Raw genomic sequence first — 72,089 nt, 5'->3', positions numbered from 1 at the left:
GGGCTCTTTCTCTCTCTCTCTGTGGGCACATTTCCTTTTGAACCAAGGTCTAATTCCCTCTTGCTCCTCTTGTCCTCACTCCCCCTGCCCCTAGATCTCATCTATCCCTTCTTGGTCTTTTATTTACTTTTCAGTCTGCACCCTTTCCTCCTTGCCTCAAAGATAACAGCATTATTAACTGGCCTTGTTGACCTACACTCCTGATAAACTCATGCCACTGGAGATCCCTGCTCCTCTTTCCCTGCTGCTGGTGTTACTATCTTCCAGAGCAGAAGAGACCATAAACATTGCATGATTGGAATAATGTCTACCTGTATAAAAAGATGCAGACAAACACAGTTGCAGAGATAAAAAGAGAAGCTAATAACTGAAGAATGATATTAGTTGCTAATTAGCAGGTGATGTAAAATCAATTTGATTAGCGTGAGTGGAAATAGTACCGGATGCAGGCCAGAGTGTAGTCAGCTGTGCCTCAGCTGGGAGAGAGCTGACTAACCTCTTTACCACAGGTGCATGCTGGGAGACGGCTGGGGAATCTGCTTTGGAACTAAACAAGTGGCATCAGGTGAGAGTCTTATTTTAACGCTTTCCTTTTCTTGTTCCAAAAATATTATCTACTCTGAAAGAAAGAGTACAAATGAATCAAGAAGCAGCAAACAGATGAGTGAGGCAATGAGTGTGTGAGAGAGAGCGAGAGAGAGAAGAGAGAGACAGAGAGAGAGAGAGAAATGGGTAGAGGACAGTGATAAATGGACAGACAGACAGGCAGAGCATCTGCTTGAAGGCAGAAAAGAAAGAGAAAAAGGATGAGGAAGAAGGGAGAAGAGAGCAAGAGAGAGAAGGGAAGAAGTGTTGCTGCACTTGGAAAGCTGCCGCCACATCTGCTCGTCCATGATGTCTGTGCGGCAGCCGTCAGCTGTCATTTTGGACCACAGTCAAGTGGAGCAGAGGTACCGCCTGGCTCCCTGCCTCCATTTGCACTCAGAAAGCTGGTTTGAAAATATGCTCTGCTTTCACTTTCTGCTCCTGACCCTGACTTCTAAGAGTTGATGTAGAGGTACATAGGTGCTCCGAGTTCCCTCTTCCAGGATTCGGAGTGCATGTATTCAGCATGCAAAGAAAATCCTAAATGTTACTTGGACATCTGCTGGTAGATAATGGCCTTCAAACCTCTGTCCTAACAAAAAGCCGATCCATCATGGAAAAAATGCCACTAACAGCCCAACAGAATGCATTACTGTGGAGCATTTAGCCCAATTATCACCACCAAACAAAGAATTTAAGTGTCCCAATGCATTAGGCTGGGTTGTAAATAATGGCATTGTATTTAAGCACTACCATTAGGCTTCACAGACAAACATCAGTTATTCAACACTCTTCTCTCCTCTGCCTAATAAAACTGAGGGGGAGAGAGAATGCAACAGAAAAGTAACAGACAGAGAGCGACAGAGAGAGAGAGAGAGAGAAATTGAGAGTAGGATGAAAGAAAGAGCCACCAAAATACCCACAGAGAAGAAATAAAGCAGGTTTATATATCTGTGGGAACTGTGCCAGTCAAAAGAGAGGAAATGGTGAGTGTCTGGGAGAGGAACAGGAAGGTGAGAAGATGCTTTTGTATGTCGAACTGTTGTTGTGCATTAGACAGCCCGGCAGCAGGGTGATGAAATAAATAAATAAGTGGTCTCAGGTCTGTGCGGCACGCTGCTGCGCGGTGCTGCTCTGTGGTGCCTGGTTGCCCATGAATATTCCATGAGGCAGAGAGTGGGGAAGTGTGCTGCCTGGAACATCTGGTCCAGTCCACAGGGACCCTTGTGGCGAGAAAGCTGCAACTTCAGGAGGGAAGGAAGGGAAAAAATGCCAATAAAATGAAGGGGGTAAAACAGCAGCAATCAGCAAGCCTGCACATCATATGGTTGATTTGTTTTGCTAATTAGATTTTAAGACCGGCAGCTCCTGCCTGTTCAAAACAAACCAAATGAATGAATTCAGAAGGTAAAATAAACCCAGCACATCATCATCAGGGTCCTCCTTTTTTTCAGGGTCACCTTTGCCTGAACAAATATGTACTTCACACTGAATTGTATATGAGGTACTTGTTTGCATACTAATACATTAGCATTCAAATTGGCAAGGTTGACTGTAATAATGGTTCCATTGTCAAAGAGTTGTTGGGTTCTTCAGAAATCACTCTACATGATGAGTGATGATGTTGTTGCGCACCTCCAATTATATCAATGTGTACGAAAGAGCAGAGTAAGGGAGTTGAATATGCAACGATGAGATTCAATGGTGAAGAAACCTGGTAGGGTACAAATGTGGAGACTATGAAGAGCCGAGGGAGGGGAAAAAGGGGCCAGCTTGAACACAATGTCTGTGTCAAAATGCAAAGCACAGTGGCACAATGGCTGTGGCCTTGTTGTTTCAACTGTGTTGTTGGAAGCATCCTATGGCTCACAAATTATGAAGATATACAGAAGAGGTCCAACACAACTACTGTAGTTCTACTAGAAAAGTTTGTTGTTATGGCAAATATCTGGCACCATAATTTATAAAATGATCACATGCTGGGGCTACAGTTTAGCTTTGAGGCAGCTGGTTTCACAAAATCACAAGAGCAGGATATGTGCTTAAGTCCTTAACAAAAGAAGTCAGCCAATCAGTGTCCTTGGAGGAGATGAAGGCAGGGTTTAGGGGTGACAACTGTGTGACTGTTCAACTCCATAACGGCAGTTCTGTAAGAGGTTAGCATAGATGCTGCTATAGCATCAGTTCCATCTAAATATGACCTCTTTGAAAGAAGAGCAAACAGCATTAAAGACTTTTCTCCAAGGAAAAGATATTTTCACTCCTGCTTTTACATCATTTTATTGATCTGACTGAGTGAAGTTAGCACAGGACACGGTATATTTTGACCAAAAGTACCAGGAACTTCTAGTTTCTTTAGACTTCTCCATCCCTATGTTGTCTGTTGTTCCACCAAAAGATTATGCAAAGCAGACCGATGGTGTACATTTAGCTTGTTAAATGCTACAAGGCTAACTAATGCCATTCTGACACCAAAAGGTAACATTAACGAAATACAAATCCTAGCCACTAGCTATAGCTAATCTGTATCAGCTTGGACATTCCCAATATTGGGCCAGATAAATAATTCTCTGAGGGAACACTCATACTGTATATGTCTGTCACTGGAATTTCTCTATTACATTAATAGGTGGAGAAAGGGGTGGGGGTGGGGGGGCTTCTGGTGCTCAAGCCCTGAATGTTTTCTTAAAAGCAACGAATCACTGAGGTTTTTAAGAGAACCTCCATTCCCTTCATATCACCTCAGATCTGGATTTGATTGGTATTGAACACAGCGCCGTGACGGACTGCTTAATTAGTAGGCCAAAAAAACTGCTGTGTTTTACAAATCCTCCGCAACATGTAGTGTTACTCAACTCGTTGCAAATGCTGAACAAAACCTCTTTGGATTTAAGGAGCAAACGAGGGAGAGAGAAAAGTAAAAGTAAAATGTAAAGGACTGTGAAGAAAGCAGGTGAAAGGAGTGAAGAAAGGAGGCGAGAATAGGAGCGGAGCAGATGTCAGACAAGAACATTTTATCTTTGGCGCATCCTAAATTTATAAAAAGAAACTTTCATGCTTTGTGTTTTCCATACTTGTACGTACACCAGTGCCTCGTGTTAAGCGGTGAACATTATCTGTCCTCAGTATTTCCTTGAGTTATGGTTTCAGAGGCAGGGCAATAATTATGATGATCAGATACAATTGGAGTGACTTTATCATGTATTGCAAAGTGCTGCTCATACACGGAGAAAACATTCTCCTTAAAGTTAAATGAATGGGTGAATGAGGAAACTCTGTAAAGCCCTTTTAGTGCTGCAAAGGTAGAACCAAACTATTCAATGTCTGTTAAACTCAGAATAAAATGTAAGTTTGGCATCAGTCGATGTTACAGCACTGAGGGTGAAAGAGATATACTTGCTCAGAGAGTTTCTTCATGGCTAATTTAGGTGGTTCTCATTAGTGCCTAAGAGCCAATACCGTGACCTCCTGAGCTTCATTACCTTTAGTGTCTATGGGTGACGGGGCTATCACTTTTCTGTATCCTAACAGTGTAAGAACAGAGCCTCTGCTCTGTTTGCTGTTGTTAACACACTTTACTGGGTAGAGGGACCTTTTCAAAAGGGGAACCTTCTCACTTCCTAGACATACGAATGCACCATGAGCTGTAAATGGTTTCCAAGGTAATAAATCAAGTGAGAAGTGGGGTCATTTTCATACAGTTATATAACTATAACTTCTTTTTGCAGCCACCGAGGTCATCCTCTATCAGCTATGAGAAAATAAATAATGCAGAACTTCTCCAGAAACACTGGCTTCACCTTTCAGACATACAAGTTTATAAGTGGACCACTCCATCTAACTTAGCACATAAAGGCAGCAATAGTTATGCAGTGACATCAATTTCATGCAGAATGGTGCAGTGGTCTTCCAGGAGTGGCTACAGGTTCTGCTCCTCAGAGACAACTGTCCTTGTGCAAGCATCTGCAGCCCCCAACCTGATATGCTGGTACATAAATGTGCATAGGTGAATGAGGCAACATTGCATAGTGCTTTGGATAAAAGCACCTTAAAATGCTTTCAATACGTGTCAGCAACACAATGAGCTGATACCCACTGTAAAGTTCCACAAAGCCGATTAAGGTGGTTATTCTAACGTGACACACTACAAAATATATTAATTCTAAAATATATTAATATATTATAAAATATATTCATCATAGCCGCTTCACCGAGACTCAACTCAAATGCACCAGTTTTAGTGAAGTTCATGTTTAGTGCACTTTTTATGTTCTCACTTTTGTTGTTTGATTAGAAAAAGATAACTGAAATGGTAAATAAACACCAACTTTCCATGTGGTAGAGAATAGATTTGACTGAAACACCTCAAGGTTGCATCAGAAAGTCTGACATTCTCATTCATGAACAACAGAGACAGTACATTCAGTGCAAGGTTAGTTATAAAACCTTGTACAGCGTTGAAAGCAACAATCAAAGAAGCAAAAGACGCCACGCTGAAATTAATTAATTTGTCTTACTCATTGTGATTCCTGTGGCGACTTTAAATAGAAGTTTTTTTTTTTTTTCAAAAAAACACGTTATTTTTTTCAGGGCTTGTAAATGTGTTTATGTATGAGAATGTTTTTTTGTTGTACTTTTTTAATCACTCTTTTGTCACTGTAGTTTACCTTTATGAGAAAGAAAGCTTCATAATCACAATGTCTTGGACATTTAACTTGTTTTTCACGTTAAGAACAACTGCATATTTGTTGTCAACACCTGTGTCACTGTTTACTTATGTTTATTAAATTTCTCTTTTGCATGTTTTATCATTTCTAAAAAAAAAAAAGTGAGACAGTGAGCACATAGCATTGTAATTTTTACATTTTTTTTCAAATCCAGCAAATTCAGCCTCCCGCTCCTGTCTAGAAAAGAATAGAAACAACATAGAATAATAATTATAGAGGAGAATTTCTGCAATTTTTATGTACTGTATGTGAAGAAATATTAAATATTAAAAATTATGGTCTAGTAACCTCAACAAAATGTAAGTCCTGTCACCAACAGGCAGTTGGGACATAATACTGTACTGCAATAAAGATAAGCTGAATTTTTTTCTTAGATCACCTGACCAGCTACTTTAAATTTTAAAAATTAGAATTAGAAAATATTTCCTTAATTTCAATTTATAAGGATTTTGATGGTCAAAATGATACATGACTGCCTGTTTGGCACAAGATAAACAGACTATGTGTCCTCTTTGATGTTCATCTTATACTTGCAGAGCGCAGTAGCAGCTGGAGAGTTGGGAGCACCGGTGGATGAGGGTCAGGGTACCCTGTCCTGGTTACAGGATCATGAAGATCCCTTCATTAGGCAGAGGCAACGCTAAGGTGATTGGTCTTTACCATCGAGCACCTGAGCACATCAGCCAGACTTGCTCCTAATGACTGCTCTCGCTTGGATCTCAATATTGTGGCAGTTTGACTTGCATGTTTCCCTGTAGTAGGAAAGACACAAAGTGAGTATGACACCAAAATGTACATCCAAGATAATCCTGCCTCTTCACTTCCACTACTTAAAAAACATTCTACTCTGTAAACTGTCAAGTTTGCTTGTATAACTGTTACAAAGTCATTTTCAAGACTACATCTCATTTAGTATTCTGGATTCCAAAATTAGGAAGAATTTGCCTCTTTGCATTAATTTACTCATCTTTCAAAAGGTCACACAAGATTCAGTAAATATTTCATTTTCAAGTTATAATTTCCTTATGAATGCTGCTTGCAATTTGAAAATCATTCAAAATGAATGATACATGAAAAGTTTCACATCTCCGACAATGGTAACACAGACTTATGATGGTTTTATGGAGAAAGTGATCAGATGACAGCATAAATAAGGTCACCCGTGGGGACAGGGGCTAACAAACCAATCAGGTCCCAAAATAAACCCTCAGCAACCCCGCTATCCCTGGAGGAGGCTGAAAAACACTGCACACACTCGTAGGTTCAAACACATCAAAATATACTTTTGTTTATCCTTTTTAAAATCAGTGATTGCTAAAATAAGCTGTTATTTATTTCTAAAATTGTATATGATTCTTGGTAATCATCTTGCAACCTCCACATCTGTGTCTCACAACCCCCCAGGGGCCCTGATATTCATGAGTTACCAGAAAAGTGTCAGACGATGAGATAATGATAATTATCAGTTAATGATTAGTTTGTATCAGTGAATCGATCATCACCCGCCGAAAGACGTGGCAGCTACTTTACCATGACTTACCCATTACTTTTGTGATCCCACCATCAATTCATTTCTTCAGGATTTTATTCACTTGATATTTTAACAATCTTATTTACACCACATTTATATTATTATTCACATTTCATAGTGATGGTTTTACCTAGAAATAAATGTAACAAGAGTTTGTACCTTTAGATTAAATGCCATGAGTATGATGTATCACTTCACTTGGGGGGGTTCTCACAAAAAGGGTAAGTAACGGTGAGATAAGCATAATCCATCAATTTATAGATTTCACCTTGAACCAAGTCTTAAGTTTTAACAATTTAAGTTATATAGACTTTTTGCACAAAGGGAGGCAATTTATGCGAATGTAACTTGGTGTGTGTTCCCGCAACATGAATAATACTAATAATACACAGACATGGTTATTCAAATCACCTTTGTTTTATTTACTTGGAGTATCAGTTGAGCATACGAAACGCTGTTGTACATTTTGCTTCCTAAACTAAGAAATCAAAATGATTTATTGAGATTTCTTGTGCTTATGTGGATCTAACCTGACAACATTAAAAATGTGTTTTACAAGCCCTTAATCTTACTCTCAAAACTCAAAAGAGCAGCAGATTACTGCTGCAATTTCATCATTTTATAAATCTAAGATTCTAGAAACACAGTTAAACTTCTAAAGGTACAGGGTGATGACAGGTGTGTGGACTCTCTTATATAAGCTTGGCCATGATGAGGTCTCCTGGACTGTGCTGTGAAAGACGGTCTCACTGTCCTTCAGGGTTCTTTTCTCATCCTCCGTCATCACGCTATTATCTGCTCCCTTTTGGCCATAAAGACCACTCTGACCCATCCTGTGGATGTAGCTGTCTCTGCTGGTGGGCAGGTCGTAATTGATGACCAGGGACACCGGCTGAACATCAATCCCTCGGGCCAGGATACCCGTGGTGATGAGCACTGTACTGGAACCTGTGTGGAACTCAATCATGATCGAGTCTTTCTGCTCTTGATCCATGTTAGCAAGAAACGCAGAGTGTGAATTGTCTCTCTCGCGAATCTTCTGGGTGATGGAAAAAAAGATTGCATGATAGTGAGCGTTTCACATAAATTTAGCATGTCCAGTTTCCACTCCTGTCTGTCTACATGAATGTAGAGCTGCTGGATCCCCTCACACGTCAGCTCCTCCTTGTTGACCAAGATTCTAACAGGCTCACACGTGAACCGCGTTATGACCTTGAGCACTTCAATTGTCATTGTTGCAGACAGGAGGACCACCTAAGTCCTGGCTGGCAGGATCTGAGAGATGTATATCTGATCCTAGAACCCTCTGTTGAGCATCTCATCAGCTGTATACATGACAAACATGTTGATGTTAATTGCTTGACATGAGTCTGCGATTCTGGTGGCACGGTGGTGCAGTGGTCAGCACTGTCGCCTCACAGCAAGAAGGTTCCAGGATCGAGTCCCAGCTCAGGCACGGGATCTTTCTGTGTGGAGTCTGCATGTTCTCCCTGTTCCTGTGTGGGTTCTCTCTGGTACTCCAGCTTCCTCCCACAGTCCAAAGACATCAAGAGAGGACGAGGCTGATTGATACTCTAAATTGACCGTAGGTGTGACTGTGAGTGTGAATGGTTGTCTGTCTATGAATGTGATGGACTGGTGACCTGTCCAGGGTGAACCCCACCTCTCGCCCGAAAGCCGCTGGGATAGGCTCCAGCCCCCCACGACCCATAATCAGGATAAGCGGAAGAAAATGAATGGATGGATGGATGGAGTCTGCGATTCAACATGACCACAACTCAGCTGGGTTTCCACCACAAATTTAGGGTTTCCGCACGGAGCCTCTGGACTTCACCCCGGATGTTTGTCCCCCCAATACAGACTTCGCACCTTATTTTTATGTGGTCTCCTAGAGGCAGCACCACCTTCTGGATCTGCTTAGCCAGCACCCTGGTGGGCGGCAGAACCAGAGCCTGAGTGGTGCTGAACTTGATATTAATATTCTTCAGTATGGAAATAGCAAAGGTGGCGGTCTCTCCAGTGCCAGACTGGGCCTGAATGATGACATCATAACCTTTGATACAAGGGATGATTGCCCTACGCTGCATAGCATAAGGCTTCTCTAAACCAAAGGCATAAATGTCCTGGAGTAGATCCTGGCCTAGTTCCATTCAGTCAAAACTGTCCATGGCCTCGTCCCAATTACTCTCAGAGAGGGTCTCTGGAACGTTGTGTCTCTCATCATGTTTAGTTGTTATTATTATTGCCAAGTATGATGATGATTTGTTTAAGTGGAGGTTCGATGTGTAGTTATTGGTTAAATGTATGATAACCATGCTGAGTGTACACATATGAACTATATGATAATTATGTTCCTGTCATGTGACATTTTGAGACCACAGTCTGAGCAGATGATTAACAACGAATCAACACATGATCCTGTCTATTGTCTCACTCCTGAGAGACATCATCTCATCACTGACCACCAATTGAAGAAATCTGTCTGTCCCCAAACAGATGGCTTTTACTCTCCTGAACAAAGCACTACAATGATAACGTTCACTCAGGAACAGTGATGGGAATAATGGCGTTAAAATAAACGCCGTTACTAACGGCTTTACTTTTGTCAGTAACGGGTACTCTAACTAATTACTTTGTCTATCGTTACAGCACTGTTACCATTACCAACACGTCGTTGCTCCAAGTTACTGAAGCGACTCATTGAAGCTGCCATCCGGCTCGGCTCACACAAACACAGGAGCCGCAAATGCGTGTGTTTTTTTCTCCTTTGGGGAGGGGAGGGGCGAGATAAGCGCCTAATGATGATTGGCTAAGATAGAGTAAAGATTTCACGTTGAGCCAACCAGAGACATCAGGTGGGCGGGTGTTTACTCACGAACCCAGCACGTAGCAGCACACACACAAACTATCAGAGACGGCGAGTCGCGGGGAAAGACAGCGTCTTCAAGATGGAACTCTAGGCACTACTTTAACTTCATGGAGGTCAAAGGTCAAAATGTACATGTTGAGTGGTCGTTATGTCGTCCCAGAGCGAGAGTGAAGAGGCTGTCAACGTCCAATGTCAGCAACTCCAATTTAATGAAGCGCTTCTCGACGGCCCGACTCTTCTTCTACTAAGCGAGTGGCCAGAAACTCCGTTGACACCGCTGATGGTGGTAGCAAGCAGGTGCTGATAACGTGAGCTCCGCTAACAGAGAAGGACACGGAGCCACGCCGTCCAAGCAGCCACAGCAGGAGTTTTCTGCCCCGCTCCACTAAAACTTGTGACACAGACAGAACTTAAAGAACTGATAGGCCTCTATGTTGTTGAGAACAGGCTGCCCTTGTCAGCAGTTGATTCAGACTCCTTCATTGGCAAAATTTTTTTTTTTAAAATCCAAATTCTTTGGCATTTTTAAACTTAAAAGAAAAAAAGAGTAATGCGATAGTTACTTTCCCTGGAAACTAGTTACTTTCATAATGGAGTAACTCAGTTACTAACTCAGTTACTTTTTGGGAGAAGTAACTTGTAACTATAACTAATTACTTTTTCTAAGTAATGTGCCCAACACCGCTCAAGAAGTACATGTTCTGGTTCTTGACCTCATTCCTGACTAAAGGACACACCTTTTTTTGTCTTCAGCCTGTAAATAGGTGACTTCCCTTCAAGCTATCATTCCTACCCAGAGGCATTTAAAACACATTACACTATCATTCACAGATGCTGTGCTGTGCACTGGACTGATTGGAGTGCTGGAATCGTCTGGTCTAATATACGCTGATGGATTGTCTGTTTGACCATAATATCTGTGGTGAGAGACCACATGAGTACACCTCATCCATCACTGACGCACTGTGCCTCACACATGCACACACACTCAATTCACCTCACCGTCACTCCAACACACATATTTCCTCCTCCATCTGAGACCTTCACAAAGAAAACACACACATGCATCTGCCCTTAAACCCTCTTCCACCACAATGACCTCCACATCCTCACCTTTACTTCCCTTACTCCCACACACAGCAGGGCGGAGAGAATAGCTATGCCCTCTCCCCCAAGTTTTATAAGAAATCAAAGCAGTGTATTGGTTTAGTTGAAACTCCGTAACCTTGAGCTATTTGCATCTAGCTGCACTAATTATTACACGTCGTTACAGCAAGGAAGACTAGTAATTCCAACATTTCAAAGCCACAGAACATCATTAAGTTTAGCAGGAAGGAAAACATTGTAAGAAATGCTTTCTTCATATGTGACAATCTTTTACTTAAAAAAATAGTAATAATTCTAAAAAAGCTGCATATATGTTTAATATTTATGTAGCCTCAATGTGAATATATATTTATTCAGGGATGTATTTGGATGACACATTTAGCTACCATAAGTTTATGCATCCCCACACAATGGGTCTCAAAGGGGGATAATTCACTTTCTTCATTTATTCACAATACATTATGAATTTTTCTTTTCCAAGTTATACTATGCAGCTGAACTGTACTATGCTACAGTTTTATATAATATGTATCAGCAGTTGTAGTTGTGACCAAGGTGGTGAGAATGATGACAGTAACTGAAAAAAAGTGCCATTCAAACACAGAAAACCATTAAGGCGTAAATCACCACTTACACCATGATGCACTAAGTTGTGTTTTGGATGATTTGAATCAAAGACACACTGAGGACGGATCAAGATCGGATGATTAAATCTCCTCCAGAAATGGTCAATGACACATTGTAGCGACGTTGAATTCAAGTGTAAATGTGTTTTACTCTATGAGATCTGGAAGATTCATCATGGCTGCCACAGCAACAGCAACCCCACTACCGAGCTTTCGAAGTGGCTTTGAGCGGGTTTGATTTGTTATGTTGTTTCAGCTACCTGCTGGGTTGTGTTGCCTGTTATAATAACAGGATGAAAGCAATTTACTCAGCCTATTGCTAGTTACATGGCTGCTGTAACACACAGCTACAGTACCTTGTTAGCCTGGTCTAGTTCAAAATGTGTCTTCTTTTATTCATAGTGGATAGGTCAGAAGAGCTTTTTCACAATTTGAATTTGCTTTATTTTTAGGTAAAGGCAATGAATTTTCGAATTTCTTCCCTCTTGTGTGTTGTACTGTATGAGCGTGTTCAAATCGGTCTGCAGCGCAGTGTAGCACATCCTACTACAAGATTTAATCGCTTTTCTCTTTACATGACATTGTGCTTGCATAAGATGTAGTCTATATAGTACAGTGTAGCTCCCTCCTTCCTGTCTCACTACACTCCCTCTATCAAATCAGCAATTTAGATAGGATGTTGGTCTGTTTTCACAGCAGACGCAAGGAGTAAATTAAAAGCAGTGGCTGACAGAGAACCATATGGTAGCATTCTCCGCAAGAGAAAAAACACAGCAAAGATTAACTGATAATAGCTGGCACTTCCACCACCTCCAACAGGGATATTAGTGAGGGTATGCATGTGTGTGGTTGCGCTTGCGTTTATGCATGCAATACATGTGTGTATGCAGGGAGATTACAAACAGCATGCCTATATTGAAAGGCCCAGGAGGGGGACCTGTCAAACAAGATGGTTTGCATTGTCGCTAACATCAACATGCTTGCATTTTTAAACTTGCCACCTCAAAAGAGACACTGAAGTCTTAAACAAGCAACACATTACTCACACACGAGAGCGTTCATGGCACTGTTGGATTCTGTTGTTAAATGTGGGTTTTCTTTGACTGTGGCTGTTTTTCCATGTCCTGTCTGCGTGTTGCCTACAATCCATTCACTGCACAACCCAGTGGTTTCTCTCCCAGTTGGTGCTGCAGGAGGGTAAAAATGACATTAACATGACTTGCAAGCTTGATTAAAAGGATTCCGCTGATGGGTTTGTGCAAACAATTCCTCACACTCCAAACATTATTAGAAAGAAAATCATGATCTGTCATTCGTCTATGTGCTTCGGTCTGCTGTCTAGTGGTCAGTGACCTCCTGGATTTGAATCCCGATGGGAAGGATGAAGCACCTCGCAGGGGTGGAAAGGCCTTGAGGGGGAAATGAGGGCAGAGTTTGATTGGATGATTGAATGCAGAGGAAAAGAGAGCAGAGAAAGCAGAAGAGAGAGAGAGAGAGAGAGAGAGACCACTCAGGGGAAATCAGCTCTCTCTACTCATAAACAAATTCATCATCAACTTGACAAACCACATGCCGCATAACGATGAGCTTAAGTGCACAGAGGAAGAGAGGGCCGAAGAAAGGAAGGGAAAAAGAAGAACATCGAGGAGGACACTTTTTTCTTTATATTATGATTTTTAGATGAATGTTGGTTGCTGCACAAAGTTGCACTGGCTGTAGAATAATGACACCATCTGCTTTTATATTGCATACTCATTAGCTTTGCCTTCCCTCAAGCACTTCTGTCTCTGAAGGCTGCTTAATTTGGAATTCAGTTCTTGACAAAAATGAACCACTAGCTAACAACTAGTTAGCCTGCTACAGTGAATGCTAGCAGGGAGCTATGGGCCTGAGTTCCGTATTACATGCAGAGGGTATTTATAGGCTTGTGTGACACTAAAAATGGTGGACAAGACAAATATTTCTCATAAAGTTGTAATGTTCCTTTAAAATTTTATCTATATGCCTCTATTATTCTGAAGGGTTGGACTCACACATGTTAATATTTTACTCAGCTCCCCCTCCACCAGCCCCTGCTGTAGTCGTTTGTACAGTAAAATAATCAAACTATTCAATATCAAATTATTATGACATGTTATGCTTTCAGGGTTTCTTTCTTTCAAAATGGCATTTGTTCATTCATTCTTTGTTTTCTGAAGACTAGCATTAGCTATTGGTAGCATTAGCATGGCGTTTAGAAACTTATCGTAAGGCGGTGGCAGACAGCAATGAAAGCCAGATGGTGTCATTATTCCATAGCTATTACAATGTTGTGCAATCAACATTTACTTCAGAATGATAAGTTAAGGGACAAGAATGTGACTATCCAGCGCCTTCAGTTTTATTTCTATTTCCATCAAATGCCACACTGAGGAAGAGCTGTCGTAACTGAACATAAACTAGTTTATATATATTATCTATTTTGTATCTTTGCTGTTCCAACTAAGTAGGTGTGTGTGTGTGTGTGTGTGTGTGTGTGTGTGTGTGTGTGTGTGTGTGTGTGTGTGTGTGACCTGCTGTAAATACAATTCCAGCCACAAGGATTTTAGTGGAATAGGGGTGTTGTGGGGTTAAATTTGGTTAGTTAGTTAGTTAGTTAGTTAGTTAGTTAGTTATGTGTGATAAGCAATGATACAAAGTGATGGCAGCCTGAGTGTGGAGCAGCAGAGGGGAGGACATGGACCCTTGAGATGGAGGAGCAGAGGGGGAGCCAGGGGCTGGACTGACAGCCCGTAATTACCACTCATTTTCAGTCATTAAGCCATGGAGTGTGTGCAGCTCTCACACTAAGGGAAGGGCCCTGATTAATAATGAAGCCGCCCCCCCCCCCCCAATACACACACACGCTCACACAGACACACGCTCACACAGACACACGCACACACAGACACACATATGCAAATACAGCACTTGCATGCATAAACACACATTAAAAGATGAGCATGCAGGCACACTTACAACACACAGACACACACACACACACAAACACAAACACACACAAACGCACGTACAAGTACACATATGCTCATCTAATCTAATGACTGGCAGGAAGAATCTTGGTCCCCACATTGTAGCTGCCTAAATTAGGTAGTTTATCATGTATATGCATATTAATGAATGTAGTCTCACTTTGGAAGATGGTTTTGACAATAAGTCAACAAAAACTACACAGCTTCTTGTTTTCCACTGTGCTGAAATCCAAAAGAGCTGTCCAGGAAACTGGTGGTGCTGAATTTAAACTGAACACACAGCACTCCTCTGTTCGTGTCCCTTCTGTTCTCAGCCCCCACCTCCTGTCTTACCCTGGTATCTCCTCCTCCACTCTGTTGTGGCTGGCTGTCAGAAGACCCACCATCTCCTTTGAACTCCAACACAGGCGCCCTGCAAAGATCAAACTTCTAGCTGCTCCCCGCCATGAAATATTTACCATACAGAAGGGACATATTCAGGCAGTGTCAGTCGAGAGCCGAATACAAAGCTACAACATGAAAGATAGAGGGAATATGAAACGAAGAGAGGAGCATTTGAAGCCAGTGCTCAGTTCCTTCTACCTCGAAAGGAAACATGACTACTCAGTTACCATTTTATTGAATGATGTAATATTTTTGCAGGGGATGAATAATGCATCTTATTCAGGGAGGAAGAGAAAGAAGAGATGAAATACAAAAACATTTTTACTGTCATCAAAACAACAGTCATTCAGTGTTCCATTGCATGCTTCTAAGTAAATGGGACATGCAAAGTTATCATATCTAATTAATCTGTGGTGATGTGAGTTTCTGCAATTTAAAATACGAATGATTATCTAAGATCTAAGCCTTAATTTGGAGGAAACCTTTCAAATTTTTGAACACGAATCCCGATCTGTCCAAATAATGACTCAGAGGATTGAAGAAAGTAACATACACTGTGCTATCAGTTTTGAACAAAAACTGAGGACCAGCTCTCCAGTGCTGCCAACATCACCACACACACACACACACACACACACACACACACACACACACACACACCAGCAGCAGCACCAGCACCAGCACAGAGAGGGCCGAGACAGAGCTTGCTGGTCCCAGCTGGTCCTTGCTAACACATTCCACTGCACCCTAATGACAGCGGGGCCCCCAGCCTGTGTGACCCTGGCCCTAACACCCTTTCATGGGCCCCAAGGGATCCTGCAGGGCCAGGAGGGGTGAGGAGGAGGAAGGATCAGAAAGAGGAGGGGGAGGAGTGACACAGATGAGGGAGGACACTCCAGGTGGTGGGACAGCTCTGAGGGAATTGGAAGTCATGAATATATTAACTGACAGGAGGGGGAGTAATGAATTCAAATTAAATTATATGTGCTGAGCGCCACACGAACACGAGCAAACACGCCAGGGATATTTCAAGGGGGCCAACATAATTACACCTTTCATGAAATTTGATAAAAAGGAAATATGTGTAAGACAATCAGAGATGCAAAACAGAGCTGTCAGACTGGCACAGCACTCTTGGAAAGTTAGATACTATCTGAGAGATAAGTTGCATTTTGGGTGTGTGGTTTGTTTTTTCTCTTTGCTTCAATCCTTTTTTTCTATTATCTCTCTGGACATTTAACTCTTTATCTAGATAATGACATGAAATAAAAATGTTGTTTCATTAATTTCATGATAATGTCTGGCTTTTCCACCTGTACCCCAAAGGCTTTTAGTCCCAGGATGTCCTCTGAACCGTATATATTGGGTTGTTGGTATCATACTGTAGCTCTGTCCAGCCTGTGGTAACAGGACTGACCCCCACAAACCAGGAGGTGAGAGGGAGTCCAGCTGTCTCCCTTTGCTGGAACTGACCAAGGCACCCATGGAACTATCAACCCCCCCCCCCCCCAACTCCCATCCCATCACCCACTTTGTCCCACAGTCTGTCTTTGTGTCGCCAGGGGCAACTGTCAGCCACAAATCCTCTCTATATGGTGTGAGTCCAGGTGACCAGAGGGCAAACAGCACTGGAGATGGATGATTGGTCTCCAGCGAGACTCAGGACAGCAGCCACCGGATGGAGAGAAGAGAGGGGAAAGGTTGAATGAGGACAGGAAAAGAGGAGCGAAGGAGGAGGTCAAGATTGTGTTTGTTTGTGGGTGGAGAGGGAGAGATCAGGGTAGGGCTGTCTTCTGCATCGCCTGAGGCAAAACAGAGGCTGAGAGAGGAGGGCTCCCCTGCCTATTGTTGAGCTGATCCCATAAACAATATCCCAATCCCTGTGATCTGCTGAGTATTAGTCTGTCCGTACGGGCTTTCCTGCTCATAAAGACCCAGCCAGAATAAACAGGCCCCATTCATAAAGCCCTCTTCATTTCCTCATATTTGGTCATCTTTGTACTAAAAAAAAAAAATTATTTATTCATTTTTTTGGAGTTACATTCTTAGCTGACAAAACCAACAGAGTGAATCATTCTTAACCTCGTGTGGAGTGGAATAAATTCAAGGTTTACAATTTCCTTCAGTGTGAAGCGCTATATGCGAAATGACAGAACAACTAATGGCAGGAAATGTGCTGTCTGCACGTTAAAGCTCTGTTAATTATAGATTCTGAAGACCAATTAAAACCCACAGTCACTGGGCTTTGTTTCAAGGTTTCTATTATTTGGTGAGACTGAGAGATGGGGAGAGATACGACATGAAGCCGACTCAGATAAACACTGACTGAGATGACGCAGGGATAACCGGTTATCTCAGCTTTCACATGCCTTCAGCTTTGTCCTTCTCTTACCCTCGTTCCGCTACCTCTATCTCTGCCTTTCTATCACGTCAGATCTCTCACAAGTAATCTGTTTTCTCCTGAAGCCCATGTCCCCTTGTCCTCTTTCAATATAACATGCTTATTGTGGTATCTTAATACCCATATCACACCATCTTCTCACACCTCCTTTCTATGCACTTCTATGCATGTATTTTGCAGCTTTCTTTTCTTTCTTATGTCTTCATGCCGTCTGCATCCTCTTGTTATCTTGCTCAGCACATATCACCCTTCATCTCTCCTGGTACAATGAGAATTTGGGCCATTAAGATAAAATACATTTTATAAAATTATTCTTATTCATCCTTATAGTTCTTGACAAAAATGTGAAGTTAAGAGTGTAAAAAGGATGTCGCTTAAATAAAAATACGTAGACAGAATAGTGGCAGCAGTATAATTGTGTGTGCGTGTGCGAGTGTGTGTGTGTGTGTGTACATGCACACTATGTAGCAGATTAGGAGGTGCGAGACAGCAGATGGGTATGTCTAAAAAAGCCCCAAGCTCCCAACACCAATCAACGATTGCGAGTTGAGGATGGATCTTGAGGAGGCAAATTATACCGTTCATGCAGATGAAAAGTGATTACAAGATATCAAAAAGGAGAGCCCAATTCAGACTAGAAAAGGGTTTTATCTGAAAACTGATGACTGATTTCACCACTCCTTAAATTTTTTGAGGGATTACAGTGTCCCTCCTAAAGCAAAATAACTGTTAAATGAGCAAAGTATTTGAATCGACCGTTATTTACTTACAATATCGTGTGTACGTATAGATTTATATTCACTGCAGCACGAAAGCTGCTCATCCAACCTCATCTTACTCATAGATAACTACAACTATTTGTTGTTGTGTCAGTCCAGTGCGTGCGTGTGTGTGTGTGTGTGTGTGTGTGAGGGAGAGAGAGAGAGAGACAGAGAGAGACAGAGACAGAGACAGAGACAGATGAACATGGACAAGTGTATGAGCAGAGCGGCTGATGACAATGACAGGACTTGATGAGCAGATATAGCCCGCTGCTGATGCCCTGACCATATGGACGGGTATTGTTGTACCTCCCCCTCACAACTACAGATGGTGCCCGCAGCAGCAAAACACAACAAAACCTAAGCCATTGTTTTACCAGTAGCAATCATCATAAGGCTGAAGGAGGGAGAAAGACGGGGGAAAATAATTACTTCTGCAGTCAGGAAAATCTGCTCATCTTCGGAGCTGGTGTCCAGAAGGGCAGATTCCTGAGAGAAAGCAGCCAGAATGGTTGTTGGTAATTGACTGATATGGTAATGACAGCCTAATTATACCCAGTACACGAGTGTAGAGGGCCGCCTACACAGTGACTGCCCCATGACCCGCTTCCTGACAAACTGTCACTTCATCTTGCCACATCACTCAAGGGCTTATCAAATGTGACCCCAAAATAGACAAGCAATAATGTACACACACAGGCAGAGTCAGACCTATGCACACACACACACACACACACACACACACACACACACACACACACACACACACACACACACACACACACACACACACACACACGTGCGCGCGCACACACACACACACACACGCACACACGCACAGGATTTCTCTGGTTCTGCCTGACAAACATGATAGTACTGAGCACTGAATATATTCCAGGTAATTCTCAACAATATTTTGTTCGTTTTCATGTGGTTGATGCATTTTCTCAAATTTTCCTAGAAATTCAAAGACAGTCCTAGTGGAAATCAAGGGATTTGCATGCATTTTTTCATCGCTGAATTCAGCAGGCCACTGAAGAAAAAGTAAAAGTTTCAGGTTTGTAATGATATGAATGCCCCGGGGTGCTGAGTGTGTGTGCATGATAGAATGAGTCTGCTGAGTCTGCTCGCGCGGCACGGTGGTGCAGTGGTTAGCACTGTCACCTCACAGCAAGAAGGTTTGGGGTTTGAGTCCCCTTTTGGCCCTGCGACGGACTGGTGACCCATCCAGGGTGAACCCCGCCTCACCCCCGAATGCTGCTGGGATAGAGTCTGACCCCCATAAACAGTAATACCAGTAATGTCAGACACTACCAGTAACACCTAAATGGAACATCCGGCACAATGTGACCTTCACGCAGTCTGAACACAGATATGCATCAGGATAATGCTGGTCTCGTAAGCGCTGGCTTTACCATGAGTAAGTATTCTAACAACAAATTTAATATTATAAAAGAACTTATGAAAGATGCCCCGAGGTCAAGGCCCAGGGTCAGATCAGCTCTTGTCACTGCAGATGAATAATGAGGATAAGACCAAGAAAGTTAAAACAGAGGATACCAGATGAAATTCCTCATCACTTTGATATTAACTGACTTGAAAAGTTCTTGTTTTAAAAAATGTTCCCCCTCCAGTGAATTGAAAAAAACAGGCAAAATAAAGAACATAATAACAAAATGTGTTCATGAAGATGTACAACAAAAAAGATTGAAGAAAATATGAGAATATGTTAAAGTATTGATCTGGTATTCATGGTTCAGAAATATGTGGAGAAATATTCTACATTTTGTCTGCATTGTTAGGGTGAGAAAAGTCTAATACAAAATAAATTACACATCAGTATATATTTAAATATACTGTATATCTGATACAAAATGCTGAAAGTAAAAAGAATATGAAATAACATTACTAAATGACATATGAGAAGAAGATGTATGGGTTTCTGCTGAAAAGTGCATTCATGCATGTCTTCTGGACAACATGAGAATAAGGTGCTAAGTCTGTATTGGGGAGACCAACATCCGGGTAAGTATCAATCAGCCTCGTCCCCTCTTGATGTCTTTGGACTGTGGGAGGAAGCTGGAGTACCAGAGAGAACCCACACAGGGAGAACATGCAGACTCACACAGAAAGATCCTGTGCTGGAGCCGGGACTCGCACCCGAAAACTTCTTGCTGTGAGGCGACAGCGCTGACCACTGCACCACTTCTCCCCCTCGCAACCCTTAACAGAATAATCGGTAAAAAATGGATGGATGGATCATTTTGAGTTGTTGTTCTTGGAGAATGAGGACATTTTGGCTGAGCTTCACTTTCTGACATTCTTTCCAAGGACAGTGGAAGGACAGTCACCTATTTTGTCTCAGCTGAGTCGCTGCATAACATCAATATTTCATTCAATGATTCCACAGTAGTTTGACGTTAACAGATTGAGTTCTCAAAGTTGTTTTTATCATTTATTTCTACCTGCGCACCAACATACTGCTGGTACAGCTTTCTGGAATATTCACAAACCTCCTGTTTCATCACATCTCTTTAAGGCTGGCTGTCGCATCGAAGATATAACGTCTCGATAATCTCAACAGCCTGTCAATATTCCTGCTCTTCAACAACAAAATGTCCACAAAAGCAGAATAAAACCCAACAAATGAAAATACTCTCTATTGATTCGCTATCCTCTATTCCATAACCTGATATTATTGTCTCTAAAATACATATAATATTAGCAAAACATCTGCGTATACTGGACAATTTAATTGCAACATCCATAGTCAGAAAAGCACAGGTGTTACTAATTAACAGTGGCTAATTAACAATGGCCCCGTTAGACTCAAGTGTCCCAGTAAAGCACAGAAGTGTGACAGTCAGCCTGATATGCACCATACCAGGACCCCAAAACAGAAATGGTATCGCCCCTTCCTTAAACTCCACCCCCTCAATGGTTACAGCTGCTGTGCTTGTCAAACACAACAGCACAAATGCAGATTACAGCATAAAAGTGATTTATAAAATAAGAATACAATTTTTAATCATTATTATTTGGTTCAATATGTAGACAGCTGATCATTTTAGTATCTTCAAGGCAAAAAGGGAAAGCTCCCTTTTGGAAAGATCTCTGCCAATAGAGAGAGGCAACAACAACAAAGAGGCAACATGGTCACCCCCAGATATTGCTGTTCAGTGTTGCGTAAACATAATTCACATCAATATGTGTAAAGGAAATAGGTTTAATGTTGTGATATTAGACAATGCAGAGCTCTGAAATGATTTCATTTTAACATCGTTTACTTAATTTTTCTCAACTCAAGCTCCTTTTTCATGATTTCCAAGTTGTCTTGAATGTGGCATAAGATCACTAAAAAAGGGTTGATAAATTCACCATTTAGTTGTAAATACGTTCCGAAATTTTTGCCTGCAAATGCTGCCATGCTGAGTGACATCAACGCTTCTTCCCAGCGCGTGTAAAGATAACTCTCTGCCTTGATGGTGATCTTTTGTCACACACTGATGCACCACTTTAACTGCGATGCAGACATAATGTTGCTTCTACACAATAATTTTTACAGTTTACATAAGACGGAACTAAAAAAAGATGTAAAAAAAAAAGCTCTAGACATCAAAGACGTTTCCCCTTATGTGGCGCGATCATGTATCGTTGGTCAGCAATGCTGGGTCAGACCCAGGGAGCAAAGGCCCACCCACCAGATGGCCTTGGTCCAACAGGTGGCCCCTATTGTCGGGGGTGGGGCTGAGAGTTCTGACATCTGCCATCCACTGCTCAGCCCTTGCAAAGAATAGTTTGCTGCCACCTTTCCTCAATATCTGATGCAGTGAGATCTCCAGGCCCTGAGGTTCAGTGTCCGCATGTTTCTTGATCAGATTTCACACACAACTAACCCTCCACAGATCAGTCTGTACTCGTTTCCATGGCTTTACACCTTGCACCTCATTAGCATGTTTTTTTGTTTTGGGTGTAATTCTTTTTTCCTTTCTTTTTCTTCTTCAGTTTCCAATCCTGGTTTGTTTTATCTGTTTCCATCCATTTTCTATACCACTTATCCATTACGGGTTGCCCCGGGGGAGGGGGGGGGGGGGGTTGCTGGAGCCTATCCCAGCTGACACTGGGCGGCGAGAGGTGGGGTTCACCCTGGATGGGTCACCAGTCCATCACAGGGCCATCAGGAGCAATTGGGGGCTCAGTATCTTGCTCAAGGACACTTGGGTGTTATTGTAGTCAGGCAGGATTACAGTACAGTGAATTATGTGTCATCAGAGGAGCTCGGGGAGGGGGGGGGGCTCTGAGGCACAACGATTATGCTGTAAAATGTGTTAGATTGTGAAGGTGAGGCTTTCCTGTATTTCTGCTCTGGACGAGTGTTTTATTCTTATATTTTAAGAGGAGCTGGAGCTGAGTGTCCCCACCTTTATGTATTCAATTAATTTAGGTATTTTAAAACTCTTTGTATATCTGTAGGAGATACTGTTGACGACTGTGATAATGTGTGTTCTCTTTTAATGTGAAAATCTCACAATGAAAACCTTGCTGTCTAAAAGATTTCAAAAATTTAGATTTAGTTGTATCCTAACAAAGATACATGTTTCTATCATTCAGGAGCATGAACTGCTGTTTTGAATCATAACATGTTGATTATGTTTATTTAATTATGTACTATTCATTAATATTCATTCACAATAAGCTGTTTTTATTATTTTTGAGTGGCACATCGCGCCACTCATTTAAACGCCTTATACTTTGGTTTAAGATCAGATCGCTTCAAAATAGAAAAAAGAAAACATCTGTATGTATGAAAGGCAGCAGCCACTGTTAATGACAGCAGGTGTGCAGACAGATGATTGCCTATCATCAAATATAGACACTCTGTGCTAGAAGTGGTGTAAGATGCAGTGATCTCATTGTGAAAGTTCAGGAGAACTTGGTGCTAAAGTTGAATTATTCATGGGATGTCATTGCCATTCTTGTCTACTTTTAATTGACAGGTGTCATGAAGGTGAGTCCATATGGCATATGTGCCTAGATACACACATACAGAGATACACATGGGTGCACACAGGGAATTGTGTGTGTGTGTTTGTGTGTGTGTGTGTGTGTGTGTGTGTGTGTCATTAGCACTACATGCATACGGATAAATTAGTCTTCTATCCCTCCATCACCTGCTCTCAGACCAGTCACAGCTCGTATCTGTCTTTCGATTTATTTTGAAGGGTGTACAAAAATTCATTCCATATATCGATGCATACACTGAAAATTCAGTGCAGTTATCTGCTGAAGTAAAAATGTGAAAGCATTTATTGTTAAAGTTTTTACAGAATCAAAATTCATCTGCCAAACTTGAAAAGGAAAGAAAGGATTATTCATGCTACTACCGTAATGGCTACTGTACTCTACATAGATTTGATATATACTCATATTATGGAAATAACCTTTTTGATAGTGTTTATAATGTACCTCATATCATAAATCTGGCACACGATTAAGCTCCCCATGCATTGTATACGGTGTACTTGTGCACCTCACTGCTTCTTTGTACTCTTGTCAGTTGTTAAGCTGCTTTTGATTGTATTGTAATGACAATAAAGTTTGTTCTTGAACTAAATCAATCTGATATAGTTTATATAAAATGTCCATTGTCTTCCGTTTATTCCTGTTAAGGGTCGTGGGGGGGCTGGAGCCTATCCCAGCGTCAACGGGCGAAAGGCGAAGTTCACCCTGGACAGGTCACCAGTCCATCACAGGACCAACACATAGAGACAGACAACCATTCACACTCACAGTCACACCTACAGTCAATTTAGAGTATCAATCAGCCTCGTCCCCTCTTGATGTCTTTGGACTGTGGGAGGAAGCTGGAGTACCAGAGAGAACCCACACAGGAACAGGGAGAACATGCAGACTCGCACAGAAAGATCCCGTGCTGGAGCCGGGACTCGAACCTGGAACCTTCTTGCTGAGGCGACAGTGCTGACCACTGCACCACCGTGCAGCCCCTATATAAATGTAAAAGATTGTTTTGATGAGTTCATTTTAATGCAGCCTCCAATTCATTATCTGTTGTTGTTCTCTGTCTTCAAGAATTTTTGTTGAGTAGGGTAAATAAAAATTCTAGGCTAAAAGGTCATGTTGTAATCAAACCCACAACCATTATCAATTTTTTTTTAATCAAAATTAACAGCAAAATCAATGCCTGGCTGCATCTGCCCTCGACTGCTCTCTCTCATCCGTTTGCCTTCATCATTAAATCTCTCTACTTCTTTGCTCAGGTTGTTTTAAGTCCTCTGTCTGTCAACTCATTAACTAAAATGTTATGCTGTGCCATGTTTCCCTCCTCTCCCCGTATTGTGCAAAACACATAACAAAAGAAGAGAGAAAAGGGACAAATGGGTCCAGATAAAAGTGGACAAAGGGCCAAAGAAGTGGGAGGTCAACAGGTCATTACGGTTGTGACCTCTGTGGTCAGTTTGTAACAATGTGGTCTGTGCTGCCACCAGCTCAGCAGCTTGTCATTGCTGGTCAAGTCATCTCTATCTGCCACCTAATATGGCCATAGTAATGAAGAGAGAGCGAGAGAGCGAGAGAGAGAGAGAGAGAGAGAGAGAGAGAGAGAGAGTGTGTGTGTGTGTGTGTGTGTGTGTGTGTGTGTGTGTGTTTTTGTGTGTGTGTGTTGGGGGGGATATACAATATAATCTGTAAATTGAAATGTGTATATCTTTCAGTGTGTGTGCTGTCAGTTCTACATTAATCTCTGTCTTTATGCTTTCTTTTCTCTTATGCTAACTGACATGCTGTGACCTTCATCCTGTATACAAGCTGGCTCCCAGAGCCCACTGAGACCCAGACAATATTGCTTTTGAACAGGGTCCAATAAACAAACAATTACAAGTGGAGGAAGACATATCTGGCTGAATTGCTTCACGATGGTGAAGCGTTTAATTTCTGATTTCACAGTCCTTTGGAAGAGGGGACAGGAGGCCAAGCCACAGCAGTCACTTTCCCAGGGACACACATCCCCTCTCTGCCTCTGTCACACACACACACACACACACACACACACACACACACACACACACACACACACACACACACACACACTGTTATTTTCATGCCCAACTGTTTTTGAACAGCATGTAATTACGTCTCATAGCCTCATGTCATGGCTCCCATTTTCAATTAATGTATAGATGTAATGTGTTGTGGCCCAAAGAAACATCCATCTCTATCTGGGTTTTTACATGCTGCTCATAACTGAATTGCATATTGAATAAATCAATTTGCAGCCATATACAATCACTATGTTGTGGGGAGTGACCACATTTTCAATATTCAGCTAATGGATTGATTCAGTGATAACGGTGGACTGGAGTAAGTAGTTTTCCTACTTGCCTGTCTAACCGCAGCGTAGCCGTAAAGACCATCATTACGCTGCACACAGATCAATTTTGTGTAAGACCATGATGAAGCCGGTCTTAATTGAGAGCGGAATGTTCTTGCCACATAAAAAAGTCCTTTAACCCTTTTAAACCTCCTCCTTGGGTTGCATTCATGTTCTTTTACAGTCTTGAGATGGTTTCCAATCAGAGGGAGACAACAAAAAAAAAACCCTATTGCAGCCGAATATTTACTTTCTCCGTCATCCTCCAATTTTTGGCAGAATCTTTGTTTCTCTCTCTCATTTCTTCTTTTCTATTTTTTATAAAGCAAATAATCCATAAGATAAAACTAGAGTGAGAGAAATTTTCCCACCACATTGTAATTGTATGTTTTTCCATTTTCTGTGTCCCTATAGCTGTACAGCTCATTTTTACAACCAGTAAAACTGACTCGATCAATTCTGTGCAATCACAGTCATTTTTATTGAAAGAGTATTAGTTGTTCCTCGTTTTTTTCATCATTCTAAACCCACACACCCACACGTGCCTAGTGTCATTGCTGCTATGGTATTGTTCTCTTTGTATGTGTGTCGCTCACCCCCCCTCACCCCCCTCCGATACATCTGCCAGTCCTGATCTATTGTCCAGCAGCGTGCCACACAAACAGGCATCAATTAGGCAGCCTGTCGCTTTCTGTAGCAACGTGGTTGTTTTGGCCTGGTCTCTGTTGCAGCACCTGTCTCAAACATGCTGGAACCCTTTGATGGGCTGTAACTTAACCCCTGTCCAAATTACCCAGGTGGTAAAAATAGCATGTGGCACACAGGTCATGTTCAGCTAATGATACGTTCAGTTAAGATCTCTCGCACTGTACAATTTATTTCAACTAAGGAAGGATCCACGCATATGACACAACAGGTGTAGTCAAAGGGCATCATTTCACCATTAAGTGCTTACATTTCTTGATATTAAATTTATAATAAAATATCCTTGTTGCTGGCCACAGGTTGTCACCCCTATCAGCCAGTTTTTCTCATTGAGGAGAATATGCCGTTCTACAGAAGACTTTATTGTGAAGGCTACAGATGTAAAGGACACATTTGTGCAGCGGGGTGACCCATTACTGTGGATTGATCAAGTATATGAGCTGGCTATAAAAAAAAGCGCTGATTTTTTTTTTCCAAAAAGAGCGAAAAAGTAATATTAATGATTTTTCGATCAAATGCACTCTATTATTCAGTATTTGGCCTTCTCCACTGCCGTCTGTCTTTTGAAAACAGTAGCATATCTTAAGGTCTGACCCTGCATTTTTGAAAGACAAACCTCTTTCTCTATTATTTTCAAAAAGAGGTTTGTCTTTCAAAAATGCAGGGTCAGACCTTAAGATACCACTTGGTCCGAGCCAACTTTAATAATAAAATTCACTCCAGTCAAGTAACTTGTGCAGTGCCACAACACTTCAAAACTGACGATTTTTCCTATCCTCACACAGGTAAAACCTGTCTCATTAACATCATTACAACATGTGCATCTGCACGTGATTTATATCATTCGCTGTCCATGTGGTGACTTATCACCGCTCTATCCATGCAGCAAAACCACTGGCAAACTCAAACAGAGGATCAATGAGTTTAAAAGTTCAACACACAGAAACAACTGTGATTATCCCGTTGCAGGGCATCTTAATGATGTTCACCATTACATCTCTTTACCGCGCTTCTGTGGTACTGAACAGGTGAGCCTGCCACCAAGGGGCAGTGACCATGACAAACTAATAAAACAGTGTGAGGCTTATTAGTTCTATACCCTTCAAGCATTAGCTCCAAAGGGACTCAGTGATGAATCACTCTTGAATAGCTTTCTTTCACCTAAATATCCTTTTTTTCTGTATGTAAGTATTCTTCCTGTTATATAAATGAAGCTTGTTTTCATATATCTATATCTATATCTCTCTATCTCTCTATCTCTCTATCTCTCTATCTATCTATCTATCTATCTATCTATCTATCTATCTATCTATCTATCTATCTATCGATATATACACTATATTGCCAAAAGTATTTGCCCACCCATCCAAATGATCAGAATCAGGTGTTCCAATCACTTCCATGGCCACAGGTGTATAAAATTAAGCACCAAGGCCTGCAGACCGTCTTTACAAACGTTTGTGAAAGGATGGGTTGCTCTCAGGAGCTCAGTGAATTCCAGCGTGGAACTCTGATAGGATGCCACCTGTGCAACAAATCCAGTTGTGACATTTCCTCGCTCCTAAATATTCCACAGTCAACTGTCAGCTGTATTATGAGGAAATGGAAGTGTTTGGGAACGACAGCAACTCAGCCACGAAGTGGTAGGCCACCTAAACTGACGGAGCGGAGTCAGCGGATGCTGAAACGCATAATGCGAAGAGGTCGCCAACTTTCTGCAGAGTCAATCACTGCAGACCTCCAAACTTCATGTGGCCTTCAGATTAGTTCAACAACAGTGCTCAGAGAGCTTCATGGAATGGGTTTCCATGGTCGAGCAGCTGCATCCAAGCCATACATCACCAGGTGCAATGCAAAGCGTTGGATGCAGTGGTGTAAAGCACGCCGTCACTGGACTCTAGAGCAGTGGAGGCGCATTCTCTGGAGTGGCGAATCACGCCTCTCCATCTGGCAATCTGATGGAAGAGTCTGGATTTGACGGTTGCCAGGAGAACGGTACTTGTCTGACTGCATTGTTCCAAGCGTAAAGTTTGGTGGAGGGGGGGATTATGGTGTGGGGTTGTTTTTAGGAGCTGGGCTTGGCCCCTTAGTTCCAGTGAAAGGAACTCTGAATGCTTCAGCATACCACGACATTTTGGACAATTCCATGCTCCCAACTTTGTAGGAACAGTTTGGAGCCGGCCCCTTCCTCTTCCAACATGACTGTGCACCAGTGCACAAAGCAAGGTCCATAAAGACATGGATGGCAGAGTCTGGTGTGGATGAACTTGACTGGCCTGCACAGAGTCCTGACCTCAACCCGATAGAACACCTTTGGGATGAATTAGAGCGGAGACTGAGGGCCAAGGCCTTGTCGGCCAACATCAGTGTGTGACCTCACAAATGCGCTTCTGGAAGAATGGTCAAAAATCCCCACAAACACACTCCTAAACCTTGTGGACAGCCTTCCCAGAAGAGTTGAAGCTGTTCGAACTGCAAAGGGTGGACCCACGTCATATTGATTAGGAATGGGATGTCACTAAAGCTCATATGTGAGTCAAGGCAGGTGAGCGAATACTTTCGGCAATATGGTGTATATCTATATATCTATCTATATCTATATATCCATATATCTATCTATCTATATCTATATATCTATCTATATCTATATATATAAATAAGGCAGCACGGTGGTGCAGTGGTTAGCGCTGTCGCCTCACAGCTAGAAGACTCTAAATTGACTGTAGGTGTGACTGAGTGTGAATGGTTGTCTGTCTCTATGTGTTGGCCCTGTGATGGACTGGTGACCTGTCCAGGGTGAACAGGGTGAACCCTGCCTCTCGCCCGTAGCCGCTGGGATAGGCTCCCCCCCCCCCCCATGGATGACCAGAATACTCTGAGGCCTTCCATATCCAGCTCCAGTCAGTCCTGGATACACAAGCACGTGCACGTGCACATACATATTCAGATTAATTTAGTAATGTGATCTGCTGATTTATGTACATTAATATATTTGTGCGCCTGTGCATGAATTTTTTTCAGGCCTGTTTTGATATGGCAGATGGTTCAAGATTTAAAATGTATTGACTTTCTCCTCTGTTTAACTTCTATATAGAAAGTTATATCTAAATTAACATGTATATATTGGCTTGTTTTGACTTAAACGTCAAGTTTAAGTCTGCTGTCTGTTGTGTCTGTATATCCCCACTGCAACAGTAACCACCATCCGTCACGTAATGTTGTTGCTGAGGGTTTTTTTGTGTCCAATACGATAAATGATAATAATTTATTTTCTATTGGCAATGCATCAGTGGTGTTTGCACCATCACACAATGTGTTGTGGGGAGGTCATGGTTATGTCATGTATTTTCTGTAGGATCTGAGTTTGAGTGCTGTCTTAACAACTGCTGAAGAAGACATACAGAACATGGCCATTATGTAGAGTTATAATGTGCTGAATGCTGTGTCAGAGAATTTTCTACCTGCCACAGCAGATATTGCTGACTGATGTTTTGTTTTTGTTGACAAGGCAAAAGATCAAATGGAAAGAAATTGAATATTGGCACAAATGTCAGCCTCAACATTATTTATTGCATTCTGGATAAAACCTCAGCTCCTTGAGACTGCTTATGGATTGATGTGTGTCATAATCATGTTATCTTTAACAATTGTAACATATATTTGTATATCATTGTCTCCAGCAATGATCTTATTAATTGGAAAAGCTCTATGATATAACTAAGTTTGTCTCTTCTGTTGTCCATTTAGCCAGGAACTAAGTTATGAGAGGTGAGTAACCAATGGCCCCAACAAGGAACTGGCCAACGCACACACAAAACAACTAGAAATACACAACAGCTGACAAATACATCGTAAACTGTGTTGATATTGATCCTCAGCTGTAATAAAGGGTCATGGTGGTCAACAAAGCCTCAGAAAGGACCCCTACCCACAGTTGGCTGAAATCACACCAGCTAACCTATAAACCCCCATCAATCAAAGGTCAGTGCTTCAAAGATCAATATGGCCTGTCAGCAAGATACAGTGTCTAGCTGTGCCACTGTAATCACTTGGTTTATATACATAAATATATTGATATTGGTGACTGAAATCATTAGAAAATGTATGACTCTGTTCAATTCATCTAAAACCTTTCATTCAAAATCATAGCAGAGGCACTCACACAGCAGCACATCACTCCACCAAGGTAAGCAATACCTGAAACCTGATTATATTTGGATGTTGCATGAAGTAGCAGACGAATGCTGCTCTCTGGTGCAAATATCATATCATGCGTCAACTCGCTGGTCTGGAGTGCGCAGTTATTATACTGCAAGGGTCACCAACCTCTGTGAAGCAGAGAGCTGCTCCTTGGTTACCAATTAATGCGAAGGGCTACCATTTTGACACACATATAGAGATTGTATACATACAAAATTTGTTTTTTTACCTCTTTATATAAAAACCCGTTTATACATAGATAAATCTGGGACAGGCCTGTTGTCATTTTCAAATTCACACCAATGCAAGTGTGATTAAAAAATAGAAACAAAAAAATTAGATGCAGCTCACTGGTGAGTGGCGCTGTGGTGAGCTATTTTTAGAACAGGCCCGCGGGCGACTCATGTGGTCCTTGCGGGCGACCCGGTGCCCGTGGGCACCATGGTGGTGACCCCGTTATACTGTATATGATGTTGATGTTCATGGGAAGAGTGTGTATTGATCCAAATCAACAGGGTAACAGGGTTACTTTCTGTAACTAGGTGGCGCCATAACTATGACTTTCACTTTAGAAATAGATATAGTGGCACAATTTAATTACAGAGAATCAGCCACGCCATCAAGACTTCATGAAAGAAAATACCCACTCTATGTAAAACTTATTGTGCTATTGACTCAGGAGTTCCTATTACACTTCAAATATTTTTGTTAAATATATAGGAAGCAACATATGCAAAATCAGTGTGTCCTTCTGTGTCTGTATGTTAACATGTGTTTGATCTATGTTTGCACAGATGAAGCAGAATTAAATATCACCTTGTTGAACAAAAAGATAATGCTAATCTGTTCTTCATGGTTTAAAAGAACCGCAGCTAATTAACAGCACACCAATACAAGAATATATTTTAATATTGATCCCCTTATGTCCCTGGCGCATTGTCTGTGTGCCTGTGTGTGTGTGTGTGTGTGTGTGTGTGTGTGTGTGTGTGTGTGTGTGTGTGTGTGTGTGTGTGTGCAGGCGGAGTATGATTATGAATATTTTAAGAGCACATTTAACATGGCGAAGCCGGAGCAGGCTCGGTGAAGGATTTGTGCCTACTCTTCAGCTAATGACCTCAGGCGCTTCCAGCAAAGCTTCTTCATATTTTAAAGAAAGTCGATAAAGCTGCAGCCCAGTCAGCAGCATTAAGATTCATACAGACGCCACAGGGACCCAGAAAAAATTAATAACACGCGTGTCTAACAATCCTTCCTGCGATTTAGTGGAGCACCCAAGCTCTCTGCCTCAAATGCAAAGTAGTAATGAACACACAGATAAGATAAATTCTGAACACGCATCCTCAACCCCTCAAGTCAATGCACAAACACACTTTAACACCCACTCCTTCCTCCATCCCCTTCTCTACAAACATACCCATCACCCGCCCCAAACTCCTGACCAAAGGTATCCAAACTCCTTCCTTAATCACTCTGCACAAGATTTCACTGTGTATCTTGATCTCTAAGGGAGAAACAAAAAACAGATCGAAAGGCTCTATAAAAAGCAAAACAACAACTTGGCACAACAGATCAGATTTTTTTATTCGGCCTCATTATTTGAATTTCTCAAGACTTCCCGTCTGCAGCAGTGAGGCATTAACAGGTCTTCTCAGTGCAAGGTCAGCCATTGTCTGGGTTCCATCTCAACAGCTCTTTATTTGTTTACAACCTGTCACATTTCCAGTGGCACTTTCTGACTGCCTTTATGGACACAAATATAGAGCAAGGCGCATAAATTCATGCAGGTGTGTATTCTGCTGTTGCAAAAAGGAAAGAAGGACGGGGCAGCATGAAAGATATCAATCTACAGTATGTTAAGATTTCCATCCATCCATCTTCTGCTTATTCCTGTTAAGGGTCACGGGGGGGCTGGAGCCTATCCCAGCAGCCTTCAGGTGAGAGGCGGGGTTCACCCTGGACAGGTCATCAGTCCATCACAGGGCCAACACATAGAGACAGACAACCATTCACACTCACAGTCACACCTACAGTCAATTTAGAGTATCAATCAGCCTCGTCCCCTCTTGATGTCTTTGGACTGTGGGAGGAAGCTGGAGTACCAGAGAGAACCCACACAGGAACAGGGAGAACATGCAGACTCACACAGAAAGATCCTGTGCTGGAACTTGGGCTCAAACCTGGAACCTTCTTGTTGTGAGGTGACAGTGCTGACCACTGCTCCACCGTGCCGCTGTGTTAAGATTTGATTAGTTTAAGCATGGGTGTGATAGTGGGGTGGGGGGGTGGACCTGACTAGCCAGGGCCCGAGTAGGGAGAGGGGCCCATGGAAATCCAGATTTTTTTTTGTGATGTTTTCATTTTGAATTATTTAGGTGGTGAATGAAAGAACCACTCATCAATATAACTGATCTGACTGTAGCTTAAAACCCTATTTATGCTTTTTTATTTTAAATAAATACCCCCTTTCTTTTCTTTTTTTTGTTTACTCATGTGCCTCGTGCACTGGCATGGATAGGGGCCCACTGACATTGAGAGTGTCCAGGGCCCAGAATTTGATGCTATGCCCCTGAGTTCAAGCACTTGTGAATATTTTTAAGAGAGATTTTTTTTTCTTTAGTGTTCCATAAACATAATGTCAGAAAAATCCCCTCATACCATGTCTTTTCCCAAAAATAGGTCTCTCAGATCACTGGTTCAGAACATGATCCATATCTTTACTGGAAGCTAATCTGTCTCATTAAAATACATCACTTCAAAGAATCCTGTCAAAATAAGTTCAGATTTTTTCTGAAATATTGACCATTATATCAAAACAGGTGTTTATATCAAAGATATATCACAGAATACATTCAAGATGATGTTTTTCTTTTAACCATTTCACATGGACTCAAGATATTTTATCAAAATTGTTCAAAGATGTCCAGAAATGTACTACAAATATAACTATATGGCCTACAATAGTCCCTACGATGTTGGATCTTCAAGTTTATCCAGATCAAACCCAAAAGTTAAACACAGTCTTTATAATATTATTATATTCCCCCAAAGACTTTATGAAAATCTATCAAGTAGTTTTTGAGAGAAATGCTAACAAACAGAAACACACTGGTCATCCCTGGCAGAGGTGATGATAATCCACATCCATTGTAATACAAGACAAAAACAACAAAAAAGTGTTGACATCAAGAACAGGACACATTGAATAAATGTGCCATCTTTAACACCTGGATATTGGAAAGAAAAAGAAATGCATAATGTTTCCTGCAGCTAGCAAGCCAGTGCTCCAGGACAACAGTAGAGTGCTAGGCTCTGCCCTCCCTAGGAGGCTAGACAACATATGGCACTGTCTCCCAGAGAGCATCATACCACCCAAGCAGCCTGGCAGCCCCAGAGTAGGAGTGTGTATGTGTGTGTGTGTGTGTGTGTGTATGTGTGTGTATGTGTGTGTGTGTGTAAGTGTGTGTAAGTGTGTGTGTGTGTGTGTGTGTAAGTGTGTGTGTGTGTGTGTGTGTGTGTGTGTGTGTGTGTGTGTGTGCAGGAGATGTGAGAAAGATATTTGCTAAGTTTCTTTCCATGGCAGAAGAAATAAATCAAAGTAAATTGTGCAGAGAGGATGCATGAGAATTGTACCTTTTTCCGGCACGACAACGTACGAAGCTAAACATGCTGCAAACATGGCTAAAAGAGGCAAGGGTTTCAGTGACACTATAATCAACCTTATGTGAACTTTGAGCTCATGAAACTAATCTTATCCTGACTGTATCATGGGCACAGTTAAAGAAGTGCTGGGGGATGGAAGAACTAAAGATTGATTATATCTGGATTGAATCTGGTACAATCTAATTCAACTTTAGTGTTCTTTTATGAAAGAGACAATAGAACCAGTACTTGAAGTAAGGGAAGAAAGTGCTAGTACTTCTTTTCATTCATATATTGATCAACATATCCGCCAGTGTCAGCAAGTATTACTCTGAATTTCTACAGCAAATGAAATATACTAGGAGATGGCACTGGTGCACAACATGTATTTATTTACTCATTTATATTAGATTTTGTAACAGTTTATATTAGATTATTAGATATCTCATAATATGTTATGTATGATACTACTGAACTGTGATACTATTTAGGCCTAGGTGTGCCTTCTCTTGTGTGTTTAATCCATTTTGATACTTCTAGCTATGTCAGCAGTTTCGTAAGAAAATTAAGATTAATGCTCAATAACACTGGTACCAAAAATGTTGTCCTGGCTTTAAGTCTAAAAGGAGGCAGACAATGACATAACCAGAACCTACCCTGCAATAAATGCAAACCAGCAGCAAGCTAAAGGTAGCATGACTGCTAGTAGTAAGGTGCTTTGGATGATGCATTAGCTAAAGCAGGTACCACGGACAACTACCACATTAACGGGAATGCCAGTAAAGGTAAACGGCCCAGTTTAATTATTGTACTTAAATTTGTTCAGTGGCCTGAATTTCCACAACAACCTTGTGTTGCACCTCTCATTTCCTTCTTCTGGGTAATGCAGTTAGCTGGCAGCTTGTGAGAAGCACCAGTAAATGTTGCAGTTGGCCAAAGAGTAAAATGAAGAAGTTGCGGCCCACTTTGAGTTTTGAACCCTTTCAGTGTTCAGAGGCTGCAAAGGATGTAAGACAATGTAAGTCTCATTGAACGGATGTCTTGATCATCTGCCAAGCAGAAGAGTTTCCATCTCCATGCGGGGGAGTTAAAAGGGAAAGGAAGAATCAATAAAGCATTAATGGAAACCCATTAAAAAAGTCTAAAGCTTATTAAAGCCAGAAGGTCAGGAAGTTGGATATCATTTATTCAGGGTGAGTTACACAGTTGAATCAACTTTATTCCATCCATTTGACCATCCTGTCTGCCTCAGTTATTGAGAGAACATGTAAATTACAATAACACATTGCAGGTGCACTGTATTGAAACAGTCTGAACGTGTACATTTTGTATAAAAAAATTAAGAGGAACTATAAACAAACATAACTACTTAATAAGCAGCTTGAGTCCAACATCCTGTGCCAACTCAAACAATACAGACCCACCGCATATAGCAAGCCACTTCAAATCCTCTGGCAGAGACATCTCTCTCTGAGGCCACAATGAGAGGCTTGTTTAAGCAGCTCATCAGCAGCCTGGTTCCCCATATGTGCTTCACACCCCACTGTCCCCAGTGGGTTTCAGCTCTGTGCAGTGATACCACCTCATCTGCCAACATGGACAACTTGGAAAACACCCCAATCCCTCTTCTGGTTGGCCTATTCTGCCCTCACTGGCTGATGTTATGATCTGCATGGTGAGTGTAGCCAGTCTGTCCCAAAATCAAGTGCTCAATCAAGGCTAGCCACTAGGATTACAGTTGATTAGAGAGAGGTGATTAACATGCAGACTAAAGATGGCGAATGAAAATCAAGAGGGGTCAACTGAGGGCAAGCGCATATTGTTTAACACTGAACCAGGAATTAATGCCCCCAAAAAAACATACGTGTACACAGATAATCCCCTTATCAGATATTTGTAAGAATATATGACACGCATAGACTCCTCATTTCTAACAGAGTGTAAGAAGCAATAGAAGAAGTGTTGTGTCAAATCACAGAGGTGTGAATCCTCGGGGCCAGTATTGATGATGACATATGTTGTGGGAAGCAGACAGACAGGAGAGAAGGGTCCAGTGTCATATCTGCCGTGTGTGTCTGCAGGTCCCGCGCGGCGACGGTTCGCTTATCCCCCTGCCACTGCACATATGTTAGGGATATGGAACAGTTGGACATGGCCGAGGGCTAAAATGGGTCAGACCGACACAGATGGAGTAAAAACTCCCACTGGGTCACTGTCAGATGACTTACACCCACTGAAAAAAGAGGCGAATATGTGCATGTGTGTCTGTCTGCATAAAGGAGCGAACAACTTAATTTTATTAGCTTTGAAACTCTTGTGTTGAAACAAACCAAGAGAAAACTCACATGTCATATTACTCAAAAAAACAAAATGTCCATTTGTAAACCGCCAGCAATTATTCATTGAGTGTTTTTACAGGATTTTTTGATAAAAGCTAAATTTAGTCTACCAACAGGAAGCTAATCCTGATGGTTATTTGTAACTCTCTACTCCTGACATCTGCTGTGTGCGTCTTATAACATTAAAGTCTTTGCAAGCCTGGGTGATTGACAAGAACAGAGGCACACAATAGATGTCAGGAGTCAGTGGTATAATTCATGATGAGGCCTATTTATCTTTCCCATAAACAGAGGCCAAAAGATTACAGATACATTGTACTCAGGATATTTACTGTTCTCATTTGAACAAATATCAGTCCTGGTAGCCAGTGATACTCTGGTTCTTTTTTAGCCATCATAAAAAACAATAATAATTGGTGAAAAGTCCAAACTTCTCAATTTCCAGGCTTACAGCCTCAAATAGGTTTTACGATCTATTTGATTAGGTGTTTGCCTCAGTTTGATGTGTTACAATGGCCAACTTGACAGTTTGCTTTTCACATGTTGCAGACCGTCAGGTGTGCAAATTGTTTTTTTAACCACACTCAAAGCCACTTGCATCTCTCCATTGCCCTGACTATGTGCTGGCCTTGAACATGTTGCCAGTTGACGCCTCATGTTCTCTTTCTGTGCTTTAATCTCTCACTTAAATGTGCTCTGAGGTATTGAAAATTGGTACTGATTGATTAGAGTGAATTTGTACTCAGTAAGAACAGCGTAATTTGGTCGCTACCCTAAAAAGGACAGGGTTTGGTACCCAACCGTGACTTGTCTTTACCATTCTGGACTCTAAATGAGGTGATATTGGGGATAACGTGAGAATTATCACTCTTTGCTCTGGGAAAGCTACAAAAAATGATAGAACAGGAAATACCATGGGGATTTTGAGGATAAATGTAGTTGAGATTATTTTCAGTTCACTGATGAATTAGCTTGTCCAGTAGATATGTTCCATTACAATGAGCCAAAAAAGGTAACTGGGAAGATCCAGCATACAACAGAGCCATGTTACTTCATGCACCAGGCATCTCCTACATTCAGTTCTCTCAACTCAAGACCAAGATGCTGTTGGAAATTCACCATCAAATGTGGAGGTCATCTTCAGACAAAGCTGTCCTACTCTTTTGTAGCAAGCCATGGTGTCACAGCTAAAATGTATTCACTGCGCTTCAGGCAAATGTCCTTGGCTGTCAAAACCTCCATTAGAAATGGAATGTGAGGCAATAATTGTGGAGTTGAAAGGACATCCATCCATTTATTCATTATAAAAATAGAAAATTCTTCAGTATAATCCTCAGCTTCCTTTTGATTCGATATTTCAGCACCATTTCCCAATGCGAAGAAACAGGCTGAAGTTAATGAGGAGCACAAAATATGTCATTGATCTGAATATTGTGTTATGTTTTTGCCCCCTTTGTGCTTTTTTGAATTCATGCACATTAGGGGATATTAATCAATACTTTTTCTTGCTTTGAAGCAAAGAGATTCTACTTGTCCATGTGATGTTCCTCCTGGTCCTCATATCTTTGAAGTGGGAAAAACAAGTGGTAGTGTATCCTTCATCTCTCACCTCAAATGAACCACACCATCAGGTGACACACCATGTTGTCACCCATGCATTAGTATGTGGATGGCATGTGCTCTGTGAGGCAGTCATATGTTAACAGTGAATCTCTTGGATGAAAGTCAAGTTTGCAGCTGCAGCCTTGGAATAATTCATCGCTCGCCTTCTTACCCAGGAGGAGCCACAGGTAGTTGATGAAGTGGCGGTGCCAAGACTCCCAACTGGCGAAGACGAAGCGCAGCTGCCAGGAGTCAACGTGGCCAGATGCCGCTGCTGATGTACCATGTGTTCCAAGCAGGGCAACAGTGTGTTTGTGTGTGAGCCGAGGTGGGAGGGGAGAGAACAGAGAGCTTGCCAAGACATTCTCACACTGATGCCAACCTGACACATGCTCGGGTACTCCCCATGGTTTGTGGTAGCATCTCAGCCTCTCACACAGATCTGTGGGGGGTCCGCTCTTTCGCTTTTCCTCCGATGCAGTCCTTTGCCAAGATGGAAGTTGGCACCTGCTGCGGCCGTCCTGCCCATCAGTAGCAAGATTGTTTCAGATGGTCTTTGCTGAATGATGTGCTGGCAGCAGGCCATTGCAGCAGACTGCGATCTTTTGCGGACTGGTTCTCAGTATAATGATGTTTTAGCCATGTCCTTTACCATAACACCTCCCTATAGCCAAGTCTCCTCGCACTTGTGACAAATACATATACATGATGCCCTTCATTATCCTTCATTCTTCATCCTTCCCTGCATTCCTCCCGTAGCAGTAAATAAGCCTCTGAATAGCTACGATTCCAGTTCCACATCGAAAACATGGCCAACTTCCAGGAAATAAATCCAAAAACGTGAGTCGTCTCCGTCTGATTTCATTTCATCAGAGACAACATTCGATCATATAAGGTTGTATCCTGAGAAAATGTGGTACGTCCATCAAAAGGCTACACATAAATGCCTCTGGAAATGACATTGCTGCTGGGGTAACATAGCATCCCCTTCAATATTGTTTTCCCCACTAATGGGAACGAGTGCTCTTTGACGATACTATTCCTGAGAGTGGAGGGGAGTTCTCTAAAACAAAGGCTCCAGTTTCATTAGGAACATGCCATCCTCGTTTGCAGAATAGGGGGTTTGGGGAGGGAAGTGAAAACTTTTTGAACGTGTGCCATATCTGTACCATTCTCTTATCTGAGGCCCACGACTGCCAGCTGGCGGCTGAATGTGCTATGATGCTAAAGCCAGCCAAGCTAGTTGGCACACTGAGTGGTGGGACTGGCATGTGATCTGAAGCCAGCCACAGCTCTGTGTATGGCTGCATATATGCTGCACTCACACTTCCTGTATCCCTTTTCTGATGAACTGATTTTGCTTTGGATTTGCAGGTCCTCAATAATGAGAATGAAACCTGCTGACAACCACCAATAAATATCATATCAGTGTACCTCATGTGAAAAAATACATGTTGAAATCTGCATTTGCTTATGTATTTGCAAGGAATTATAACCAATTATTTCTTATGATAGCATAATCTTTATTAGTCCCACGGAAGGCAAATTTCTTTTTTTTTTTACAGTAGAAAGGGGATATTAAAAAATAGAGCATTTTTAAAGCAAATAAATCATGTATGAGTTACAAAGAAATGTAAGGAAATGTCAAAATAGGAACAAAATATTACATTTTAACATGCAAAAGATACAGAGACTAATCATTCTAATATCAGTGTGGAATTCAGTAGTTGTATATATAATAGAAAGATTTGGTGACAGCAATGCATATAGAATAACAAAACAGGATGCTATTGGACCAAAAACAATGTTTCTCATTTCAGCGCATCAATAATGTCGCCACACTGTTGATGTCGGAATGCTTTTGTGTACCGACACGGCAGGAACCACTTATTGATGTTTGCTTCAGTCCGGACGAATAAGGCGTTGCACCGTCCTTCACTGGAAGTGGTGCCGGCTTCTCATTTAGGTAAGACAAAAAAGAATACAGGATGACGTGACCAGACAACGTCAATTTTTCGATAGGAGAATAACTCTGTTAGTGGAAAGGTGATTAAGTGTCTCTTAAATGTGTCTAATGTTGACTTCGGTGTGTGACCACGAGTAACCGAAATATTGTCAAATGTCATAACAGTTCTCTGCCGTCAGTCCCTCTCGTAATGTAAATGTGACGTTATGTGGACCAAATTCGTCAAGGTCACCAAGCGTATATAAAAGCGTTACTCCGTTACCACCGTCATGTTCAAAAATGCCTATTTTACTCGACTCTACACGTCGTTATGTAATTACTGATAAGTGCAGCCTTTCTCTCTGCGAGCAATCCCTGCTTTTGCCTTAACTCAGGGGTTAAACTTTTAATTTATTGAACATTCAGAATCAATAGAACTCAACATGACAAAAATGAATATAAAGGAAAGTAGTAAAATAATAGATATTAAAATAAATATGCTGGTAATATCATACAATAAGTTATTCCCAAGCAAACTACACAAATAGTTAATAGTGCCATTCATCTGTTTTTGGTAGCACTTTTCAATACTACTCCCAAGAAATCCTGAGGGCAATACTAAAATAATACTGTAGCAATTGCTTGTGCACTAGGTAGCGCAAAGACTCATGGGAGTGTTCATGTTCAGAGTTCATGAGAGTGACATTGTTAAACATTAATGTGTTGTAAATGTTTGCATTTTCTGATTTTTGTTGTCATGTATTAGAAAACACTGTGGTAGTTATTTTACACTGCCATTGTACCATGGCTGTAACTGGCAGAGAGAGTAATGGGGTCAGTGAGTGTTTGTGGCTAAGGTGAAATATTAGTAAATGGTTTATTCTGAGGATTGTTGGAGGAAAGTGGAACAGTGTTTGCCTTATAATTCAGGTCTCTGTCTCATGAGGTTCCATCCTCACAGCTCATTACAGTACCTAATTTATTTAGTATAGATGAGTTTAAGCAAAATTAAACCATTGTTAATCCTTTAAAAAATTGTTAATGACTGCATGTGGAAAGATAAGCCCAACTCAGATTGTGTTTCCTGGTCAAATAATAGATGGCCTTATGATCTGAGGGAACGTGACAGACTGACGATGGAACCGCCATGATGTTCTGGACAGGTTGAACAGCTGTATCCCAACCATGGTCCCAGGACTTGCTGCTGCTGCTCGCCTCTCTCTGAAGTGCACCACCCCAAGACTTCTGGGAAGTGTAGTTGGGAGTAAAGTTCACATATGGACTACAGACCCATTGTCAAGGATAAACAAGAAGCCGGTGTTTGTGCGAGCTCCAGAGTTTGGAAATAAGGTCGCTATAATAGACACTAGTGGCCACCACAGCTATGAGCAGCTGTACAACAGCAGCGTGGGCCTCGCTGTTGAAATCAGCACGGCACTCAACTGTGACTTTGGGGGTCTGGAAGGAAAACGAATCTCCTTCCTGTGTGCTAATGATGCGTCCTACACAGTGGCACAGTGGGCAGCATGGATGAGTGGAGGGACGGCGGTGCCACTTTACAGAAAACACCCACTGTCTGAACTGGAGTACATTATCTCTGATTCCCAGAGTGCACTGCTGGTGGCAGGACACCCCTTTTCTACAACCCTGGAGCCTCTAGCACAGAGGCTTGGTCTGCCGTGCTTGACACTCCCCCCAACAACCAACCTTGGCGCTTTAACCAGAGAAACGACCCAGAAAGCAGAGGAACCCGTCACTGACTGGGCTGAGCAACCAGCTATGATCATCTACACCAGCGGCACCACAGGGAAACCCAAGGGAGTCCTGCATACGCACAGTAGCATCCAAGCCATGGTAAATATGTTTTAAAATATAGTTACAGTGACACAAGCTGAAGCTAATGGTATTTAGCAAAGGACGTGTCACCTTTGGTTTATATTTGTGACTCTGTGACAGATAGGAGATCTCTGACAACACACAGGTTCATTGGGGATTAAAAGGTCTATACAGTCTGGAGCCGGGTCCTGAAGAGCCTTCAAAGTTATTATTAAGATCTTAAAATCAATCCTAAAACAAACAGGCAGTCACTGCAGTGAGGCTGGGTGCAATGTGAGCACACCTGCTTATCCTAGTTAAAGTCCTGGCTGACGAGGTCTTCTCAGTGTCTGTGCAAAAGCTGTACAAATATTCAAGGTGCAAGGTATAAATGCATGAACTATAGTTTCTGCATCTCTAAGACTCAAAATCTGTCTTTTTTCAAATGTTTCTGAGATGATCAAATCTACATCTGAGATAATCTCAGTTGAGGGAATTGTGGCAAACTTGTTTACGTACATATTTGCTTTGTGATGGCTGGTCAGAATTACCAACGAACTTCCCTCCCTCATCTATTTATAATGGGAAAAAAAGACAACCATGGAAGTAGTAGTAGTATGTTGAGTAGAAATAAATACCAACACTTTCGTTCTGGTTAATGGCTTTTGTTGTTTGAAAAAGTACAGAATTTAGAAACAGTCAACATTTTCTTGGATAAATGGCAGTAAATGATAGCAAGGTTATATCCATCCATCCATTTTATACTGCTTGTCCTGTTAAGTGTCGCGAGGGGCTGGAGCCTATCCCAGAAGCCTTCAGGTGAGAGGCGGGGTTCACCCTGGACAGGTCACCAGTCCATCACAGGACCAACACATAGAGACAGACAACCATTCACACTCACACTCACACCTACGGTCAATTTAGAGTATCAATCAGCCTCGTCCCCTCTTGATGTCTTTGGACTGTGGGAGGAAGCTGGAGTACCAGAGAGAACCCATACAGGAACAGGGAGAACATGCAGACTCGCGCAGAAAGATCCCGTGCCTGAGCTGGGCGACAGACCCAGAATCTTCTTGCTCTGAGGCGACAGTGCTGACCACTGCACCACCTTGCTACCCAGGTTTTATCCAAAGAATGTTTTTGAACATTCCACCAAATCTCAAGTCCCTCAAACCCAATTCTGCTCCTTGCTCACTTGAGTTTAACCCCAAAAACTCAGTAGAGGCAGGAGATTTAAAGGAATGAGGCAGATTTTCACAAACTTCTCAAATATTAGCACATTAAATTGTAGGAATATTTGTGAGAAGGAGTGTGTATCATCTGTGGTACCCACACACACACACACACACACACACACACACACACACACACACACACACACAGACATCAATATCTGACACTCTCATTAGCATAATTCCTCTTTTGTTCCTGTCTATCTCTCTAAATTATCATTAATTTATGCCATTAAAGATCTCCCTGAGATTCTGAAGTATATTTTCAATCCAAATTGACCTACATGTCCATTAGTGTGGAAAATTAAATCACTCTGAATGAAGGCACAGCTTCATTTGTTTGACTGAAGGTAGTGAGTGAGTGAGTGAGTGAGTGAGTGATGAAATGAGTCTGTCTGTTTTCCTGGAAGGCAACAACTTCAGGTTGTCGGAAAGCTCCACTGTCACTTCAATGTGAGTGATGGCGGTAGAGAAGAAAATAAATAAAATGTATTGCTCCCAAATATACATTACACTTGGATTTAAGATGAGACCACACTATCATTTTTAACAGAATGTTTCTTGGATTATTTAGATCCTGAAATGCCTGACAGCGCCTATACATACAGACGCACTCAAATACACACACACACACACACACACACACACACACACACACACACACAACATCGATGCCGTACTTTCTCCTTCAGGACTGGAAAAAAATCAACCTTTCATACTAATTCCCTCACCTAATGATCAAGGTGTGCTTTTCTCAGTGTTTTTGCGCGACGTTTAAACATGCCAGCAGCATGAACAGTGCCAGATGAGGGCTGAATGGATTCAGATTCTGCTGTGACATCTGTAACAAAAGGCCCACGCTGACCTACATGGCCTCGTGGGTTGGTGGTGGGATTTCAAAGACAGACTCTTGGAGCAGACATGATCACTGCATGCGTGTTCCGGCAAGTGTGTCAGCAATTACCAACTGTCTGTTCAATGATTTTAGGATTTACATTCAGAGGCACACAGTGGAAATTTCAGTGTTCATTAATAAGAAAGCATCAATCATCATTGCAGGTTTGCACAAACATGGACAATATGAAACAAACTCTCCTCTGAGATACACGTCATCTTTTAATTAAGTTGTATTTACTTGTTTTACTCACTAAGATTTAAATGGGCATCCCAAAGGTGGTATTTGGCTGTGGAAGGTGAATGCTAGTGTTGATATCGGCTGCTGACTGACAGATGGACTGATTCGCCATTGCTGAAATATTCATGAGCACAAAAGTTACCACCTGGCTGAAGGTTCGCCTTGGTAGAACTATGTGCTCTGGCAGCGCTCTCTAGTTCTCAAGTGTCTGTAGTTCATTGTCAAAAGTTGCTCTTGCAAAAGCAAGAAACAAAACCAAATTCAGTGGGTTAGGAAGCAAACTACATTCTTTGCAAAAAGGCAGTGTATGTCACATGTGTGCCCAGGAGAAATTTCACTGGTATTCATCTCTGTTCCAAGATTCATGGTTAATGTTTTTGTTGTTGGTGTTGGAATTTTTTTTTTCAACTGGGGAGCCTAGAGTAGATAGAGAGGACAAGACAAAAACGATAGTGCTTTCAGCCATTTTGAGGCAAAAAGACATGGCCTCAAATCAGCTTAATTGAGAGAACAAATCATATCTTGCGACCTCAAAATAGATAAACTGGGAACAGGGTATATCTTATGGCCGTAATTTCAATGAATTATGGGATCAAGTTATATTTTGAGATCTCAAAATAATTAAATGGAGAGAATGAGTTATTTCTTGTGGCCTCAAAATAACTAAATTGAGCTGCTATTAATTTGTCTTCCTCAGTGTAAATGTCTGCAACATGGGAAGCTGATTTAAGGTGACTTGTATGACATGCTGACTCTTTCCCCTCCTCCCCTCCTCTCCCCTCCCCCTCAGGTGCAATGTCTTGTTTTGGAGTGGGCGTGGTCCAAAGATGACATCATCCTCCACACGCTGCCTCTTCACCATGTTCATGGCATCGTAAACAAGCTTCTGTGTCCTCTCTGGGTGGGCGCCACCTGCATTATGCTGCCTGAATTTGAGCCTAATAAGGTGAAGACGCCACTTTTCTTCTGTCTCTTGCTACATGTTTCATTGTGTTCATTACCTTCTCAAACTAAAGCAGCAGTTTCACAGCCGTCAGCCTTGACAGGCATTGACAGTGAGATAAAGAAGGATCTGACATGTAGAAGCACTGATGGAGCAGCAGGGTTAGAAAAGATCTTCAGTTCCTTCCACATCACTTCTTCTGTCTGTAAGCCCACACCTTTATCTCCCCCTTCTACTTTTATTCTCCCTCCTCTCTCTCCTTGCCTCATCTCCTCTCCCCTTTCTACTTCTCTCAGTACCTGCCCCCCCCATCCCCGACTGTCAAACTAAGTGTTTGGGGCTCAGTGATGAATTGCCCTGTGTGGCTTTGTATCTGACCAATGCCGACTCACGGTAGGAGCTTAAGCAGCGGATCAATCGATGAGCTGACATTGAAGAATGATCGTGCTTGTTTGGCCCTGGGAAGGGAGGGGAAGAAGACGTTTGCGTGTGTGCGGGGGGCTTGGGAACATGGGAGTGAAGATGTAACTGTTCTCCAATGTTTGTGTTTTTTTGTCTGTCAGGACCTGGCGAGCTTAATGGCAGTGAACACAGAGGGAAAGACCTCTGAAGGACATTTGTATCTGTCAGTGGGGGCATTGCTACACACTCATAACTATCAGTATTCAACTGTTATCCCTGACCTTGTGTACCAAACCCATTCTCTCAGCCTCAGAAAAAAAGCCTTTATTCTCTTTCTCCTGAAGTTACAGTACATTGATGAAATGATCGATAGTCCGTCTCTTCTATCCCCTGAGATTTCTGAAGGGTAACCTAGGCAGCAGAGACAGCCATTGATTTTTTGAGTGTGTGTGCGTGTGTGTGTGTGTGTGTGTGTGTGTGTGTGTGTGTGTGTGTGTGTGTGTGTTTGATTTTGCTTGGAGATATTGGAAAAAAAATGGAAGCGCAGGAATTGTGATCCAGTATATCACAACTGTCTGTTTTCAGCAGGCTGTTGGGTATAGACTGATAGAGGCAGCTAACACTGGGTCTTGTTTTGAATCTCAGTTAGCCTGTGTCATCACAGCAGCTGTTCCAGTGACGACACAGGAACATAATTTATTAACACATTGACATATTGAACATACATCCCAGGCATCAGTATTGAGAGAATAACCGAGAGGGAGGGATAACACGTCAAAGGCTGCAGCCAGTGATTTATTTCATGATCAGTTAATCCGCCAACTGTTTGGTTAATAAAACGTCCATCATGATATTCTACACAGTTTCAGTCAACTGTAATTTAATACCAAACAAAGCAACAAATGCTCACATCGAGAATTTGGGGGGGGGGGGGGGGGGGGGTACAGTCTGGTACAGATAATCAAACATTTAGTGAATGTGGTGGTTCTGTGGTTATCGCCGTCACTTCACTTCTGAAGGTTCTGTCCTTTGGCTGATTTGCATGTTGTTGTCACTTCTCCCTGCCACCCTGTACAGCATTAATGTAAGGACATTTAATTAATACATTAATATTCCAGCAGTTCTTATTTGATTCCTTACTATTAGGAATATGGACAGGTTTCCTTCTTTAAAACCTGTTTGTATTTCCAAACAATGAGTTAAATCAGGAAATATCAGTTCAATTCTCTTTAGGTGATGTTTGTTTGGGCAGGTGTGAAAAGCAGCAATCCCACTCCATTGTGCACCCAAACAACCGGACCGAGACAACTTCCTGAGGGCTCCTGGTCTGGTTCCAGAATTTCTCTGGAACCTTTTGTTTGTGTGGTGTGACTTGACCTGACTATCAGTGTGGTCTTTAGGTCTGAGCCTAAACGACTCCTTTAACCATGTGTATTTTGCATTTTTGGAGTATCAGAGCATCTTAACTTCAGGAGTTTGCATAGAAGAAAAATAAAGTAGAGGATATAAAAAAGTAGTACAAAAATGGTCTGAACACTTGACTTTCTTCCTGGATTCACTCCCTTGCCTCTGACACATCACATCAGTCAACAAAGTAAATGTTTCCACATGTTTTGTAGTGATGCTTTTGGTTTTGCTTGGATTTTTCTATGTGGAACAATAACCTGTATCAAACAGAGAACACCCTCAATTTACAAACTCATGAAGTGATTCAGATCAGAGACAACAAACTGAAGGTGTGAAAACACCCTTGGCATAAACTATGTTCCATAAAATGTTGAAGTTCATTGTCCAGACCAGCAGTTGTACCATAGTCCCACCTTGAGTGCTTGACTCCCCAAGTTGTTTAGGATGCCGGCCGTGGCTCTGGGTTCTCACCACATCCTGTCCCTTAGGTGGAGGCCAGCTCTTTGATGGACATAAATTGCCTTCCTCTCCCTTCCATAGTGAACTGGATGGAAGCGCTCCACTGCACTTGATAGACACCACCCTGAATGGTCACAGCTCAGTCAGTTAATAATCCTCCCTCTGCACCCTGTTCTGTTTTGTGTGTGTGTGTGTGTGTGTGTGTGCGTGCGTGCGTGCGTGCGTGCGTGCGTGTGTGCGTGCACATGCATGCATGGGCAGGTAGCAGGCACACCCATCTGTTTAGATAGACTGTAGCATTAACGCAAAAGAATAATAAGAAACAGTGGAAGAGGGACCTGATTAGAGAGGTGAATAATCTCAAGAGCATCAGCTGTATTTGTCGGTATATTTAAATATGTTTGTAAGATGCATTGGGATGTTGGTAGATAAAGAAGTCGACGATGGGGTGAAAGGAGAAGTGGAGGGAAGTTGAGAAATTGCTGCCACATTACCAAGGATGTTTTTTAAGTGAGAAGAATGAGGGTAAAGACTGCATTTTTCTGTGTGTGTCTGTCTAGATGTGTGTGTGTGTGTGCGCACACGTGTGTGTGTGTTCAGCAGAGCAAGAAATTGCAAAACGGAGAAGGAAGGTAAGTGAATATGAGATAGGGAGAGAAGAGGACAGCGTAAGAAGAAAGATGAAGGGAAGATGTGGGGTCAGAGAAGAAAGTAGAGTATGAAAAAGAAGCACTTGGTAAATCGAGGTAGAACGAACATGGAAGAACTGAGGATAAGTAGACTGAGAGGGGAGGAGCATTTGTGTCCCAGGGGGGTGAGAAGAGAGTTAGAGGAGCTGTCGTTCACCTTCACTTAATTCATGCTCTTGTCCCATCTCCTCCTAATACCGTGTGTGTGTGTGTGTGTGTGTGTGTGTGTGTGTGTGTGTGTGTGTGTGTGTGTGTGTGTGTGTGTTTAGAGGGATGAGATGGGGCGGAGTGTGTAAAATGACTTTGTCCTTGAACAAGAGTTTGTGTTATTTGAGCAGTATTTTTATATGTGCATGTAGTTCAGGATTCATGTTTATGTCCATTAGCGCCTGTGTCTTCATGCAGGAGAGGACACCATTTTTCTCGCTGAAACAGTCAGGAAGCACATTTGTCAGCTGCGGCCGTGTAGAAGCCCCTTTAACTAGCCAGTGTTTCAGTTGTGCCCTTCAGCAGTCAACTGTTTTCCTCCCCTGACCTTTTCAAATCTCCCCCCTTTTTTTTCTTCCTTTTCTTGTTTTGCTGTTGTGTTGACAGGTTTAATATGAGGCTGCTTCCTGGAAATTCCTCTGCCATTTACATCAAATAAAAGAAACTAAATGGCACTTTTTCATACCACACACCCTAATAGATTGAATGTGGATGTAATCGTTTCTATTTCTATTGGTACTGTCCATCAACCTTCCCTTATCTCTGTCTTCCTCCTGCCCTCCTCACTCATCTCCCTCTTTGTCTCCCTCGCTGTCCCAGGTGTGGGAGATGTTGAGCTCCATTTCTCTGATGGTGAATGTGTTCATGGCCGTGCCGACCATCTACTCCAAACTGATCCAGCACTATGATCAGCACCTCACACAGCCTCGTGTCAAGAACTTCATCAGAGCAGTTTGCAAAGAGCGGATCAGGTATGGGCTTTCGGACCAACGGAGGACGGCTTCCTCCGTGTGTGTAGATGCAAGTTGTGCACATGGGGACTGGTGACATATTAACCTCTTCCACTCACAGCATATTTTCAGGAAAAAAACGCCTAAAAAGACATACCCATAGTAAATGTGTAATTACTACACTTTACTAAAGGTTATATGCATGTTCTTGGACATCTAGGGACTTCAGAGAATGTGTTCCAAGTGTCAGAAGTCTTGTATCTGTCATTAAGCCTGAGTACATTGGAATAAACCAGAGGAAAAATTACGTTTTTTTACTCTCGCCAAAATATTTTTTTTTCGACAGAGGAAAACACTATGCCAGCAATGATTTCATGCACCCAGACACCACTGATTAGCTTCATCCACTCCTTGACCACAAATTTACCAAAGTTGATAGAATTTGGGCGAACGGTGAAGCCTACATCAAGGATTTTGTAAGGATACACCCTGGCGAGAACTCAGTTTTCAAATTGTGCCAAAGGGATTATTTTCTACCTCTGATGAAAACGGGCTCCAAATTACAATAAATTATAATTTTAGTTGTCTACTAATAACTATTGGAGCTTTCGGCTTTTGTTCAGCGGTCTGCCTTCGTCTGTGGGGCGCTGTGTGTAAAAGACGGCGAGAGCGCATAGTTTGCGCAGGTTTTACGCTCGAAGTTTTACGTAGCTGGGATTTGTAGTTCTTGGAATGGTAGGTGTCGATCGATTCAGTAGCTTCTCCCCTTTCCAAAGACTACAAACAATGCCGTATAGAAGAAGTCTACGCGACACTATTCAACTTTGATTCCGCTGTGGTCGCAAAATTTAAATGTCCCGATTTCGTACCAAAACATATTAAAATCACCATAAAAAGGTAACGTTTGCACTAATACAGACACCCGACCCTGTTTTGTGAGCATTGGAGTCCAAACTTTGATCGAGAATTGAAAGTAAACATTGCCGTCAAATTTCAGTACATTTTTACAGCGCCCAATTACGTCCAGCGAAAACACCCACGTAAATATTTGAGTGGAAACATACAATTCTGATCTATTGTGCTTGCTCCATTTTGCCAACATTTTCTACTACTTCATTCTGCAAAAAGTATTTGTTGATTGTTCTTTAAATAATAAAGAAGTTTATTCACCTGTAGCACTACATATCATGCTAATTGCTTCCATTATGAATAAATATCTGACAATGCAGCAGATAATGTGCCCTCAGTTCTAGCTGAGACACTGAGCCCCTGAGTAGTTCTCTCACCACCAGCCTCTCTACAGGCTCATGGTTTCGGGCTCATCTGCTCTCCCCCTGCCCACTCTGCAACAGTGGAAGGAGATTACAGGACACACGCTGCTGGAACGCTATGGCATGACTGAGATCGGCATGGCCTTGTCCAACCCTCTTAGGGGCCGGCGTATCCCAGGTACATCTGATTGACTGACTGGAACACACACACACACACACTCACACACACACACACACACACACACACACACACACACACACACACACACACACACACTCACTCCTTTTATGTCGGAAAGATCGCATGAAACTTAATACAAAAGTGAGTTGTGTTTTGGAGGTCTTTCTTTTAATGTGTTCAGTCCCAGTAGAAGTAATTTCCCTTCTTTTCAACTTGACTTCTTCCTCATAGTTGTACTACTATTCATGCTACCAAGCTGTCATCTGCGGTTTGAGGGACTTGTTCTTCAACGTTGTAGCACGACATTGCCAGGTAACAATATAACAGTAATGATATAAGACCTCAGGTGGCAAAACAAGAACAAAAGACAAAGACGAAAGATCACCAGAAATAAATGAAGCCAACATTTTTGGACGACATATTCAACATCTTCCACTCATCAGTTACCAAAGCTGAGGTTAAATGGCGCCAAAGCTTTTGTTTCAAGGATGTTGTTTGATTATTGTATTTCACTTTGTTGCAGATATACTGTATATGCTGCATGCTACATCATATTTTAACATTGGTATGGCTAAAAGTGTACCAAAGAGGTGAAAAGGCAAATGCTGTCATATACGCTATGATTATTGCTCATGTTTACAGAAGAGATGCTGCCACATTTCTATTTCTCAAATGTTTTTCAATGTGTTTAATTTAGCACTTCATCTTCATATGTTTTGATCAGCCGTTGTCTCTGGTGCGATGTCAATTAAATCCCAACAACATCTCCCTCATACATGCAGAAACAAAAACAAGGTTTGTAAATGAGGTCAGACCGCTAGTGGATGTTTCTTCTCATTTTCTCTGAGCTCTGTTCATGTGTCTTCCTCTTTCCTCCCCCTGCTCCTTTCTTTTTCCCTTCCTGTACCCCATCTAAGTCTCCCTCACACAAGAAGCGCTAATTAGCTTATTCTGTCTGCTGTTTTGTTTAAGTATTGTTTTGTGTTTGTCAGGTAATGTCTGGCGTAAAGTGAACAGACTGTTTGATTTCTCTCAGGTGATTATTAGGAACGGCTTCAAGAGGTCTGTGGTTCTATTGATGTTTCCATCGCAGCACAAAGACGTTTGTGGTAGAAGTGGGAGTGTATGCAGGCATGAATTTGTGCCTGTTTGAGTCGGGGTGTTCCTGTCTTGTCTTTAAGTAGGTTAAAATGGATCAATAGCAACCACAGGAAACACACTCAGAAGAGTAGCGGAGGGAAGTCACGCTCTCCTTCTCTCACACTGACCATCGTTTCTCTCTGTCCTCTGGCAGCTAAGCAGCAGACAACTCAGCTCTTAATTCACATTATTGACAGCAATTTGATTTATCATTTTCTACTGTAAGTAGGGCATCTAGCTGGCCTAATTTTGTTGTGTAGTTTACAGTTTTGGAACACTCCAGATTAACAGCAGTCTGGCTTTCTAGGTCATACTGTCCTTGTTGAGATGTAAATATGTGAGATGAGTTCATCCTCATTCTTTCCATCTTAGTATCATGTCCCCCTGCTGCTGCTTTTTATTTAGTTTCTTTCTAAATTACTACACAGTTAAAATAGAATAGTTTATAAAAGCTTGAAGGTTCATATACCAGGAATAATTCTTCCAAAGGTGTTCTCATGGTATAATGGAGAATGTCACTCACTGAGATTCAACTGTTTTCTTTTATGCTTTTCCTTTTTAGCTGAACATATGCTTAAATGAGCGCCGTGTCTTTCGTTTTTCTTTCTTGAATTGAAAAGCAATTGCAAAACAAACATTCAGTTATTGAACTTTTACAATGAAAATTGAAAAAACTTTCACTTTGTAGACCAGCTGCCTTTGTTTCCTGTTCTCAGCTCTCAGCTTTTTACATTTAACGTTACATAATGTTGCATTGATGTAGATTTTACATTTAACCTTTTTTTAAATTACTTTAAGATACCAGTTTCTACTGCTGGCTGACAGTCTTCATATTATCAACCAAACTGCTGAACTATCCTTGAGCAAGACATGGGATGTAGGGCTGGGTGATTTCAAAAAACAAAAAAGAAGAAGAAGAATATTATGGGTTGAATTGTAACTATTGGTAATTCCAAACTCCATCCATCCATTTTCTTCCTCTCATCCTGATTATGGGTTGCGGGGGGGCTGGAGCCTATCCCAGCAGCCTTCAGGGGAGAGGCAGGGTTCACCCTGGACGGGTCACCAGTCCATCACAGGGCCAACACATAGAGACAGACAACCATTCACACTCACAGTCACACTGTGTCCCACAGCTGGGACTCAAACCCAGAACCTTCTTGCTGTGAGGTGACAGTGCTAACCACTGCACCACCGTGCCACCTCTCAAAACCACTCTTTATAAATCAAAGGTGAGTTGATAATTAGTTGTCACATTTTGGTGATTTTCTCCCAATGTGATGAAGTTGGAGTTTAAAAAAAACTAACACAATAAGTCGCCCTGAAATTTTAGGTTTTCTCAGCTGTTTATGTTTTAAGTGTTGGGGATGGAAAAAGATATCACCAAAAAAATGATGAATGTTAATGTTCATGAAATGGAACCTGCGTGGTAACTTGACTTTACACATTTCTTTTTTAGAAATATCGGACTTACTATTTGCTTTATAGAACTTGGTTTTGACGATTAATTTGTGTATCTGTATTAATTGATAAGTTGCTCAGCTCTTATTGGACATACCAGCATTTCCTGCATTTTTATCCACACTGTGCTTTAGGTCTCTAACCAGTCGATTTTCTATAACAACTGAAGGAGACAAGTCCGTTTAAACTGCTGCCAAATGAGGTAAAATACCAAATGGTTCAGAAGACATACCCCATTTCAGTTACAAAAGAGGATGGGATGTCGAGGCAACACCGTAAACCCCTAATTATAAATGTGAATCCCAGGCGTGTGAAAGACAATGACATCAAGGGAATATTGATATTGTTGGTGTTGGGCTGGACGGGTGCTGCCACATTACCTTAACATAATCCTGTTTACACTGTCAGATCAGGGTGCAGGGATCATTATAAGATGGCCAGATTCAGCTTTTCAAAGCCTTTGGTTGTTATCCAGCTTTTGGACTGAAAAGCAATCTAATTTGTGCTCAGTTGGTTTTCCCTGCTGAACAAGTGAAGGGGGATGTGTGACAGACATTGCCAATCAGAACCAGAGTGGGTCAGATCAATACTGAGTTAGGGAATCACTCTTTAATCGGGACCTGCTCTGCATTGGGATATCGGTGGTCTGTGAAATGGCATAATAGCCTGAAGCCAAACAAGCACACAGAAACAAAAGACCTATTTCTCTAAACAGCCCACGTAGATGTGTGAATGGGCGTCATTTTATATCGCACCTTCTCTACCTTAGTGGTAGCAAGGGACAACAAGCTCATCAGGAGCAATTAGAGGTTTATTGCTCAAAGACACTTCAACACAGTCTCTCAGGAGCTGGGGGATTGAACCAGTAACCTCTGTGTGGACTCTGATATAATTACAGAAGGTCATAAACACACAGATGGAGATTGTTGGTTAATGTCAGTAAATGTTAGGATTTAACACATTTCTTATAAGTTGTTGCAGTTAAATATTACTGCAGTTTTTGACACCTACATTGAAATTGCGCAGTCTTACCATTTTCTTGTAATAAAAAGCCTTTGTCAAGCACCCAGCAGTAGCAAAAGCTGAAAGACTGAACACCAGGGTTCCTTCTTGGCTTTTTCTTTTTTCTTTTTTTTTCCCTGAAAGAGCAAAGTAGAGGTTGTTTTTAAGTGACTAGTTATGTAGGAGTGTTTCTGAGGACTAGGGATGTCATAGATCCCTTGCGTGAATGTTTTACTCATTAAAAAAAATAAGCCTGTTTTCCAGGGTGATGCCATCAACTCAAACTGCCGCGTCGGACAAAGCTTCTGAAATCCCCACAATTGTCCGGTGTTGTTGACTTGCGCTGACGGAGACAAATGACATTCGGTTTGCAGTGTTTTACGGGCTCAGCAAACCATTTAGTGACCGCTTGCACCGTATATATGGAGGTTAATACCATCCTGGAAGAGAGCGCTCCCACTGTGGGAGAAACCTTTCACAAAAGCTTGATGAGGATGATCACTCCATCACTTCACTTCACTTTATTGCCATTGTAAGTGGTAAACATCTGAAAAAGGGTGTGTGTGTGTGTGCGTGCGTGTGTGTGTTGATGCTTTAACAGGGGCTGTCGGGAGGCCACTCCCTGGTGTGGAAGTTCGGATCGTCATGAATAACGCAAGCTATACCACAATTGTAGAGGGAAGCCACAGAGAGACTCGGGTAAAAATTGCGTCAATAAATACATCAATTAATTGATTAATTAATGCATGAAACAGCTTTTCTCATATTTACGTCCGAATATGAAAGGAAACACATTAATACTTTCTGTATTTAGCTATGGACAACAGAATTGTACCTCAGGTTTTGATTCAGTTTGACGTGTTTAATCTTAATGTAATTTATTCAGACCTTGTGTTTAATTTTATCAACCTTTTTCACAGGAACATCCAGGTCTGACAGGGAAGGAAGGGGAGCTCTTGGTTCGAGGTCCATCTGTTTTTAAGGAGTACTGGAACAGACCTGAAGAGACCAGAAATTCTTTTACAGATGACGGCTGGTTCAAAACAGGTACCAAACACTCCAAGCCTCCCATCCTCTCTCGCCCTTCCTCTGTTTTTCACTTGACACACACACACACACACACACACACACACACACACACACACACGCTCCCTTGGAGAGAGGGAATTCTGACACTAATTGCATCTACATGAGTCGTAATGTCAGAGGGATTCACAAGAGGAGGAAAGATGTCAAGTGATTTTTCATCTCTGGAGCCAACTGCACTTTCAGGGCTTGAATTTAAACACTTAAAAACCAGGAGTCCGGTCCACGAAACACACACTGACAGACTGCAAATGTGTGTTCTCAACTTTGTGTGTATGTGGGCACATTTTGGGGGACTATGAGCGAGTGATAAATGGACTGTGTGTTTTCAGTGCTGCAGGGCATTTTTCCTCCTAAGTGGTTGTGACTGCTCTGGGTCTTCAGGAACCAAGTATTGCTCTTTCGCTCTCCCTCTCTCTTGTGTAAGTGTGTATGGGGTAACACAGAGGGAAGCTGTCATCGGAGACTCTCTATCCCTGCAGCCCCCTCCACCCCATCTACCCACCCCCTCCCAAAACGAGCCCCGCTTTACTGCAAAGCCACCAGGAGACAGGCGCTGGTTTTGACATGGGGTGGCTGGAGGGAGGGAGGGAGGGCAGAAGCAATTGTAACTTTGAATTGTCATGTAGATGACAGGAAATTAGAGCCAGAAGCAAAGAGCTTGAAGTTGAGCTTGGAGATGTGGTGATGGAGGGGTTAGAGGAGAGAGTCAGCACCAAATAGTAGCTTGCAATGCCCTAGAGAGACTGGAGATGGACAAAGGTAAAAGGGGGTGAGGGGTGAGAAGCAGCAATGAAGGAGCAAGTGATGGAGAGCGAAGCAGTGAGAGGCAGTGGGAGAGCAGGGCAGAGTGTGTTTAATTGGCTTTGCAGGCTGGAAGGACAGAGATCCAGAGCCCAGCACGCTGCTGTCACACTCCATTACAGCCACTGGCCACATAATGAGAGCCCGCGCAATCAGCTCCCCACAGACCAGTCCCTCAAGCCACACACACACACACACACACACACACACACACACACACACACACACACACATATCTATCGAAGACTATAGGAAACCAACAAGCATGTTCCTCACACACACACTCCTGCCTATGATTGCTGACTCCCACTTTAACACACACAAAGACATATGTGGTGGAGTTATTTTGGGCATCCCGGATTCTGAAAGTAAAGTCCTCTTTGCTCCCTTCTGCAATCATGCCAGCTGACTGGCAGCTGAAGCATTCCCAAGACACCAGTGAATCTGAAACACACTCAGTTGCATCACTGATACAAATGATGGCCAAATATAAGGACCGTCAGTCGAACAGTCAAACTCACACGGGTGATCACATTACGTCTTCGGCAGCGTGGAATACATGCATAAGTGACAAATGTACAGGACCATACAGGACCATTCCCTTTCAGAGATAGATTGGTGAGTCCAGGGACTGTCATCGTCCACTGGCTGTGTATTTTACTCCTTAAAAGAAACAAAAAAACACATGTTTTAGGTATTACACAAAAACGTTGGGGTGGCACAGTGGTGCAGTGGTCAGCACTGTCGCCTCACAGCTAGAAGGTTCTGGGGTCGAGTCCCGGCTCCATCACAGGATCTTTCTGTGTGAGTCTCCATGTTCTCCCTGTGTGGGTTCTCTCTGGTACTCCAGCTTCCTCCCACAGTCCAAAGACATCAAGAGGGGACGAGGCTGATTGATACTCTAAATTGACCGTAGGTGTGACTGTGAGTGTGAATGGTTGTCTGTCTGTGAATGCGATGGACTGGTGACCTATCCAGGGTGAACCCTGCCTTTTGCCTGAAGGATGGATGGATGGATTGAACAGCCCTGATTAGACTGTTGAATTTTACTTTTGGACTTTTAGACTGCTTTCAGTTTTTAACTTCGATCGATATCCATCCTGCTACCTCCTCCAAAAAAAATCCAATTGCAAATGCGTTCATGAATTACTCTGGAAGTGACCACAGTGAGTCTCTCTGCTGCTTACATATTCCTCCATTACGCTGGATGCACTAATATCAAATACAGCTACTTATTTTCATACATTTAGAACATAATTCAGTTTGTTTCATTAGTGATCAACCAATCAGCCTCTCTCTCTCTCTCTCTCTCTCTCTCTCTCTCTCTCTCTCTCTCTCTCTCTCTCTCTATCTATCTATCTATCTATCTATCTATCTATCTATCTATCTATCTATCTATCTATCTATCTATCTATCTATCTATCTATCTATCTATCTATCTATCTATCTATCTATCTATCTATATATATATATATCAGCATGTGGCAGGAAATTGATCCTATCATTGTAACCTCAGAGGTCACCAGATAGACGCATACATTTGAAAAAAGTTCAAATTCATGAAAATATTCCAGCACTTTATCTAAGTCAGTGTAACCCTCTGGAAAGAAATGTGGTTTGATTTATTTATCAATGAAATCATCTAAAATCCTTCCTGGCAGCCTGCTGATTCCTACTCACTTCCATTCAGTGTGACGTGAATTAAAGGTGTTTTGAAAACCTCCCCACAAACACAAACCACGTCCACACCAGCTCTCTCAAGACAATGTAGAAAATGGAGTCGTCATGTGGTCGTCTCATTCACACCTTTTCCGGTTGCTTTAGTTGGAAAGCAGAGTGAAGAGCCAGCGATCTCTCCAGAGCTGCTGCACTGAGGTGATAGGATCATTATTTTATTTTAGGTTAATGACAGCAGCTCTGCTCTCTAATTGGATGTATTGATATTTTAAATGAGCAATCACAGAGAAAGTTAGAGGCGACTCAGAGTTACCATTCCACCCTCGGTGGGCAGCTTCCATCCCCATTTAGAAAAAGCTTAGTTCGTCTAACCTGTTTGTTTTTTTTTGTTGTTTTTTAGATTTACATAAAGGAAAGGTTGATTCAGGGAGATGTGTTTTTAAAGTAACCAGCTGAAGTGTGGACACAGGAGGAGGAGAAGATAGAGACTGACTTCTTGCACTTAACCCTCCCCTTCACTTACCACCTCCCACTCATATCCTTTTACTCTCACACCTGCTCCTTATTTCACACTCTATCTTTTTTTTCTTCAAAACTGTTTGATCCTTGCACTTCCATCTCTGAATCAAAACTCTTGGCTGATCTCTAGTCACCTTCCTATTGAGCCTGTTTTTTCCTTCCTCGCCTTTTCTACATCCTCTAGAATTTCATCTTGAAGTCAGGAAGTGAAATTGAGTGGTGCTGTGCACTGCACTGCTTTTAAGAGCTCTGAAGATGTATTTTCTGTCAAAATGTCAACTTTTAATCAAAGCTTAATAGAGAAAGGCAAGTAAAACCTCTCAAACACCCACTACCTGAAGTGCTTAACAGCTCAGTGCCACGGTGTATGTTCAGGCTGCGACCCTTCCATCAGTCAGGCAATTGTTGCATCGGAGCTAGAACGCGTTGGCTGCCTGAGAGACTCTACTAAGGGCAAGAAAGTCTATGTGCAATGTATCAAATTAGCAACATGACAGTACCAACATTTTAGTGGAAAAATAAAATCAAAGAAAAACGACAATTGACTCAAAGTCAAAGAGATTTGAAAATACAATTCCAGACAAGTAAAGTTCCCATCAAGCACAACAAATGTAACATATAGTATTAACAGTATTAATAGGTTTACATTTTTCATTTAATTTGTTTGATTTATCTTAATTTATGTGTTTAATTTGTATTCATATTGCTTAATAAAAGTAACTTACTGAAGTATCCAGGCTCTGATGAATTAGCGGTACCAAAAAAGAAAACATTCATTTCTTCACATTAATATGTACTTTTCTGTCCACACACCAAATCCATCCATCCATCCATCCATCCAACCATCCATCCATCCATTTTCTTGATGGAAGATAGAAATCGCATTAAGTTGAGCATTTAACTCACATAATGAAATTAAAGGGACATGAGGGTTTTTTTCCGAGCTGGGGGTGATTAATTTGAATGTGAGGCTTGAAACCTCTGTTCATAGGTGATTGGTGTGCAACAGTCAAAATCCTCAGTCACAACACAACAGCAGCAGAAACACGCATACATTTACATTTTCTTTTGCTAACTTTCTAAAAATTCAGTTGACATTTCAGATTCGTTTGCACAGAAACCCAAAAGTTAGATTTTTACAAACGCTCTTCTTTACTGAACTTTAACATAGTTGCAACCTTAAATTGATCCACATTACAATACAGTTGTTTATTGCCCAAAATAAGATTTTTCTAGCAGCTTTTCTGAGCCAAAGGAACCGTTGTATTTTATTGAATAAAGCAGCCGAAATGCTTGGAGTTGAAAGGATGAACTCAAAGCAATTACAGTCGTGTTTGTACTGTGAGGCAGTGCAAGATGAAGTCTCAGAAGACACCGACAGGCAAACAAAGGAAGGGAGTCAAATGAGAAATGGCCAAAGAAAAGTGGAATATAAGAAGAAAAGGAGTGTCAGACTTCAGATCAATAACTTCTGAGATGGCCGGAGGTGTGTTCTCGAGTGCGAGTGGATCTGTGCTCGTTGAGTGGCAGCTCTATAGGAACGCTGTCACCTTCTTCCCCTGAGTGCTCTTTCATTCCACTCATCTTCACAAACATCTCTGAGCACATTGATTCTTTATTGCTCTTTACCCCTGTCAAGGAGGTTCTGTTTTCATTGCTCTTTGGTTTGTCTGTCAGCAGGGTTACACAAAAACTACTAGGCTGATTTTCATTGAACTCATTGGAGGGGTGAAACATGAGCCAACGTAGAAGCCATTACAATTTGTGGCAGTTCTGGAATTACTTTTCTTTCTTTTTTTTTAACTTTTTGTGTCATTGTGAGCTGAGGCATTGTTTTACATTTACATTCATTTTTCAGGAAATGATCCTCAGACCTCAGTTGTAATGTTTCTTCATGTGCATGATTTTGGGATGCAGAACCAATCTGTGAAAAACTGAACCATTCAATACACAACCAAGGCTCAACTTGCACAGAAACTGCAAGTTTTGTATCCCAATGAAACAGAAGTTTCATTAGGTGTGTGTGTCAGCACACACACGCACACACACACACACACACCCATGGACGGTTCGTTCGCTCCACCCTCGCGTAGTAGGTGCAGAGTACCGGCAAAGGCAACCATAAATGACAGTAAAACACTGTAGCAACTGTTTATTTTTGTTATTTACTCGTGTCAGTGTAGGAGTGTTTTTGCTCTTGATATTTTCCTGAGAGGGCGGCACGGTGGTGCAGTGGTCAGCACTGTGGCCTCACAGCAAGAAGGTTCCAGGTTTGAGTCCCGGCTCCATCACAGGATCTTTCTGTGTCTGCATGTTCTCCCTGTTCCTGTGTGGGTTCTCTCTGGTACTCCAGCTTCCTCCCACAGTCCAAAGACATCAAGAGGGGACGAGGCTGATTGATACTCTAAATTGACTGTAGGTGTGACTGTGAGTGTGAATGGTTGTCTGTCTCTATGTGTTGGTCCTGTGATGGACTGGTGACCTGTCCAGGGTGAACCCTTCCTCTCGCCCGTAGCTGCTGGGATAGGCTCCAGCCCCCCCCCCCCCCCCCCCGCGACCCTTAACAGGAACAAGCGGAAGAAAATGGATGGATGAATATTTTCCTGAGACCCAAAAACGGGTCAAAATGCCAACCGAGCTGTTGTTGCACCACTAGCATGACTTGGTGTTTGCTTGCCAGGAAGCAGCAGAATCAGGTGATCAAGTGAGAATACATCTTGTCAGACTTCAAGCTCTATGTGTTTTTATCAAGTCAACATCCTCTGAGGAGATGGAAGCACGGTTTAATTGTGACGACCAAAACAGTGGTGTCTCCTGAAGAGGTTAGCGGAGATGCTGCTATGGCTTCAGTTACATCACAACTGGAGAGTATTTCTTCTTTTAAAGAAGAGCAGAGTGCCCTTCTGAAGTCTCCATGAAGAAGATGTTTTCACTCTTCAACCACTTACTTTCGGCTTGTACATCGTTTGTTGATTGGTTGCATATCGCTATTATATCGATGGTGACACATGGTTCATCCAATCACCTGTCAGCTTTGTTTGTTTTCGTAAAATTGTCCTCCATTTTCCAAACTGTGGCTTTGACCAACCTCTCAGATGATCCTATGAAACAAAGCATCTCATGTGTCAGCTTAGATTGAGTGTTTGTCCCCATAAAATTTCAAGAAACAAATATGTTTTCTTATGGTAGCCTTCTTAATTCAGTCAATGTACATAATCAGGAAACTGCCAACGATGCCCAGCACCCCTTCTAGAATGGGTAGGCACTTTCTGAATAAACCCATAAATAAGTAGATGAATACATAAATAAGTGAAGACAGACAGAAGCTGGGGGAGTTAAACAGTTACACATCTGAATAATAGAGGCTTTGAGGGGAGGCGATGTTCGGGGGCTGACTGTTAGGACTGCCTAACAGATATTTATTTAATTAATTCCCAGAGGCTCAGGGGCAAAGTGTTAACAGTGGGCTTGGATCTTCTTTTTAACCTCAGGTTACTAGTGCTGTCGTAGAGTAATCCTTGAAGAACGTTTTTCACTTTTTTTTTTTGATGACGTCTCTGCTCCAGTTGAAGACAGTGCAGTTGATCCTGTGGAGGTTGTTTTCAGATAACCACACGGAAAATATTCACTCTAGTGTGTGTGTGTGTGTGTGTGTGTGTGTGTGTGTGTGTGTGTGTGTGTGTGTGTGTGTGTGTGTGTGAGTGAGTGAAACCCTAGCTTTAAAGGTGAGCCTCAGGTCCACAGGGTAAATTCTCAACCGATACACAGACAGAAGTGTGGCTCATATCCTGCGGAGCCATCACCAGTCATTTGTGCGTGGCTCTCTTGCTCCTAGCTGTGCTCCCCTCTTCCCTGCCTCCATCCCTCCTCTCTGTGCTCCCAATGTCAGACCTCACCCGTGGTCACAGCGTGTCCTTTCAGCTTCAATGTCAGAGCTTCCAGTGGGACCCAGCAGCACCCTGCCCCCCTACCCAGCCGTCCCTCCACCCCTGTAACATTTACAGCCATGGTGTCAACACATAAAGGATTTATTAACACCAGATGTAGGCAAGTCACCCGGCCACTAAACTCCATGAGTTATTTCTTTTCCAGCAAAAAGTAGAAGCCTCTTCATCTCTTTCTTTAGAAGCATTGAGAGAGAATGACGTTGTTGGAAAATAAATCCTTCCTTTTTTTTTCTTTCATCTGTTTTCTGGTCAAAAACAGAAGGTCAGCGTGTGGCTCATTTTCCAGGTGTCTTCATCATCACTGAGGAACAGGAGTGTTTAAGTGGCAGTTAAGGGTTTGGCTTGATGAACATGGCAGATCTGAGACAGACATCAGTCCTCAAGTTCAGCTTGTTATCTGCTAGTGGGGAGGGAAACCAGCAAGGAATATAATCAGTAACATTAACATAAAGCAATTCAAGCTCCTTTAATTGCATTATATTAAACAAATTAGATCAGTCATCCAAGTGCAAAGTGCTTTTTTATGATATTAATTACTAAAAAAGGAGCTGTGACAAAAGTTAAGGATGATAAATAATGTCAGAGCTGAGATTTCACTGCTTGGCTGTCTCTTATTTATCCTCATTAACTCTTCCATCTTGGCTCCAGGGCTTTAATGTGCAGCATTAATATTCATATATGCGAAGTGTTTACAGTCACTTTGAGAAGAGGCATGACTCTTTGAGACCTCTCTCATCTTTGTGCAGATAAGGTTCTCCTCTTCACGGTGATGAAGAGCGCTCAGCGTTAACCTGCCATGTGAGAGTTTAGGTTCGGTTGGATACGGTGAGCAGCGGCGACTCCCTATATTCTCTCTCTTAGGAGTGTCTCCACATCTGGCTCCCATTTAACTCTTCACAGACGTGTATATAACAGTGTACCTGTCAGATAGTTTCTCCGTAATGTCCCATTCTTATATAGGCTGTGGCACAGATTATGCAGCTTCACCTGTGAATTACTTTGATTCCTTTCTTGTTGTCCTGACTCAGCTCTGGAACGTTTATTGAAAAATGATAGGTTACAGGAATAATCTTGATTTGGCACAGGCACTGTAACTATGGCAACAGCTTGACACAGAGGGGTAGAGGCTGGAAAGAATCAGTCAGTCACTGTTTTTTGTAAACAAAGAAAACAGGAGTTTTTGAGTTATTTCACATGAGAAAAACATCTATGATCACGTTTATTCATCACAAGGATGAAAATGTGAACACAGTTTCACTTGCCTGCCATGCAGCTCATGGGCTGAGAGGATGTTACATGCAGGAATAAGTACAAACAGCTCACATTCTGCTTTAACACTCAGAAACATTTATTTAGGTTTTTTTAAGTGAGAGCAGAAGTCTGTTGTGGAGCTGGAAGGCTCAGACGGACTTAACAGATGACTTCTGTCACCTCCTCAAAGGAAGTTTCTCTCCCTTTCTGGTTCCTGCTCTACTCCCTGACACCTTTAGTAGTGGTGCCAATGGCACGCACACACAGACCCAAGTGTTTTCCTGAGCTGTGGCCTTTGTCATATGTCACACTGTGCCCTTTTCTTTCACAGTCTTTGTCCATGTAAACCAACATCTCCAGACTGTATGTATGTCATTTTGAATTACATTTGTCCCTGAGCACGTGTTCTCCAAATCACAAAAAAAAGGAATGGCTGCAGGACATCTGTCTCTGTGATAAATGACTTCAGGTGGTACTTCTGGAATTTCTGAGGTAGAATACATGTCATCAGCTCTGTGGCACTGCTGTGCTGCCTCCTGCCAGCCCCAAGTGTTTGTCGAGTGGGTATTCAGGGAGAGAGGCAAACAGGGTTTTTGGTGGTTAAAGAGCCAACAGCCTGGTGCCCCTATGACGACCTACCTGCCTGAGCAAAGACGTTTTTTACTTATTGGTTTTTGGTAGATAACTTTTATTTGAATTATTTTATCATTTTAACACAGAATATCTCATTTCTCAACCATTCTTTACTTTGTGTCTCTTCATCTCTTCATTGTTGTTTTATGAAGACTGTTTTCTACTTATTTGTTCTTGCTGCCGCCTCCTATCAGGTCATCATTGTAAATGAGAATTGGTTTTAAGTGGGTTTTTTTATCTCATAAAAAATCTAAAGGACATACTATAGTTTAGATACAAACTTCATTTCGTAACACGTGTCCTCTGGTGTGTAGTGTAAGTGTTTGGACACTAATACAGACGCTTTTGGTTAAGACACCAGAAACAGAGTCTCGCTATCAGGCTTCCTCACTGCATTACACTGAAAAGAAGCTGTAGCCACAAGCAGCTACTTCTAAATACACTGTTGTTTATTAACACCTTAAAATAGCGAACAACGTGGAAGTTTGTCTGCCCTCCATCCTCGGTTAAAGTCTTGATCTGTTTTTATTTCTTTTTGTCTCCACACTTAGTGCCTTTACTTCCTTTAATGTTTCGGAATGAGATGAAAGCCCAGTGCAATTAGGCTTCTTATCGTTTTAATTAAGAAAGGCATTCGGCCATATCTGCCTCTGACGCCATAACACATAATGGCGGAGAGTCTCTGATGCCTGAAGTAGTGTTTGTGTACATTTGTACTTGGTGTGTATTTACAGTATATTTGTGTGTATGTGTACAAGCCTCTGAATGTGTGCGTTGTAGTAACACACTTCCCAACAATCTCTTTCTTTTTCTCTCTCTCTCTCTCTCTCTCTCTCACCCTTCTTTCTTCTTTTATCAGTCTGTGTCCTCCAATCACTATTCCCACTTGTGCTTCTCTGTGAACACGCTGTTCTAGCCATAATTATTTGCTTCTCCTCAAAGAGACAAGGTCAAAGAGTCCTGTACTATGTAACTACTTCAAACTCAAGATGAGTGTTGCTTAAGCATGTAGTTTTCGGTCCCTTTGACAAACATTAATGCCGTTTTCCCTCCTCTACATTTAAACATTTGCAGCCAAATGTAGGAGTTTTATGGTGTTTTAATCTCTCAGCCTGCGCACACACACACACACACACACACACACACGCGCACGCAAACAGTTTATAAATGTGCTTGTAAACTCTTCATTTTCTCATATCTGTTTCAGGAAGAGAGAGCTACCAGGCTGTAACCAAATTATTCCTGCATTAAAAAAAATTCCCCCCTTCATCCAAAAAGAAACGGAGAAATTAAACCCCCCCTGTCGCTGGCGTTAACACCCAACCAAGCTCCTCTACCCCCCTCCCCCGTCCTCTCTCTCCTCCCCTGTTACCCTGGCCTATCAGTGCAGAGCAGTGGTCTGTGAAGAAATTCCCGATATCTAAATTTACACACTGTATCAATCTTGTTTAATAGACTGGAAAGCTTATAGCCGCCGCGGCAAGCCGGCAGAGAGGGCAGCAGTGATAAATTGTCGGTGTGCAGGCGACAGCCGCCCGTGATGTATAATGAAATATTTATGATTTATCCCAGCTAATAAACTGAAATGAAGTGCGTGATGTATGGGAACAGATGGGCCCTCTATTGATGGTGAGGCATACAGCGGGAAGAGGAGACGGGAAGATAGGTGGAGAGACGGAAACAGAAGATGTGAGACGCTTCAGACAGGCCGAAGGATGAGTGAATGAAAGAGGATGTGGGGGTGGGGGGTAGTTGTGTGTTTGTTTGGCTCGGGAGCAGAGAAGTCTGATAAAAGAGGGGGAAATGGGAAGATGGAATAGAAGAGAGAGGGGATATGGCAGTAAAAGAGGATTACTATCAAAATAAATTACTTCTACACTTCTTCATCAAGCTGAAGTGAGACGTGACCAGTCGTCGTCTTCATTGAGTCCATACTTCAGATTCACACTTGTGTATCTCTGGAGTGTCTGTTTGCAGAGTTGACCCTGGGTCTTTAGAAGGTCTTCCCCCACAGAAACCCCATCCATTATAATAAATTAATAATTCCATATTTATTCTAATACTCTGCACAATTATACTGTGGTTCACCTACCTCAAGTATAAATAATTAATATTTGTAACACAATTATTCTCATTTTTGCTCTCTGCATGTTTGTACTACTGTCCCCTTGCCACAATCCTGAATATTTTGAAGTATGTGCACACATATCTGTCCTGATAGTTTTAAATGTTTGTTTACCTGTGTCCAGCCTGCTTTGGGCTGGGGGTGATGTGTAAGCCCTTAGAGACACATAGCATTTTTAATGCTATTTTGATGAAGTGTTTTGATCTTAAAACGGTGTTACTAAAATATTTGACATTGATGAGGCAACAGATTAAGTATTGTTACCTGCAAAAATATACAGTTTGAACATTATCATTAAAATGTTCAATAAACCTTAGATTAAAACATATGGATTCTTAGAACTCATAGTTAATTTAAGACCAGGCTATGGAAACATTCCCTCCTCACTGGGGCCTAGCGTAGCTTAGTTTGGTTAGCACTTAGCATAACTTAGGTCATCTTTGCATAAATACTAGAAATGGGGACATTGCTTGCCTGGCTTCTTCAGGTGAGAAAATGTTCCTACCACAAGCTTGTTAGAACATGTTACATATTACATGTTATGTATGTAACATGTTCAAGACCTCCTGTCAGTGTCACACTGGCAGAAGGATACAGCATGAGTGTTATTTTTCTCATTTCAGTCTTTGGACATGAGTGGAAAGGAATCATTCAAATGTGATGCACTTAACATTTACATAGTTGAGAATAATTATACCATTAAATTCAAATATATGTTATATATGTATATGTTATTTTTGTCCTATACGCTTGTAATACTGTCTCATAATGTATTTTTTTGTCCATTATGGCAGGAATGTAGTCTTTCTTTTCGAAAGGTTTATCGCCGGAATTGTCAGATTCTTTTTTTAATCCCCACAGCCACAGTTCTTACTTCTGACCTTTGCTGACCTCTCTGTCCTCCACCTTTGTTCACCCTACAGTAACCACTTCACCTCATCACAGAGTGTCACACACGCACACATACACCCTCACTCAGTCCCAGCACAGCTGTGGACACACCACCTGCCATAATCCAAAAGAACACCTTCCTGTTCGTCCTTTTCTTCCCTCTGCTCCTTGTCCATTTTTCTCTCCCTTCGTCTCTCCCCACTTATCAATACTGACCCATTTCCTCTGCTCGCCATCACAAGGCCCAGCTGAGCCCCTCATACCACATGGAATACCCCCCACCACACACACACACACACACACACACACACACGCACGCACACACAAGGGGACAGGTGTGTGTATGGGGGTTGGAAGATCTTAAACACTCCACTGCACTCTGATTTTCCCTGTCTCAAACACGCACACACACTTTCACACACACATACGCACGCAGGCATCAAGCAGGTTTGAGTCTTTGTTTCTCCTTCCAGTGTTACTTAAATTCGAGTCTTCAGGAGGAACACGTATGTGTTAAATTAATTTTCAACCCTACAAGTTGCTTTATGCTGCAAGAAACCATTCATACCATATGTACTTGTACTTTGTTACTTGTGCGATGTAAACATTGAGATAAATTCTTGAACGATTGCTTATTTCAGTTTCATTTTAATTTATTCCCCGAATTTTACCGGTGTTTTTGTTACTGAACTAAGAGTAGTGATTAAAATCTTAATACCAAGAAAACCTTTTTTTGTTTTGTTTTTTAATAATCCAAACATCCATTTTCTAACCTGTTTACAAAATAAATTTGTAAACAGTAAAATAATTTTTGAACTTTCTTTGTCTTTCGCTGTCCCTCAGGAGACACAGCCATCTTCAAAGAGGGTGTGTATTGGATCATGGGCCGCACCAGTGTTGACATCATCAAGAGTGGCGGCTTCAAGATCAGCGCACTTGAAGTGGAGCGCCACCTGCTGGCTCATCCAGACATTCTCGGTAAAGGCATGCTAGGTTCTCCATCTCAGCTCTCCCCTCAGGGTGCTTAGAAACTTGAGCTTTAAGAGAATTTAGATCCTTATGATGTCAACAGCGCAGAATTCACATCCCTGTTTATGTTTAAAATGGCTAAAACCCTCCTACGCTCTTTAACGTTCATCTAAAATGCCGATGAGGAGGGTCAGAACAACAAAAGAGGATGTGAAACTGATACAGATGTGTGGTGTGTTGAACCTCCCAGATGTGGCTGTGATTGGGACCCCAGACACCACCTGGGGTCAGAAGGTCACTGCGGTGGTGCAGCTGAAGAAGGACCAGAGTTTGACCCTGTCTGAATTGAAGATCTGGGCGAGGTACGACCCATTTCAGATAGAGCGTACTTTCTTTCAAGACACTGCAAGTATTTAAGTTGTACAAAATCAAGTAAATTTCCATTTTATGTTACTTTATACATCCACTACTTTACTACATTTTAGAGTAGAAAAATGACTGATCTAAATACATACAGTAATAATACCGCATAGGAACGACTTCAAACTTGCTCCACTTGCAGCAGCTACAACAGTAGCATGCTGCTGATGCTCCAGGGTTCATCAACTAGTCATCAAATACACCACTAAGAGGGACTAAACCAGTACTTTTACTAAAACACTTGGCTGCTGATATTATTGTTTTGGACAACCATAAGTTGTTTGGTGCTTTTATATAAGGAAAGTGTTTGAATAGTGCTGCAGATTTTCTGTAAACACAGTTTAGATGAGGTTTAAATCCTCTGTACTAGCAGCTGAAGGATTAATGCTACTTTAAGCTGCAGTTTGCGTTATATACTCATTTAGGGTTAAAACATTTTTTGATATGCTGTTATCCCCTTGAGGAAAAAAATAGCGGCACTCGCTCAAGAGCATTTCAGCCGTGTGGGAGGAGGGTTGAAGCTCTGTTCCTGCACTAACCTGACGGCTGCAATCAGAAGTTACCTCTGCGTCAGCCATATTGGGGTCCTCTTAACAATTCTTACTTTTTACAACTGACTTCATTCCCCTGATTTCGATCATTGCTCACTGTTTAAGCAGGCATGTATTGTTCTTTCTGATATGCAAATTAGTTGACTAAGTTGAGGACGCTGATCACTGCAGGAGGTTACATGCAAGTCAACACATCGACCCGACCTACTGTACATCCTTTAGTTTAAGGGGGAAGTCATATTGCACCACCTGCTTCCTTCACTAGAGCTTCACGGCAGCAGTTGGACTCCAACTGGCACTACCAGAGAAGACTGTGACCTGAATAACTTACAACAAATCCATCATCCTGAATGCACAAAAACAAAGCAAAAAAGAGGAGTGTGTAGCTTTGTTGCAAACTAACACTGACAACATCTCCGAAAATCGTATTATGCAAGAAGACAATTTTCACTGCCCGTTGTCAATCCCAGGGGAAAAAAAAGGTTCTGCACAGTTCAGCACACGTATCCACTGTGACGAGCCCTCGAGTCCTCAGATCGATACGAGACGGTGTGGGAGAGAGAGTGGCCAGAGGTGGACTAATGAGGGGAGCAAGAAAAAGAGGAAGATATGGAGGAAGTGAAAAAGGATTGTTACGTAGGGCTCTGTCTTTCTCTCTCTCCCCCCAGTTGTCAGTGGGGTTTATTGTGTATGTTGGTATCGGTGGTGATTCATTGAAGTTATTGACAACATAAACACTCATTTTATGTTTTTTCAATGCCTTTGTAGTGATTTGAATTTTTTTTCTTTCTTTCATTTCAGAATTCAGTCTGTGGTGCTTGTGCGGGCGTGTGTGTGTGTGTGTGTGTGTGTGTGTGTGTGTGTGTGTGTGTGTGTGTGTGTGTGTGTTTGTGTGTGTGTGTCAGACCTGTGGGCTCCATATGGTGTGGTGGTGTTAGATCCTACTGCTGTGGCTTGCTTGTCCAGCATGGTGGATTATTCCTGCTGCCTGTGACTTAGTTTAACACACACACACTCACACACACACAATCACACACACTCACACACACAGTGTTTGCAGCCACAGGTGCTGCCAGCGGACAGGCAGTGCCAGCACACCACCCACCACTGAGGCCAGGGTGTAGAGGAGAGAGAGAGAGGCAGATAAAATGAGACATAAACAAGTGGATGGATGCTCACTCTTCAGTGCCCTGGCTCAGCTGTCAGTCTGAATCTCTGTCACACTGCCTTGAACACACACACACACACACACACACACACTGCCCCAGAGACACTGGTGACACAAGCAAGCACCATTACAGACGCGTACATACGCACATATACTCACTCTCACTTTACTCACAAGAGTCAGAGAGACTGAGACATCTGCTGAGAGGGGTGTTTGATGGCAGCAGTATGAGTCATTATATTCACTTGCTCTCAAACTCCCAAACACACATGCATACACGCACACACACACAAACTAGGTTAGGGGATAATAAAAAAGCTCCAGGCTTCAACTTGACTTGACGTAACAACCATGCAGTCAAAATGGAAAAACTAAAACACTTTTAATTATCCCAGCCTTCTGGTTTTCCTTTTATTATTTGTTTTTTATTTCATCTTACAGTGATTATATTGTTTTGTTGGAAGCAAATTGTCTGGAAGGTGAATTAGGGATATTAGGGAGGAGGACTGCAGAGGGTATGAAGGACATTTCTTATCTTGACTACTGCGCCACAGGGTTAGCCTTTGTTTTGCAATTGTTTTCTGTTTTCCTATTTGTTATTTCATATGTATGTGAGCGCACGCATATCAGCGTCCATGTGTGCTCATCTGTCAGTGTTGTGTGTTCCTCACGAGCAGCTGTCTGAGTTGTGTGTGTGTGTGTGTGTGTGTGTGTGTGTCTCTTATGCAGTCTTCGATGTGTTAATGTTTATCGGGGATGTCTTTGCAGAAAGCACATGGCACCCTACACCATCCCTGCAAGCCTGGTGGTGGTGGGGGAGATGCCAAGAAATCAGATGGGCAAGGTCAACAAGAAGGACCTCCTGCTCCACTTCCTCCCATGACACGATCACTCCACGTTCAGGTTTCTGCTTGAGGAACGAGACACCTGCTGACCAAGAGGATATAACCTGAATTCTAGCTACAGACATTTGATGGCTTTGAATTCAGCCAAACGTTTAAGTATAAGAGTTTTTTCATCACTGATGATTAATGAGTTTGACCAACATCACTATGGAATTCCTCAAGAAAGATGTTTAAAATCATGGGAGGTGTATCAGAAATCATTTCAAATACCATGCTGTAGAAGAAGGATGTGATGGACATACATTTATCTGCCTTTGTATCAGAACAGTTCAGGTATTGAATATTTAGATCGTTCACATTGAAAAGGTCAGATGAAGTCTCGGTCAGGCTGTCTCCATCCCAAATGCTCCATGTCTGGATGCACTGTTGTCCAATACTGCAATGTACAAAACAAACAGAGGGATCATTTCCTGTCTGAATAAAAGTTTATTCTTTCAACCAATACCCAGAATGTGAAAATGGTCTGTGATAAATCTTAGGATACGCCCACTCGAATCTGTTTTTGTGTAGTAGCTGAGCAGAGTGAGATGGTCAAGTAAGCATCAACTGTTCGTCATTGCAAAAGGGAAAACCAAAATTACAAAAGACGTACGTACCATGGGTCGGGTAGAAAATGACTACGACGAGACTTGGTGGAATAGTCCACCAACGGTTTTCTAGAATCGCTACTTGAGTAAGTATAGTTTTTGTTTTGTTGTTCTGGTTCCTAATTCTCCCCAAGTTAGAGGCAGAACAGTGAAGGGAATGAAATAATCACTTGAATAATTTAATATAACAAGTAATTCATGTTACATCCTCAAGCACCCTTTTGTTTGTTTCAGTGAGGTTGAGACGATCAAATGCTCTCTTGCCATTTCTCTTGAACAACAACTAGAAATGAAGTGCGACAATAAACTACATAAAAAACTTCTGATTGCAAATACATCAAGGTCAGGAATGCCTGATCCATGCTAACATGCTAAATAAACCTCGGATAGTCAACTTTCATTCGGGTTGCTAAGATGTTCGTCCACACTACAAAGCAACAGCAGCATTTTCAACAATCCTGTTCGAAGGCCCAAAGCTTCGTTCAGAAGAGCCACAAGCCGAGTTGCAGCGATCCGTTTTCAAATGAAAAGCCAATAGTGTGGTTCCAAGTTTAGCTGTAGCTCAAATGTTTTCAATTATCTGCTATGAAAACAGTAGAAATTCATCAGCATTAAATGTTTTATGTCTTTCGCATTGATTCCATCTGCCTTGGTGAAACAGCCAG

The 72,089-nt window shown here is 42.0% G+C and overlaps 1 protein-coding gene and 1 pseudogene across 4 annotated transcripts; one reads left to right on the top strand and one right to left on the bottom strand.

Moving 5' to 3' along the window:
• Positions 1 to 7,498: 7,498 nt before the first annotated feature.
• On the bottom strand, positions 7,499 to 9,158 carry LOC147269278 (eukaryotic initiation factor 4A-I pseudogene; annotated as a pseudogene).
• A 30,585-nt stretch (positions 9,159 to 39,743) lies between these two features.
• acsf3 (acyl-CoA synthetase family member 3) lies at positions 39,744 to 71,575 on the top strand. 4 transcript variants are annotated; one of them, XM_086181814.1, is made up of 11 exons: positions 39,744 to 39,837; positions 40,980 to 41,670; positions 44,789 to 44,944; positions 48,706 to 48,857; positions 50,140 to 50,285; positions 50,520 to 50,600; positions 54,493 to 54,590; positions 54,812 to 54,938; positions 67,668 to 67,802; positions 68,044 to 68,155; positions 70,701 to 71,575. In XM_086181814.1, the coding sequence occupies exons 2-11, from the start codon at positions 41,002 to 41,004 to the stop codon at positions 70,813 to 70,815; spliced, it is 1,791 nt and encodes a 596-aa protein (XP_086037940.1). In that variant the 5' UTR covers positions 39,744 to 39,837; positions 40,980 to 41,001; the 3' UTR covers positions 70,816 to 71,575. The 4 variants fall into 4 exon arrangements, with proteins under 4 accessions (XP_086037940.1, XP_086037922.1, XP_086037949.1 ...); XM_086181796.1 differs by having other exon boundaries at positions 39,751 to 39,837; positions 40,916 to 41,670; positions 70,701 to 71,574; XM_086181805.1 differs by having other exon boundaries at positions 39,825 to 39,917; positions 40,916 to 41,670; positions 70,701 to 71,574.
• The last annotated feature ends 514 nt before the right edge of the window (positions 71,576 to 72,089 follow it).

Source organism: Aulostomus chinensis, chromosome 2 (assembly GCF_037954235.1).
Source record: "Aulostomus chinensis isolate RoL2024-O1b breed Wild chromosome 2, RoL_Achi_v1.0, whole genome shotgun sequence".
Classification (NCBI taxonomy): Eukaryota; Metazoa; Chordata; class Actinopteri; order Syngnathiformes; family Aulostomidae; genus Aulostomus; species Aulostomus chinensis.
Note: the sequence above shows the minus strand (reverse complement) of the source record. Positions and strands in the feature narration are given on the sequence as shown.

Excerpts from the sequence above, each read along its gene's own strand:
- acsf3 (XM_086181814.1), top strand. The coding sequence starts at position 41,002 with ATGGTCCCAGGACTTGCTGCTGCTGCTCGCCTCTCTCTGAAGTGCACC. Across the intron at positions 50,286-50,519 it reads TAGGGGCCGGCGTATCCCAG|TTGTACTACTATTCATGCTA; the intron begins GTACATCTGATT and ends TCTTCCTCATAG. Across the intron at positions 54,939-67,667 it reads TGACGGCTGGTTCAAAACAG|GAGACACAGCCATCTTCAAA; the intron begins GTACCAAACACT and ends GCTGTCCCTCAG.